General features: G+C 54.3%; 4 protein-coding genes and 1 non-coding gene across 16 annotated transcripts; 2 read left to right on the forward strand and 3 right to left on the reverse strand.

The window, feature by feature from the left end:
• Positions 1-225: 225 nt before the first annotated feature.
• Positions 226-1,374, reverse strand: ANKRD63 (ankyrin repeat domain 63). The gene has a single exon (XM_052647295.1). It carries the CDS (start codon positions 1,372-1,374, stop codon positions 226-228), a length of 1,149 nt encoding a protein of 382 aa, XP_052503255.1.
• A 6,417-nt stretch (positions 1,375-7,791) lies between these two features.
• On the reverse strand, positions 7,792-28,675 carry PLCB2 (phospholipase C beta 2). The gene is made up of 32 exons (XM_052646598.1): positions 28,592-28,675; positions 24,941-25,018; positions 24,247-24,315; positions 23,528-23,665; positions 23,321-23,400; positions 23,191-23,244; positions 22,806-22,881; positions 17,912-18,012; positions 17,576-17,742; positions 17,341-17,487; positions 17,013-17,170; positions 16,651-16,733; positions 16,293-16,377; positions 15,567-15,723; positions 15,313-15,422; positions 15,136-15,232; positions 14,180-14,264; positions 13,946-14,070; positions 13,259-13,413; positions 12,553-12,717; positions 11,890-11,989; positions 11,063-11,167; positions 10,800-10,894; positions 10,599-10,674; positions 10,309-10,353; positions 9,951-10,182; positions 9,690-9,855; positions 9,472-9,548; positions 9,286-9,381; positions 8,681-8,738; positions 8,362-8,448; positions 7,792-7,995 (listed from the first exon to the last, which is right to left on the reverse strand). Exons 1-32 carry the CDS (start codon positions 28,673-28,675, stop codon positions 7,792-7,794), a joined length of 3,555 nt encoding a protein of 1,184 aa, XP_052502558.1.
• Positions 18,725-18,827, forward strand: LOC128054873 (U6 spliceosomal RNA). The gene has a single exon (XR_008200025.1). It is a non-coding gene; the product is annotated as a U6 spliceosomal RNA (small nuclear RNA).
• Positions 28,676-42,051: 13,376 nt separating the features above from the next.
• INAFM2 (InaF motif containing 2) lies at positions 42,052-44,601 on the forward strand. Of its 4 annotated transcripts, none has more exons than XM_052646925.1 (3): positions 42,052-42,658; positions 43,359-43,463; positions 44,369-44,601. In XM_052646925.1, exon 1 carries the CDS (start codon positions 42,052-42,054, stop codon positions 42,508-42,510), a length of 459 nt encoding a protein of 152 aa, XP_052502885.1. In that variant the 3' UTR covers positions 42,511-42,658; positions 43,359-43,463; positions 44,369-44,601. The 4 variants fall into 4 exon arrangements, 3 of the variants coding, with proteins under 3 accessions (XP_052502885.1, XP_052502887.1, XP_052502886.1); XM_052646927.1 differs by having other exon boundaries at positions 44,387-44,601; XM_052646926.1 differs by lacking the exon at positions 43,359-43,463.
• A 5,264-nt stretch (positions 44,602-49,865) lies between these two features.
• Positions 49,866-58,800, reverse strand: CCDC9B (coiled-coil domain containing 9B). 9 transcript variants are annotated; one of them, XR_008199979.1, is made up of 12 exons: positions 58,684-58,800; positions 57,776-57,889; positions 57,394-57,492; positions 56,667-56,822; positions 56,452-56,577; positions 55,593-55,792; positions 55,226-55,284; positions 54,578-54,631; positions 54,381-54,480; positions 53,769-53,811; positions 52,726-53,684; positions 49,866-52,126 (listed from the first exon to the last, which is right to left on the reverse strand). XR_008199979.1 is itself a non-coding variant. In XM_052646564.1 (11 exons), exons 1-11 carry the CDS (start codon positions 58,693-58,695, stop codon positions 53,641-53,643), a joined length of 1,002 nt encoding a protein of 333 aa, XP_052502524.1. In that variant the 5' UTR covers positions 58,696-58,800; the 3' UTR covers positions 53,506-53,640. The 9 variants fall into 9 exon arrangements, 2 of the variants coding, with proteins under 2 accessions (XP_052502522.1, XP_052502524.1); XR_008199978.1 differs by lacking the exon at positions 58,684-58,800 and having other exon boundaries at positions 49,866-50,657; positions 51,869-52,126; positions 57,776-58,067; XR_008199977.1 differs by lacking the exon at positions 58,684-58,800 and having other exon boundaries at positions 49,866-52,102; positions 57,776-58,067.
• Between the last annotated feature and the right edge of the window lie 9,110 nt (positions 58,801-67,910).

Below are 67,910 nucleotides of genomic sequence, written 5' to 3' on the forward strand. Positions count from 1 at the left end.
AGAGAATGTGAGACTTAGGGAGTATCAACAAGCACAAAAAAGAAATAAGATAGGGGTCCCTTTCAGAGAGAGGGCTGAGGGAGTGAGATCTCATCTCAGCAGTAGGGGCAAGTTCTAGTCTCTGAGGTTGAGAAACTGCCAGGAAAGTGAGGGGCCTAGGAAAAAGAAATCCCAGTAGAGCAGAGATTGGAAGGTGGGGAGAGCAGGACTCAGCCTCGAGGATGTTTACCGCTGAGCATGCAGCACCACGGCCTCCGTGCCCCCCTGCCAAGGCTGAGGCCCGGGCACCGAAAGTGGCAGAGCATTGGGCTCTAATTCCTGGCCGCTCTCGGGCCCAGACGCCTCCCCGACCAGGCTGGGGATGTCTGGAGCTGTGGAGCGTCGGCGCAAACCCAAGCGGCCAGAGCCGGAATCACCTTCGGGGTGGGGGCTAAGACCAATGGGGGCTTGCACTAAGGTTGGGGGTGCTCCCTCCAGCACCTCCTGCGACCGCCACCGCCCAGCCCCCGAAGACTGGGGCGAATGCGGTAGGGCCATCAGGGCTCCCGCTCGCAGTCGCGCCGCCTCCTCCTCGGTCACGGCACCCAGCGCCAGGCTCATGCTCCGGCCCAGCTCCGGCCGCTCGCAGCCCTGTGCCCGGTGCCGACCGAAACTCTTACCCCCCGAGCCAGCCTCGCCGCCGTGACCATGGCCGCCCGCCGCTCGGGCAAAGCGCGCCAGGAGAGGCCGCGGTAGGCGGCGGGGGCTGGGTCGTCGGCGCTCCGGGCTGGGAGCGGGGACTGGACGGCCAGGGGGGCTGTCAGAGTTGGAGCCCCGGGCCGCGGCGGCGGCGGCTGCGCGGCCCCACGGCCCTGTGAGGGCCTGCACACAGGTCCCGTGGCCGCGGGCGGCCGCCAGCTGTAGGGCCGTGAGGCCCGCCCGATTAGTGCGGTCGAGGCGTAGGCCGAGGCGGCGGAAAGAGCGCACCAGGAACTCGAGCACCGCCCCGTGGCCGCACGCGGCCGCCCACATCACCGGGCTGTTGCCTGCTGAGTCGGCCGCCTCGGGGTCGCCGCTGAACTGCACCAGCAGTTGCACGGCGTCCAGGTGGCCGCGCTCGCACGCCAAGCTGAGCGCTGTGCGGCCGCGCTCGTCCCGCAGGTTCACTGCCGCACCCTGCTCCAGCAGTAGTCGCACAAAGCGCGCGCGCAGCGCGGGGTCTGGTAAGCCCACGGCCACCATTAGCGGCGTGCGGCCCTGCTCCGCCCGGCAGTCGATGATGCTACGGTCCAGCGCATCCAGGACAAAGCGAGCCAGGTGCACTTTGCCCGCCTGCATGGCCTCCAGGAAGGTGCGCGTACCCGCTCGGGGGCACAGGTCCTTGGGCTTAAGCATGGCTTCGGCCGCCGCGCCCAGGCGGCCCGGCAGCTCCGCGCGGGGGCGCCCCTGTTCCCGCGCCCCGCCGGGCTCGGGGGCGCTCCGGTATAGCCCCCTCCTTGCGTGGGCAGCTGCAGCTGAGGGTCCTGAGGTCCCGGCTCGGTCCCCAGTTGCCCCGCCGCTCCTGGGTTGCACCCCTGGTGTCTCGCTGCTCCTTTCTTGAGCTTCCCGCCTGAAGGTGTAGATTGCTTGCTACTCCGGGCTCCGCGCCTGGCCCGCCACAAGACGACGGGAACCGAAACTCAGGCCCCTCCTGACTCTCCGGCTGCTTTCCCGGTGTCCGGCGCCTCTCAGTCCCTCGTGGCTGGGAGCCGCGCCACTCACCCGCACCCGGGGCAGCCCCGCTCCCCCGATGAGACGGTGGCGCCCGCCGTGCGCGCCTGCCTCTAGCCCTGGCGGGGCGCGCCGCTCCTCATCTGCTGGCGCCGCTCCTCCGCCTCCTCCCCTCTCGCGGGGGCCGGGCCACGCCAGGGCGCTTGCTCCTTACTTGGGGGGCTCGGCGGCGCGGGAGCTGCCGCCCGCCTGGATACCTGGTTTTATAGCCTCGGGGGTCTCCATGACAATGGCTGCCCTAGAAGCGGGCTGAGCTGTCGGGGCCAAAACGGACCCGGCGGGGGAGACCGCCTCTGACCGCCATCCACCCCTTCGTGGGCCACGATGTCGGGGAGCAGCTCCTCCTCCGCGCTTCCCTGGGACTGCGGCAGCGGGGATGGGGCGGGGGCTGCTCGCCGAGGGCTATGGGTACCCAACCCGGCCAATCCCAGTGTCACAGTCTGCTATCCCCATCCTCCGCCCCCACCGGAGTTGGTTCCCTGGGCTCCTTAGAAACTGGCGGGACCCCGAGCCCGTCGGGGAAGAAGAGAGCTACCCCCAGAGGTGTGGGTGGAAGGAAATGGAACCCCATGAGGGCAGAACTGGACCATAAGCGAGCTGGGGGTGGCGGCGAAAGGCGGACTGGGAGTAAATCACTCCCCAAATCCGGGGAGGGGGTACCTGCGCTACGCGGGGCTGGGGCCGCTCGATCTGGGTGGGAACGGCCCCTGGAAGTGTAGCGAATCACGCGCGCACACACAATCGTTCCTCCCGCACACACTCATTCGGCGCGGGGGTGGGAGGGGGAGTGCGCTCTCCAATCTCAGACGTTTCAACCCCGACTAAGCGCCCGCCCGCCAGCTCCCGGCGGCTGAGACGCTGGCGGAGCTGAGACGCGGCGACCGGAGCGGGCGTCTTAAGATCCGAGAGTGTGGCAGCCGCGTTAGCAACTCCTCGGCACTGCTCCCCGCTGCTTCAGGACCCGTCGCTACCCCAGAAAGAGCAAGGGACATGCAAGCCTCGCCCCAGGGTCCCCTTCTCCCTCTTGAGCACAAAACCACCCCGAGACTACAGGACTCTGACCTTTACCACTAGCTGACCTCTTCCGAGAAGAAGACAGCACGCGTCAGTGTGGGAAAACCACCACTGCCTCTCTCCCTCTGGCCCGCTGCTCCACCCTGGGCAGGGAGGGAGGGGTGTGCAGGCCTCGGCGGGGAGTCCGAGCGCCCAAGAGCTGCTGGGGGTGGCGGTGTGTGGGGTGGAATGAATATTTGTGAAGAAGTGAGTCAGGAATCCACTACAGAATTCACTGAGACTTTTAGTGAACCAGGTATTGTGTGTTCCCAGGTGTGGGAAATACAAAGGCGGAAATTTGGTCCAGGATGGAAGACATCTCCCCTCTCAAGATGGAAGACAAGACCAGGACATAAAAAGCCGAGTTTATGGCCTGGGGACTGAATAGGTCTGTAAAATACAAAACCGAGACAGTCCCTGAAGGAGAAAAGGGAATTGTGGAGCAGGGGCGGGCCCTAGGATCTTCCCAGCATAGGCCTTCCAAGATGGAATCTGGCTGCTAAGAAGCAAGGTAGACATCCCTATGGGGTTGCTGAGGCCAGGGCATGGAGACAGGAAAAACACCTTTAGGGGACAGTGTTGAGGGCTGCTTTTCGGGGTCCTTTTATATGAAAGACAGGAAAATAAAGGAAGAATGAAGTCCAGGCTGAGGACTGCATTGTCCTCAGCCTGGGCAAAGCAGTGACCAGAAGCTTTGCAGCAGAATCTGCCTGGGGAAAGGTATGGGCAGGGAGATTTGTCTCTGGGAAAACTCAGTGGGCCCAGATGGCAGAGAGGCAAAGTGGATGCCTGGCCCTGCACCCTAAGCATCTCACCTCTCTCCAGCTCCCAGGCTTCCGAGATGTCCACCTGGCATCAGGGCCAGTCATGGAGCTGCTGCTGCTGCTGTTGCTAAGTCGCTTCAGTTGTGTCTGACTCTATGCAACCCCATAGACGGCAGCATGGAGCAGGGGCTCCCAACTCCCCTCTTGCCTGCGGGGAGCATGTGATGTATGGCTGCACACACCATGAAGCCTCCCCTTTTACTTTGCATTTTTAAATCCCCCTACTCTGGGATCTGCCGATTTTCTCTCATGGTGTCACAGAAAGGGCACAGTATTTGACAGTAAAGTCCTAGCTTGAAGGCATTCACTAGCAGTGTGGCTCCAGGCCGGAATACTCTCATCTGCAAAAGAAAGCCGATAACACCAGCCCTGCCTGCTGCAAACAACAACAGCAAGCTAGAGAGTGTCAAGGAAAGAGCTGCTCAGTTAGAGGGCAGAAAGTCCAATCCCACCCCCAGACTGGGGCAGGTGGTGGTGGGGGGAGGCATCCTGGGGTCGGAATAGACTCTAACCCTAGCAAGAATGCAGGAATGATCTCCCTGTTTTCTCAGGCTGCAGAAGAAAGGTATTCCTCTCTTCATGACTCAATTTCCCTTTTCTGCAGCATGAAGGAAATTGCTGTCTTCTCTTCTTTCTCTGTTTCCAAGACTAAGGGAGGGGGTATTCCAGAAGTCTGTGTGGCAGGCCGGCCTGACGAGCCAGGACCTGACACCCCCAGGTGGAGGAGAGAAGCAGCTAGAACACAGAAGGGGCACTAGTCCCAAAGAGCCACGCCGCGCCTCTCCTCCCTGGGCCACCCAACCTTGTTTACAGCCTTTTTCTCTGTGGTGGATGAAGAGTTCGAAGGAAGAAAGGGAGTTGAGGCAAGGCCTCTCTCTGGCCTGTCAGGGTGTGCTGAGCTGTGTGCGCTAAGGGAGGAGCAGCAGTTCCATTGCTCCAGCCTGTGCTACCAGCCCAGCAAGGCCTATGGCAGGACGGTGTAGAGGTGGGGTAGGATGGGGTGGAGGGGGGTGGGATGGGGTGGAGAGGGCAATGCCAGGTCTCATGCCCTAAAGCCTTTGCTCTGACTTCCCTTGGGCTCAGCATGTTCTGAGCAGAAAAGAAATAGCAACGATGAAAAAAAGCCGAGACTTTGCTTTGGAGCACAGAGGCACCAACAGCCGGAATTAGAAGCTGTCGCTTAGGGAGCTGAAGGCTGACAGGCGATGGAGCTGAGGCAGGCAGGGGGCAGGCAGGCACGCCACACTCCCCTCCCCTCCCACCTGCTGAGCCTCCCCCATTGCAGGCCCCAGGCTGGCAAAGGGCTTCCTCCCAGAGGCGGCTGGGGTCTGCAGTCTGTCACTCTGTCTGCAGCTGCCCCCCTCCGCAGGCTCCCTTCTTTCTTCCTCAAGTGTCACCAGCCCCCTCATCCAGTCACGTTGCACCAGCTCAGCAGGGTTGGGCCTGGTGGCACGTGGCTGGGAGATCCAGAGAGCTGGGGGGAGGGGGGGTGTAGGGGATGGGGTGAGTCAGCAGGGGACTCTGGCAGTGAGTCAGCAGTGGGACTGGGAAGGGGGTAGGGACCTTTCTCTTTGTGAAAAAGGTGAAACTGAGGCATGCCGCTGATGGGGAATCTGGTCCCAGCCCCCTAGATCTGCAACAGGAGTGGAACTTAGGTGCTCTTCCCTGGCCCAGAGCCCTGAGAGAGGGCATCAGTTCTTCCTCTGCACATCCCTGGGGGCCAGAAATTAATGCACCCCCAGGGTCCGAGGACTATGGCATATTCCCAGGGGCACCCTGCCATTTTTCCAGAGGACAGAAAGCAGGAAGGTGGATATTTGCCCCCTCCTTCCAGGAAGCCCCAGCCTCTCCAGGAAGCAGGACTGCATCCTCTCCCCCATTCCTGGGCATCTTAGCCCCAGGCTGGAGGCCTAGGGACGCTGCCCCAAAGTGACTGAGAGGCAGAGAGAAGGAAGTCTACTTCCAGTGAGTGGCCATTGACCAAAGCTGGGAACTGCCCAGTGGGCCTTATTTGGTGCTGGCTCTGGCTAGGTCAGTGAGTTCCTTTAGGCCTGGATGCTCATCCCTGTGAAGTTCTACCCCTGGGCTGAGGAGGAGAGGGGGCAGCTGAGTGCTCAGCTGGAGGGCTGAAGACAGAACACTGGCCTGGGATGTAGATGTCCCAGGCTTAGCTGCCTCCAGCGTGTATGCAGGTTGATCAATGACAGGACTTACTTCTGTGAATGAGCAGGGCCCCAGCCTCATCGTGCCACGAGAGACTGCTAGCATCCCAGAGATCGGCGCCCAGAGGAATGGGGGGAGGGGCTCCTGTTTATTTTCCAAAGGCACAGGTGCTCATAGCTAATGGCATTTGCTATAATTCTCTGATAAGAAAACAACCTCTTCCCAGAATCTACCCCCCACCCCCACCCTGCCTCTCCCAAGCCAGGGCCTGTCTTCATGTGGGATTTGAGACTGTGTCAATAGGTGTTAGGGAAATCCCTGGTGGCTCAGAGGTTAAAGTGTCTGCCTGGAATTCAGAAGACCCGGTTTGATCCCCGGGTCCAGAAGATCCCCTGGAAAAGGAAATGGCAGCCCATTCCAGTACTCTTGCTTGGAAAATCCCATGGCGGGAGGAGCCTGGTGGGCTACAGTCCATGGGGTCGCAAAGAGTCGGACATGACTGAGCGACTTCACTTTCACTTTTCTTTCACTTTCAATAGGTGTTAGGCTTCCCCGGTGGGTCAGCGGCCGCAGAGACCCGGGTTCAATCCCTGGGTGCGGAAGATCCCCTGGAGAAGGGCATGGCAACCCACTCCAGTATTCTTGTGTAGAGAATCCCTGTGAATCCCCATGGACAGAGGAGCCTGGCGAGCTACAGTCCATAGGGTCACAAAGAGTCAGAGACAATTGAGCAACTTGGCAGATGCAAGCACAAAGCCTCCTACAGCACATGGTGGGGTCAACCCTAACTGCCACAAGAGTCTAAAAATCTGACCACTCTAAGTCTGTCTCAAGGGGCCCAGTTGGCCTGAAATATTCTGATTCCCCAAGAGGGTGGGGGACACCTTTGCTCTTTTGCCCCAACCCTGAGGACAGAGGCAAGGAGGCCACATTTGGGTGGGGAGTGGAGCAGAAGGGTGATGTCATTTTCCAGTGGTTATGGCATCAGGGCTGGCAGAAGGGGAAGTGAATCCTCTTCAAACCCAGAGGCAGGGCTTTCCCACTGTGCTCTGGAAGGGACCTCGCACCCCTAACCCCAGTGCACTTCAGTTGAGGGGCACTCTACTCTGCTGCCTGCCTCCCATTTCTCAGCCAGAGAACAGAGGCCAGGCTTAGGCAGAAAATCTTGGGACAGGGTTCTTTAGTAGGAGTTAGAGAAAAATAAATAAACCTCATACAGTCAGGAGAGAAAATGGTGCTGACTTTGTCAGACAGTCTGAGTCGGGGGCACATGCTGGGAAATGCCCCCAGGTTTGGCAAAGGGGTGATTGGGCTTTGGGTGGGAGAGAGCACAACAGACTGTCTTTCTCCCCTCTCCCCCAGCCCCAGTTGTCTCAGTGGCCTGAGGGTCATAGAGCTGAGGCAGATTTTCCACATCAGCCTCCCATCCCCCACAGGCAGGAGGCAGCCATCCATCCCCAAAGAACTGGAAGGAAGTGCCAGACTCTGTATCCGGCAACTGACAATGAGGTCAACACAGGGCAAGCCGGAGATGGGGCCTAGGAGCCAGGCTAAGCGGTCCGCCTTAGGTCAGGAGCTTTGGGAGTTTGGCCCTGCTTGAACTACAGGGGCAGGAGTGGAGGTTCCAGGTGGCCAGGTCTAACCCTCCAGGAGAGGAAACTGAGTCCAGAGTGGCTCACTAGGAAAGGCAAGAGTGGGGGGCCAGAACACCATTTCCTGCCTCCCGGGTCATATTTTTCCCCTCCACAAATATGTGACACTTATTCAGAGAGGAGGGGAGGAGGAGCAGGATGTTGGCTTGGAGAGGGCCTCAAGGCCCCAGAGAGGCCCCACATGGTTCCAGCCTCCACCTTAGCCTGCAGCTGAGGGAGGAGCTCCAGTGTCCGAGGGAGCTCCAGCTTCCTGCACCTCAGAACGCAAGGGGCCCTCTCCTCCAGGGGTTGGAGCCATGTCCCAGAAAAGAATGAATGTCCTTGCAGGATGTCCCCATGGGATGGGAGCATCAGAGGTGGCTCTCCTGGGTCTCTGCCTGCTCTGTGAGTATGTCCTGCTCACACAGCTCCCTGGAGACCACACAGGGTCTCTCAGGCTTGTCCTCCTCCTCAGAGGGGAAGCAGGCCTGGAGGCAGGTCCTCACTGATTCCTTCACTTCCATCTCCAGGCCCTTCATCTTGACCTCGTACTCTGCCATCGCCTCCTGCTGGAACTGTGGGGACAGTGAAGAATACCCACTGTCTCAGGATGAGCCACCTGCCCCCCTCTCCCTCCCCAGGACAGTGGAACTGAACCCGGAGATGCCTGGTTTGTTCAGACTGCCCAGGAGATCAGGGAGGGAAATGGAGCCCATCAGGGGGTTTCCCAGGGGAGGGTCGGCCAACCAAGCGAAGAGATCTGCAGAAATGCCTCATGACCCCCTGGGAACCAGAGCCCTGACCCCTCAGGAGAGGGGCCAGTTCCTCTCCTCCCACCTCCTGACTGGTAGCTCCCCAGAGCCCGGTCCCTTTACACCCTGGAGCCAGGCCAGCTCTGCTGTGGGCCTGGGTAGTGGTCCCCCCAGCCCCTCTACACCCACCTGTTTTTCCATCTCCTGGATCTGTTCCAGGCAGGCTGCTTGCTTCTCCTCCAACTTCTCCTGGTGCCTCTCCAGGTTCTCCTTCATCTGGGCAGGAGTAAGTGGCAGATACAGACCCCTTTAGGCTGGTGTCCCAACCTCTGCACAAATACTAGAACCCCAGATGGCCAAGGGGCAGCCCCTCCCCCACTGCCTCCTGCGCCATCCCTAGCTGCCTGGGCCAACGGAGACAGTGCATCTCCTAAGGGCAGAGTAAAGGCCTGGGACCACCTCTTCCCTCAGAGAGAGTGTGTTTGGGAAGAACATAGCTCTAACACACCTGGTTGATCACCTGCACCACCTCCTGGATGTGGGAGTTGTTAATCTCTCTCTTCAACCTGTTGGGGTGATCAGAATCTCAGATGAGGTAAGAGGCCGCTGAGAAGAGCTGGGTAGGATAAAGTCTCCACAGGGTGTAGGCAAAATGAGAACTTCATCATAGAATCATCTGTGGCTGGCACATCTATGTCTGGTCTGGGAACCAGCTAGAGGGGTAAGCAGACAGACCCACGGAGGACCTGAGGAGCCTTTGGGAGCCCTGGGGGCCTTCTGAGGGAAGGGGCTTCCTCACTAAAATGCACTGTTCCTCAAGGCATGCATGGGAAAGTGTAGGTGGAAATCAGTTGTCCCAAGGTTTCGCTTCCCTCTTGGCATGTTTAATTTCCCCTTAAATTCTCCTCTCTGCTCTAACAGTGGTGGCAGATGCTTTTTGCCTAAGGAGGACATTCTTTGATTCAGAGACAACAGAAGTGGAATCGCCTTTCAAGAACCAGCAGACCGAGAAGCAAGTCAGGATCCCCCTGTAGGGAGGCCCCTTCCACTGGAGTGGTTCCTGTTCAGCACCAGGCCTGGAGTTAAGTCCTGTGCCTCCCCTCCAGGGCTCACCTCTCCTGAGCCATCTTGTCTGTGGTGACCTTCATCATGGCCTGGATCCGCTCCAGCCTCTTGGCCTCCAGCTTCTTCTTCATCTCTTTGGTGTCACTGCAGAGAAACAGGCATCAGGAAGACGTTTCCTGCGGCCTGGGCCTTCCTAGGAGGTAAGAGTCAGGAGTAGAAGGGAGGCGGGCATACGTCTCCAAGGTCTCCTTGAGGGTCTTCCGCTCTGCAGCCTGTTTCTCCCTGGCCAGCTCCATCATCTTGGTCATTTGCTGAGGGAGAGCAAGAACCGGCTAAGCCAAGCAGAAGAGAAGCCCTTCGATGTGCAATGCGCGGAAGATGTGCAATGCGCGGAAGGTGTGGGGTCTGGCCGTCGCTTCCTCTCCTTCCCCTCCCCTCCCGGACTCTGGCACCTGGGCCGCGTGCTGCTCCTTGAGCTTCAGGACACACTCGCATTGCTCCTCGCCCAGCTGCAGCAGCTCCAGCTCCAGCCTGTCCCTCATCTCTCGAAGGCGCACGTCCTCGCCCTCGGGGCCTTCGGCCGACGCCGCCCCGGCGGTGTCCTCGCCTGGCAGGGTCCTGAGACGGCCACGTGGGAACAGGCTGTGAGCCCCAGGCCATCCGCGCCGCCGAGGGCAGGGTGCCGCCGCCGTGGCCACCGCCACCGCCCTTACCTCTTTTTGCGGGATCCCTTGCCCGGGCCGAGCTTGCGGCCCCGGCACCCGCCGCTGACCCCCGCGCCCGGCGGCCCGAGCCCGGCCAGCTGCGCCGCGCCCCTCTGCAGCAGCTCCTCCCAGCGCCGCACGCCGCGCCGCCCCAGTTCCCGCAGCTCCTTCTCCTGGCGCCGCTGCAGCTTCACGACGCCCTTCAGCTCCCGCAGCTCCTCCAGGCTGGCGGTCTGCGGTTCTGTGGGGGCCAGGGTGAGGCGTGCGCCCCCCCGGGAACCGCCCACGGGAATCGCCCCCCGCCACAGAGCCCCCGACCCTCCCCAAACTCGACCCCAACGTCTCTCTCGGACTCAGCAGGCCTTACCCGCAGCTTCTTTCGTGGCCTCCTCCCTGGCCTTGACCCCGGCTGCTGCAAGAGCCAAAGGCGAGGCTCTTGGGGTGCCCTGCGGGCCCTCGGGTTCGGCTGCACCCAGCCCAGTCCCGTGACCGTGTGGGCCGCCTGCTGAGCACTGCCCAGCCCGAGGCTTCACACGCAGCTGTTCCCTCCCCAGGTGAAAGTCTTCGCTTTTTTATTTTTATTTTTAATGAAAAGCTGCCCCCAGGCTGGGATGTGCCTATGCCCTTCGAATGGGTGGGAGGACACCGAGCGCGTACCTGCTGACCCGTTGCTTGTTGGAGCCGATGCCCCGTTGACCTGGCTGGCAGGGTGATTCCCAAGAGGGAAGGGACCCTGTTGCGAGAGTGGGTTGGGAAGGTGCCTCTCACCCTGAGCCCTGGAGTCCGCCCCCACCCTCATCATCCCGCAGATGGGGCAGGCCTGTGGGGGGCCCTGGCAGGAGACCTGGTGACACAGACCTCGGGCTGGCCTCCCATGGCTTCCTTGAGCTTCACAGCCTTCTTATCATGGGCACTGAAGAACTTGATAGGATTGGCGAGGGCCACCGTGAGATCTGGGTGCACAGGGTTATGGTAGGCCTGGTAAGGAGATGTGCCTCGGAGCCTCTCCCGTCCTCGCCTGCCCCAGGACGCCCTGTTCTACCTTCCTCTGGAGGCTGGCTTGAGGAGAAAGGAGAGAGGATGGACAGCCTGGGGCTCCCGGCATTCCATGGGCCTCCTACCTGCCCAGGTGTCAGGCACATAGTCCTTCATCTCCAGGAAGACAAAGAGCGCAGGCATGGTGAGCGGCATGTTGCTCTCATTGTGCAGACAGAGATGGTGGTATCCTGTGGGACATACCAAGTGGCCAGTGAGCCAGAGCCCACTGCTTCCAGCACTGCTCACCAGCAGCCCAGTACTCAACACTCCTGCCTTTAGTCTGGTTCCTGGCTGTGTGATCTTGAGTAGATTACTTTAAATCTCTGAGACTTTCCCCATCTGTGAAATGGGGGTAACAGTGTCTACCTCATGTGGTTGTATGCATGCTAAGTGGAGTCAGTCGTGTCCAACTTTGCGACCCTATGGACAGTAGTCCATCAGGATCCTCTGTCCATGGGATACTCCCAGGCAAGACTACTGGAGTGGATTGCGATACCCTCCTCCAGGGGATCTTCCTGACCTAAGGATCGAACCTGTGTTTCCTGCAGCTCCTGCATTGCAAGCAGATTCTTTACCACTGAGCCACTGGGGAAGCCCACTTCATGGAGTTATTCTCAAAATAAAGTGAGAATGTGTTATAAGCCATTAAAGCATTTTAAGTGCCCAGTGAGTGTTAGCTGCTTGGGAAACTGCCCCAGTAATTCCGGAAAATTAGAGACATTCAGTTGGGTGGGCAGAGGTCTCAACCTCTGTCAGTTTCCTGGAGAGGTACTATTCCTGCCCCACTTTCTTGGGCTGATAACATGACAGGGCTACCTTCCTGAAGCTGCCCCATCCTGTGGACAGGATCCTAATACTGGTCTTGGTCTCAGACCCACTGGGAACAGCAAAGAAGGACCCCTGTCCTTACCAGAATTCAGGGCACTGATGGGGATGATGCGGTGTCCAAGAAACTTGTTGCCTTCCTCCATCACAGCTACTCTGAGGGAAGCCAGCTCAGGCATCAAGATCTGGGGAGAGTTCAGGACAGGCTGGAGTGGGGAGGGGGCGGCCAGGCTTTCCCCGTTCCTGGCTCCAGAAATCTAGGGTCAGTGTGAGAATGTTACCAGGTTTGCTGAGGACAAGAGGCCCACTCTAAGCCATGCACACAGCCATCCTAGCAGCTCCTGTCACGGCTGGTCCACACAGGGCAGAGAGCTGGGTATATGGCCTGGGCTCCGGGGGCCTGCTGCAGACAGCCCTTGGCAGCTTTGTCAACAAGTATCCAGTGGGCACAAAAGACCCCCATGATTCCTTGGGCCCCTGCACCCTGGTCTGAGAGGGCACATTTCTGCCTCTAATCCTAACATGAACAAGCATGTGCATACATACCTGGACACACACACAAAACCTGCCCACCAAGTAAATTTCTGTAAACTTGGTTTTTGAACTCTTGAAACTCAGGAGGCACAGGTGAGGGGTGGGGAGAGGAGGAGGTTCAAAGAACTCCCTTTATGTATATCCTCTTCTACAAGTAGAGACCGAGGAGGAGGGGCAGGTCCCAGCCCCTGCCTGCCCTGGGCCCCGCCCCCACCTTTTCAAAGACAAAGGGCTCCTCCTTCCAGACCGGATTGATGGAGTTGGTACTGGGTGACAGCTTGGTGCGATAGCGCCTCTTGGGATCCCCTGGAAGGCCAAACAGCTCCACTTCCACATAGGTGCGCACACTGCGTTCTGACAGGAACTGCCCAGAGATCACCTGGAGGGGTGGGCCGTAGCACGGGAGATCAGTATCAGTTTCCTACTCAGGCCATGCCCAGAACCTAAGTCCTCCAGTCCCCTGGCTGAAACATCCATTCTTGGGTACTGGGAAGAGCCCCGTTCAATTCTGGCCATAGAGTAGAGGCTGTGCGGCTCAAAGGTTATGGCTAAGCTCTGGCATCCAGGGTGTTTCCAGCATTCAGGGAAGAGGTGTGGGCTTCCCCACCTCCTTCCCCAGTGAGGAAGGAACAGGGCCCTCCCCCAGGGCCTGGGGCTCCTGCTGCCCTACTCTGCCCACTCTTCTCCCCTCCCCCAACCCAGCCTCAGCCCTTCCCCTTGGTTTCCATGGGGACCAAGAGGCAGCCTCCAGTGCAGAGGAGGAGGCAGTTTCCAAGGCAACTTGCTACTGCTCGAAACTGGCTGGGGCTGAAGTTTTCAGGATATCAGGGAAGGGGGTTGGGAATGGAGAGGGGGGGCTCCTGTGTCTTTTTACTCAAGACCCCAGCCCTCCTGGCTACTTGTCCACCTCAGGGCCTTGCCGTAATGGAAAGGGTGGTGGCTACCACCACGTCGATGCGGTCCACTGAGAAGGGATTGAACTGCTTGTCCGACCGACGCATGAACTCATGCTTGAGGAGGTAGCCACTCTGCCCGTTGAACTCGAAAAGCGCCATGTTCTGCTGCATGGGCAGGTCTGGGGGGACAGGGACAGTCAGGCAGCGAGCCCCAGCTCTGAGTCTGCACACAGCCTCTCTTTCCACATTTCCCCGCTTTTCCCGTCTTGTGAGCAGGGAGGTTGGGAGGGCTGTAAGGATGAGGGTCTCTCATATCCCATATTGGTTCCTTAGGGTCTCATCTCTCAGGAAGGGCCCCCAGCCCGAAGTCAGCAAGAGCAAAACCACGACCAGACCTCACACTCAGAGTGGGAGCTGAGACCAGTGGAGCAGGGGTTCCCACAGCCCCACTCAGGCTGAGCGGCCAGAACGCCAGAACCCTTGCCAGCACTCTGACATCACCACATACACACTGGTGTACCTGCAGTCACACAGGTATGAGCCGAGGCACTAAACGCTCACACACCTGCACGTGCACCCACCTAACTGCATCAGCCTAATTGAACATCAGCTCTCCTGAGTCTGTTTCAAAGACCACCTCCTCCTCCCCAGGGAAGGGGTAAAGGTGGGAGGGGCAGGGGAAGGTTCTTAAGGGCCTGATCATGCCCTTACCCATCGTCTGGAAGTTGAGGGCAACCATCTGACAACCAGCATTCCAGAACATCTGGGGCATGTAGTTGGAGGAGTCCATGCGGGTACCCTTGGGGTAGATGCGGCTCATTTGGCGCTTGTTGTAGCTGCCATGGAGTATAGGAACCGGAAGGACCACAGACCCACGAGCCTCGTCCCAGGACCCCCGCCCCTCCACCCCACCAGGGACCCTGGTTACAGAGGTCTCAAGGATACTCCACAAACTGCACTGAGGACTTGGAGAGCAGGTCGTAAGCCTTGAGCTCCGTGAAGGAGGAGATAACATAACTTCGGTTCTTCTCTGCATAGAGAATGACGGAGAGTCCACATCAGGCTGTCCCCTCCCATAAACCTGTCCTCCCCTTTGGTATGCTTGAGGATTGAGGGGCCAGTCCCAGAGCAGGAAATGTGCAGATCTCTGTGGGCAGCGGTGTGTCCTGGGATAAAGGGTATGCACAGTGGATACACAACAGCGGTGGATTGTGAGTGCCAGAGCCCTGGAGGGCGGGCACACACAGGGAGTGTGGGGAACACACAGAGATGACCCCAGAGGTCAGGAACGTGCCATGAAGTACAGGGCACAGAGGTTAGGGGCCCACAGCAAGAGTGGTGCACAGGAAAGGGCGCAGGCTGGGGGTTCAGGGATGAGAAGCATCGCAGAGTGGACACAGAAACAGGTGTTGGTGATGGGGACGTGCATAGAGGGTGAGAGGAACCCGCTGTGAGCATGTCCGGAGAAGATAAAGGTAAACAGCACGGGTGCGCTCAGAAAGGGAAGGGGACAGGCACTGTGCTCTGGCTGGTGTCTTTGCCATCCACCCCCTCCCAGGAGTTCTCATGCCCCAGAGACCACAGGAGCCCCCGGACGCCCAGCTGAGGTGGCCTGCTGTAAATGACCTGCCTGTCACCGACACATTCCAGAGCATTCTGCTTGCTGCCAAGTCCCCAGTACAGCGACAGCACACTGGGAGCCACTGCCACTTAAGCATGCCCTTTGCCTGGCTCCTCTGCTGGGCGTTTATAGACAGGGCTCCCAGCCCAAGGGAGGGGAGGACCTGCCTGGCTCTCACCCCCACCCATCAGGCTGGTCTGGTGTCAGGACACACGTCCAAAGGGCCTTCTCCTGCATCGAATCTTGACTTCCAGCTTCCCACCACCCCGTGCTAACTCACGGGCAGAGAACTCGAAGGAGATGAACTTGGTGGGCTGGATGTAATTGACTAGGCTGGACATCTCCTTGTAGGCCGTCACCTCCAGGCCTGCTGTGCCCTAGGGAGGAGGGGGAGGGTAGAGAAGAGGCCAGAACAGAGCCCGGCCCCACACCCCCGCCTGGAGGACTCCCCACACACCTCATCTGATTGCATCTTCTTTATCTCTTCTTCATCCAGGTTCCCCGACTCCTCCTCTTCCTCTTCCACCTCCTCCTCTTCCAACTCAGCCCCTTCCTCACCAGCCCACACTGCCACACACAGCTCCGTCAGTACTGGGGGCACCGGGAGACGCCACACCAGGCTGGCTCTCCCCTTCAGGCCCAGCCCCTCTCTCCCATTCCAGATGCTCCCCCATGCCCACGCCCACCCCCACTCCTCCCAGGCCAGCTCACCTGTATCCTCACCCACAGGGCCATTGGGTGGGCTGCTACCCTCAGCCTCCCCATCCTTGCTGGGGGATGCAGGGCCAGAAAACTGGTTCTTCTTGTTCTTTATTAGGATCTTGCCTCGGAGATCCTCAGGGCTGGGCAGAGGGATGCCAGGTTTCAGCTGTGGGAGAAGAGAGAGAGGCCTCAGCCATCTCCTCACCTTCAGGGTATAGCCTAAGCTCCTTCAGGCCAGGCTGCCCTCCACTTGCCCCCTGCCTACTTCTCCAGCCTCATGTCTCCTCACTCCACCTAGGGCACCAGTCCTCTGTCTGACCCAACTTATCCCAGCTCCTCAGCGATGTTTCCTCACCTTATTCAGTCTGCCTGGAACACTGTTGCCCACTGTTATCAAGATAAATCCATTATCTCCCTTAGGTTACAGCTTAATAATCACCTTCTCCAGGAAGGCTTCCCTAATCCCCAGGACCAGATCTGGAGCCCCAAGTACTCCTAAAGCAGCCACTGGTTATAATGGCATGGTTACTTGTCTGCCTCCCAACTAGAGGGTAAGCAGTCTGAGCGCTGGGACTGGCCCCTTTGCCACTGACATGTCCCTCAAGCCCAGCATGGTGTCTGACATGTGGTAGACAATAGGACCCAACAATCCTCGAGGTGAGTTCCAGCATCCTGGCACCCTGCCCTGGGTCCCCAGCCCTTAGCCCCAGATGCCCCACAGTGAAGTCTTCTCACCGGGAACTTCTCCAGGGGTTCTGTGAGCAGCATATCCCCAAACATCGTCCGGCAGTACTCAGCCATCTTAGCCTGTTGGCGGGGTCTGCAGGGAGCAGATGTGGGTGGTGTTCAGCTGCTCCTCTCTACCCTCTTATCCATCTTTTTGTGCCCCCTGATGACCCAGATCAGGGGCTCAGGAATTTGGGGAGGCAGGGACAGAGGCAGGAGAGCCCGCAATCCCAAGGAGATTGTGAGGAGACCTGGGAGGGAGCTGGAAGGCATGGCTAAGAGGCTGGGGAATGACTGTGGAGAGGGTAGCAGCAGGTGGGAGACAGGGCCAGGGAAGAGAACAAGGCTGGGTGGCCGGGATACACACGAGTCCACGTGGTTTTCAAATGACAGGATGACCGGATAAGGGGAGGTCTTAAAGGCACTTTCTGCAATGGCTTCGATTGCTTCCTGGAGGAGAAAGGGACCCCATGGGGAAGAAGGAGGTCAGTGCTGTGCTTCCACTCCCCAAAAGGCACCGTTGTCCACTCTCCAGTTTCAACACACATATGGAACTGGAGGGCGACTCTTGGCCCCTGTCCCCTTCTGGTCCCTTCTAGTCCCCACGCTGGTCCAAGGCCTCCCAGCCATCCCTCCTCTCCTGCTTCACCACCCCCAACCCCCAGAGGCTCTTGGCCCAGGGCCCTTCAATAGTGCCCCTGTCACCAGCCTCTGCACACCGAGTCTCACCTTGAAATAGATGTCTGTGGTCATGGTGAAACCGTGGGTGATGATGGGCTCCTCGTCGGGGGGCTTCCCCTTCCAGCAGTCCAGCTCCACGCAGCGGCAGCCTGCCAGCAGCACTTGGCGGTACATTTCAGCAGAGGAGAGGCCTGAGAACTGGCCAGCTGAGCCAGAAGAGGGGCAAGAGGCAGGGGTTTCACTCAAGGACAGTCCTGCTCTGCCCCGCCCCTCTCCATCATGGGGGCTGTCCTGTGGGCAACCCCTGCAGGGGATTCAGGGGACAGGAACAGGGCCCAGAAGAAGAGAGGTTGGCTGTGAGGTCGCCAGGGCCCACCTGTCAGGTAGGTGTTGTGGGAGGAGTTGATGAAGTAATGGTTGAGTGGCTGGGTCATGTCGTGGTGCAGCAGCAGCTTGTCCTGGGCCAGCACACTGTTCTCCGGCCCGCAGAGAAACCACACCATGCCCTCGGGGGACAGCTGGCCTGGGGGATGGGGTGGTTGTCAGGGTTGCAGCCTAGCTACGGGGACGGGAAAGGTCCATGGAAGGCCCAAGTTTCCCTCAGTCCTCACCCCGCTGCACATTGATGCCGCTGGGCTCATACTTGTCGATGAGGCCCTGCACCTGGTCAGGCCGCGCTGGCGGAAACAGCAGGGAATTGAGCCTGGAGTCACGCTGTTTCTGGTTGATGAATTTGGCCAGGTGCTCCTTAGTCATATACGGTTTGGCCTTGGAGTGGCTGCAGGCCAGAGAGAGGAGCAGAGTTCCCCCTCTAGATCCCCTGGGCTGGGGTGAGAGGGGGCTCAGACAACCCCCTTCTCCAGCAACATCACCTAATTATCAGCATGGCAGGTGGGAATTTCAGCCACCACCCCTTCCCCAAGCCCAGCCCAGCCCAAGAAGCTCACTAGGAAGTGAAGATCTCATCTATTTCTGGCCGAGGACAGAGGCTCATGAGGAAGCTCTTGTACACGGACTCTGGGAAGTCCTCGGGATTGATGGCATCGTTCTGGGAGATAGAGAGTCACTGATGGACTCCTGGGTCCACCTCCCAACACTAGGAACCTCAGACTAGGCCCAGCCCTGTGCAAGGGGACCTGGGGAGAGGGATGGCTCAGGGCAGACAGAAGAGCATCAAGGGTACCCTGAGCCCCTACTTTTCAAGGCCCTTGTTGCTGAGCAGAGAGCATCTTAGCTGGTTTGCTTTGCCCCTGAATTGACCTCAGCTAGTCACTTCCCAGGTGGCTCAGTGGTAAAAGAATCCGCCTGCAATGCAGGAAACACAGGTTCAATCTCTGGGTCAGGAAGATCCCCTGGAGGAGGAAATGGCAATTCACTCCATTCTTGCCTGAAAAATCCCATGGACAGAGAAGCCTGGAGGGCTATAGTCTGTGGGGTCACAAAGAGTCAAACACGATTGAGTGAATGAGCACGAGTCTCTTGGCTAAGACAGAATTTGAACTAAGAATGACCAGAACAGGAAAGGAAAGAGGTGAGAAGCAAGTGGGGCTGTTTGTCAAAGCTGTGGGCTATCTTTTGCTTTTTAAGTGAAGGATAAATTTTCAAAAGAAAGCAATTTGCATATAAACAATGCACCTAACAACAGAACCTCAAAATGCATGAAGCAAAATTGACAGAATTGAAGGGAGAAATAGACAGTTCAACAACAATAGTTGGAGACACAAAAAAAGCACAAGGAATGATAATGAAACATACACAGATTGGACTTCATCCAAATTTAAAATTTTTATATTCCTTCAGAGAAGGTTAGCATGGCCCCTGTGCAAGGATGACACATAAATTCATGAAGTGCTCCATATTTAAAAAAAAATTGTATTCCAAAGGACACTGTCAATAAAGTAAAAAGACAGACCACAGAATGGGAGAAAATATTTGCAAATCAATATTTGACCAATAACTGATATCCAGTAACTGACGATGCCACAGTAAAAGACAGTCCAACTGAAAGATGGGCAATGGATTTGAATAGATGTTTCTCCAGAGAAGATATGAAAATGACCAATAAGCATATGAAGAGATGCTCAACATCATTAGCCTTGTGTGCTGTGCTTAGTTGCTCAGTCGTGTCCAGCTCTTTGCGACCCCATGGACTGCAGTCCTGCAGGCTCCTCTGTCCGTGGGATTCTCCAGGCAAGAACACTGGAGTGGGTTGCCATGCCCTCCTCCAGAAGATCTTCCCAACCCAGGGATCAAACCCAGGTCTCCCGCATTTGCCATCTGAGCCACCAGGGAAGGGGATTCTGCTGGGCAAGTTTCTGAAAATCATCAGGACAAAGAACTTCTTTCTATGTCTGTTCCATTTTCTTCCTTCTGGAATAAGAATGTCTATGACTATTATCATATGCCTATCACACCACTGCATTTTGGAAGCACGAGCCCTGTTGTCTGAAAAAGACAACTGATTCACAGACGTAATAGGGCTTCCCTGGTGGCGCAGAGGTTAAAGTGTCTGCCTCCAATGCAGGAGACCTGGGTTCGATCCCTGGGTCGGGAAAATCCCCTGGAGAAGGAAATGGTAACCCACTCCAGTATTCTTGCCTGGAGAATCCCATGGACAGAGGAGCCTGGTGGGCTACAGTCCACGGGGTCCCAAAGAGTCGGACACAACTGAGTGACTTCATTTTTCACAGATGTAATGGAATTTTGCCCCAGGATTTTGACCTGTTGCTGATTTAGATGATCTAGATGAGATTTGCCTGGAAAACCCCATGGACGGAGGAGCCTCATAGGCTACAGTCCGTGGGTCACAAAGAATCAGACACAACTGAGCGACGACACACACAGATGAGATTTAGGAATTTCGAACTGATGATGTTTGGAGAGTTTAAACTTCAGGTTTGAGACTTTGGGGAATATTAGGGTGGGGTGAATATATTTTGCACAGGGGACAGACAGAAATTTGGGGATCCAGAAGGCAGACTGTAGTGGGCTAAAGGTCACCTCTGAAAAAGATATGTCCATATCTTAATTCCCAGAACCTTTGAATGTCTCCTTATTTGGAAAAAGGGTCTTACAGATGTAATTAAGTTTGGGCTCTTCATATGAAATTATCCTGGATTATCTCAGTGGACTTGAAATTACAACAAAAGTGTCCTTATAAGAGAGAGGCATAGGGAGATTACACAGAGCAGAAGGCAATGTGAAGACAGAGCAGAAAGAGAGATGTGGCCATAACCCAAAGAATGCCAACAGCCACCCAGAGCTGGGAGAGGCGAGGGAAGAGTTTCCTCCAGAGCCTCTGGAGGGAGCGTGGCCCTCGATTGTGGACATCTGGCCACAACAACCAAGAGAGAATACATTCCTGATATGTCAGGTCACCTAGTTTGTGGTAATTTATTGCAGCAGCCAGGGAAACCAATACAACTAGTAAACATTTTAAAGGGTTTTGCACTTTTAAAAAACATTCTGAAGAAAATCTGGATAAACCGTGTGTACGTACTTAGTCGCTCAGTCGTGCCTGACTCTCTGTGACCCCCGTGGACTGTAGCCTGCCAGGCTCCTCTGTCCATGGGATTTTCTAGGTAAGAATGCTGGAGTGGGTAGCCATTGCCTTCTCCAAGCTAATGCCTTCTCATTATCCTTAGGTAATTGCAAATCAAAACCACAGTGAAGGGCAGTCCAGTGGTTAAGACTCCACTCTTCCACTGCAGGGAGCACAGGTTCTATCCCTGGTCAGGGAACTAAGATCCCATAAGCCAGGGGGTGTAGCCAAATGGAAAAAGAGCATAAAACCACAATGAGATACTGTATACACAGAATGACTAAAGTAAAAAATAAAAAAAGAGAGTAACAAGTGTTGGTGAAGACGTGGAGAAATTGGGACACTTGTACAATGCAAGTGGGATTATAAAATGGTATGGTCATTTTGGAAAACAGTCTAGCATTTCCTCAAAATATTAAGTATGCTGCTGCTGCTAAGTCGCTTCAGTTGTGTCCGACTCTGTGTGACCCCAGAGACAGCAGCCCACCAGGCTCTCCCGTCCCTGGGATTCTCCAGGCAAGAACACTGGAGTGGGTTGCCATTTCCTTCTCCAATGCGTGAAAGTGAAGTCACTCAGTCGTGTCTGACTCTAGCGACCCCGTGGACTGCAGCCCACCAGGCTCCTCCGTCCATGGGATTTTCCAGGCAAGAGTACTGGAGTGGGGTGCCATTGCCTTCTCTGAATATTAATGAATGATTTTGTCTGGACATATGTTTTCAGGTCACTTGGGTACATACCTAGGGGTGGAATTTTGGGGTCATACTTAATATTAAGTATAGAGTTACTATATGACCCCAAAATTCCACCCCTAGGTATGTACCCAAGTGACTTGAAAACATATGTCCAGACAAAATCATTCATAGACGCATTATTCAGAATTGCCAAAAAGTGGAAATGACCCAAATGTCCATCAACTGTTGAACAGATATCTACACCATGGAATATTATTCCACAATAAAAAGGAATGAAGTACTGATAGATGCTACAACATGGATGAAGCTTGAAAACATTGTGCTAAATGAATGAAACTTGGTATCAAAAATCACATATTGTATGATTCCATTTACATGAATTGTCCAGAAGAGACAAATCTATAGAAACAGAAATGAAAAGTAGATTTGGTGGCATTCAAGAATTCTGTGCCTTTGCTTTTCATTCCAGAAAAACCCATCAATTGTTTTCCAGGTTCACTCTGAAAAGCCAATATCGGTCTCAGTTTGGAGCAGAGGCTCTGAGCAGACGAGCTAGACTTGAATCTTGGACCCACCAATTACAAGCACAGATGGCTCAGGGGCTCCTACTGCGACGCTGGAGAACTGATCAATAAGGAGGATGTGGCCAAGGTGGGAGCTCAGGAGGTGGGAGTAAAGAAGCATGGATGTTACTGACAGCAGCCATGGTGCCCTAGCAGGAGCCCACTCACACCTTCTCCCCAACCCCCAGCTTGCATCCCCTGTGACTCATGGCACCAAGGGGTCCCCAGCTCCATAGAGCTGACCGCAGGGAAGGATTCCTCCTGGGATTCATGTGGACAGGTGATCAATGAGGCCTCAGTTTTATTTATTTATAGCATTCCAAATTCTTATCAGGAGACAAGACTCCATGGATTCTGGGTGGTACTCTATACTGAGGCACTGACCAAGGGAGGATGGGGGCCTGAGATCCACCCCCGCCAGGCAGGAACCCTGGCTCAGAGCTGTGTTTGCCCAGACAGCTCCTTTCTGTAAGTCACCTAAGGTACCTCATGGGTGACCCCACATACAACTTGTAATTCAAAATTAATTACTTAAGTAAAAATAAGGGGCTTCCCTGATAGCTCAAGTGGTAAAGTATCCGCCCGCAATGCAGGAGACACAGAAGACCTGGGTTCAATCACTGGGTTGGAAAGATCCCCTGGAGAAGGAAATGGCAACTCACTCTAGTATTCTTGCCTGGAAAGTCCCATGGACAGAGGAACCTGATGCGCTATAGTCCATGGGGTTGCAAAGAGTCAGACATGACTGAGCATGCAAGCACACCAGTAGAAAGAAAGATGTTTTCATGTGTTGAGCTGAAGGAATGTAGACCAACCTACTCTGAACTTGGGCACCTCAGCCCCCTGCCCTGGTTCTGTCACTGCTCCTGATGTCAGGAATCGGTGGCTCCAGAGTTACCTGGTTTTCAGGCTGTTGGCCAGGACTGTACCATCATTTCTGCCCTCCCTGCTCCCGTGAGGCCTGCCTAAGTTGCCCTCCAGCCAGAGGCAACTCAGGTGAGGAGGAGAGTGCTAGGAGAGGGCTGAGAAGGGAGAACCACTCACCTTGCCTTTGGGGAGGTGGCAGGCGCTGAGGGCAGCTTCCACCCGCTTGCGGTCAGCAGGGAACATCTGGAAAAAACTGAGAGCAGAGACAGTGAAAGTGAAAAGTGAAAGTTTCTCCGTTGTGTCCGACTCTTTGCGACCCCAAGGACTATACAGTCCATGGAATTCTCCAGGCCAGAATACTGGAGTGGGTAGCCTTTCCCTTCTCCAGGGGATCTTCCCAACCCAGGGATAGAACCCAGGTCTCCTGCATTGCAGGCAGATTCTTTACCAGCTGAGAAAGGCATCAGGCAAAGAAGGGGTGTTGGGCCTGGAGAGGGAAGGCTTTGAAGAGCTTGGAGGAGGGGAGGGGAGGACATGTGGGGAGGGAATAGGGGAGACTCACTTCTTCACGGGAATCTTCCCCTCAGGGTTAAGCTGCATCTTGAGCTTCACAAGGCTGGTGGGCAGAAAGCAGCCTGTCAAGGCTCAGTCCCACACACTTAACCCTGAAGGCCAGGCAGGTGGGCACTTACATCTTGTCCAGGAAGGTGCTGCGGGAGGCGTTGGCCGTCAGCGGGTGCTTGGCCAGAGCCAGTACATCTTCAGCCCAGTCCTGCAGGACCCCAGAGCACAGCGGTCAGGTCCCTGACCCCAGAGGTGCCACCTCACCCCACAGCCCAGGCCCGTCCCTCGGGATTTCCGGGCAGTCCCCAGGGCCCAGACCTGTGCTCCCCACACACCTTGCCCACGTTCTCCTTGTAGGAGACGAAGTTATGGAAGGTGAGGTCCACCATGTCAGGGCCGGATACCACTGTGAGCGTCTTCAGCAGGAAGTTGTCGGGGGTGTTCATGTTGAAGACTTCCCGGAGCTTCTGGCTCTGCAGCGGGTGGTGACACAGTGGGGATCAGCAGTGTGCCCCTGGCCCTCTGCACCGTGGATCCCCTGTCACTCCTTCTCAGCCACATGAAATCTGACTCACTGGAGGGCATCTCATCTGTCCCCATCGTGGGAGCCACGGAAGGAGAGGCCCACAGGAAGAGACAAACCAAGGCCGTGGGTCTTGCAAGTTCTGTGTATTTTGTTTGCCATTTCTCATTTGAAGACAGATTCTTAGTCCCCAGGTTCAGGGAATCTTGCTTCCCACCAATCCCTTCCTCCAACTTCCCTACCAGCATTAGGCAAAAACAGGCAAAGCATTTGGAGGGCAGGGGAGAGGGGGCTAGCCACACCTCCCAGACAGCCTGGGGTGCTCGAGGGGCAAGAGCTGGCCGTGCAACATCTCCATTCACTGTGTCCTGACACCAAAGCCCCAGCAAGCCAGGGGGCAGCCACACCCCTTCATGGCTGAGGGAGAGACCCTCGGCTTGCTCCAGAGATCAGGCTCCCCGCCCCCACAGGGACGCCTACCCCATGGAGCTGATGGCTGTGCTGAGCCTGGTCTCCTCCGGGCCCACTTACCTTGGGCATCTTGGCAAACTTCCCAAAGCGGGTGTCCCGGATGCTGGTGATATCCAGAAGCTCCATCTCCTAGTAGCAGCAAAGACGGGATGTGGACCAAGACATCAGATCGAGGATGAAGGGCAGGAAGCTTTACACCCCTTCACATCTTGGCCAACTGCCTTTTCTAGATGCCAAGACTGTGGGGTCTCCCAGACTGCAAACTTCCCTTCTCAGCAAGTGGCTCGCCTTCCTCATGCGACCCTCCTCCCTTCCTCTATAGCCACGCCTCTCCTGGCCACTCAAATTACTGGGCAGCTGTGACTTCATCTCCCCACCTCCATCCCAGATGCACTCTCCCCAGACTCCCCCACCCTTCTTTCTGCCCATGTGCTGAGACTTCTCTGATCTCTCTGGACCCTCAAGGCTACCCAGAACCATAGACAGGGAATCAGCCTTTGGCAACAATTCTAACTCCATTCTCTCTCTCCAAGAGATGCTAAGGGTGGAGCACCGGGGCCCAAGGCAGTCGTGGTCCTCACTGGGATCCTCCCTCCCAAAGCAGCCAGACCCACCCACAGGGGGTCCCATGGAGCCACCCCTTCAGGTCACTCTATACTGCTGGCATCCACACCTTCACCCCTGTGTCAAGAGGCTGCTTGGATTCGATGGATCGGCAGGAGTTCAGGGCCATGGTAGACAGGGGCTGCCTCACCTTACTCTGATATGTCCAGTACAAGTAGTAGCCCTTGGGATCCACACGGAGGATAACCGGAGAGGCTATCGTCGTTTCCTGCAGAGAGAAGGAGTCAGCCCCCTGCTCTGAAACTTCAGGCTGAGCACTTCTGGCTCTAGCCAGGGGTTTCAGAGCTCAGCGTCTGCCTAGGAGGTGGCTGTCCCAGGGGTCTGTGGGTATTTCTCTTTGTTCTCCAGAGCTAAGGGCGGGGTATAAGCCTTAAAAGCTCTGAACCAGGGCCGGGAAGGGGTAGAGGGTTGGAAATGACATTTGTGGAAGAGAAGAGGGTTTCCCCTCTAAATCCCAAATAGAAGTTCTCCCTCTAGATCCCAAGCAAGAGTCTTGGCCCCCACCTTACCCTGTTTTCAAGGCCCACAACTCAACCATTGGAGTAGAATGTTCCTCACCAAGACTCCATGCTACCTCCAGGAGAACTAAACACAGTGAGAGCTGAGAACCCAGTCCCTGCAAAGCAGCCTAGCTCCTGCCTGCCCAGTCCTCCCATCCGTGGATCCCAACCACCCAACTGTCCCACATGCCTTCCCACCTCCCAACACAAGCACCCAAACTTTCTTGCCTAAAATATCATCAAAGACGAGGTTCTGGAAAGCCTTTCCTGAGACATGCTGCAACAACAGGGTAAGAGCCGGTTCTCAGATGTAGAACCCTATCTAAGAAATCCCCAGGGGCTCACAGACTCCCAGGAAACAAGCCTCTCCTAGACCATGAGCTCTGTGCACCATGTTTGCTGAGGGAGTGAGTGAATGAAGAATGAACTCCCTTCTGAACTCCTGTTCCACTCACAGAGCACACAGGCTACCTTTTATCTTAATGGTCTTTGTATGCACAAATAACAAGATACTAAAGTTGAAGTTTCCAACAAGGCATGGTAGTTGCTACACACCAAACCAGAACAAATGCAAAACTTACAAAGGAAATGGTCCAGAAAAATGTTCTCAAATCCGGGGTGGTTAGGATATGAGAGGGAAGAGAACACTGCTAATTCTGAAAAAAGCTATGTTGTGAACTCCGTTCCCTTGCCTCCCCAAGGGAGGGTTGGGGGGCCTGATCCCTCACCTTAAACCTCCTGCACTTGGAAAGCTTTTGTCACCCCTGAGGTTGTGGGGTCTGACACCTACCTGGGAAAACGAATGGGTGACATATGGGCTGACTACTGGAGAGAGAGAGTCATAGTGGTGTGATAGTGAGCCCAAACCCCCAGAGTCTGTAGGGCAATAAATCCGTATTTTCTGGGTCCAAAATGGGCCTGCGTGGGAGAGGGGCAAAGCCAAAGTTGCAAGAAACTGAAAGTGGTAACTGGATTCTGAGGGGCTGAAGAAGTAATTTCAAGTGACCTCCTGAAATAGAAATGATAGGAAGACCTTGGGCTTCCCTGGTGGCTCAAGGGTGAAGAATCCATCTGCAATGAAGGAGCTGCAGGAGACATGGGTTCAATCCTGGGTAGGGAAGATCCCCTAGAGGAGGTTATGGTAGCCCATTTCAGTATTCTTGCCTGGAGAATCCCATGGACAAAGAAGCCTGGCAGGCTACAGTCCATGGGGTCGCAAAGAGTCATTCACGACTGAAGTACTTAGCACAAACCCAGGAGACCCCTAAGTAAGAGATCCCCAGGGGCTTCCCTGGAAGGTCTGGTGATTAAGATTCTGCACTTTCTTCGCAGGGTGGGGGTGCAGAGGTTCCTTCCTTGCTCAAGGAATTAAGACCCCCACATGCTGTGTGGTACGGGCCAAAAAAATTTTTTTTAATTAAGAAAAAAGATTCCCCAGTTTGGGGAAGGTGGTTGGTGAGTCTCCTAAGAATCCTCAAAAATATGCATGAGAAAAAAAAGAAGTCTTGACCTTTTGCCAGGCCCAGTCCATGATAGCAGCTGTTCAGTTAAGAGCATCAGTATCTCTTTGCCCCATCCCTCTGTGCACCCCACTCCTAGTAGGCATAGAGGAGGAGCAGGGTATCCCCCCACAGGCCTTCGCAGAACGTCTGCAGCTCACCTGAAACCATTCTTGGAGGTGGGGTAGAAGATGTCATTCTAAGTCAGGTTGGAGTTTTGAGATAACTAGTCTCTGAAGTTAGACTGGGCTTTGTGAGGAAAAGAGTCCATAAGCTTGTCTATTCCCCAAGAGCAGATGGAATGTCTCATGACTGGCTGAGTGTCCTTCGGGGGTCATAGGGGAGCTTCTCCCACAGAATACATTGTAAAGGGGCTCTGGGACACAAAATTAAGTTGAGAGCTCATTACACGCACTGTACTTATCCAATACCCAGGTTATCTGCCAACTGGACCAAAGGCAGCCTGAGAGCAGAGCCTCATCTGGCAGGTGCATGTGCCTGAGACCAGGAGCTTCCTGCTTATGGGAGGCAGGGTCCAGGACCCTGCAGTGCCCTGCCTCAGGGAGGGCAGCGGGCCCGCTGGGTACACGGAGGCTGGCTTGCAGAGAAGGCCACATGGCACATCCCCATCCATAATGACGCTAAGGTTACACACATTTCCTGGAGGAACTGAGAGAGGCCACTTCACTTTTCATTCTGAGCCACTTCCCTCATCCCGCAGACTCCTGGGACATACCTCCACCATGCCGCAGTGGCCACACCACTCCTGTCAAAGCAGAAGGCCCCTTACCACGGGCCACTCCGCACAGTCATGGCAACCGGATTACTCAGCTGAGCCCAGTCCCAAAGGCCTGAGAACCGTAACTCATGGCCCCCCTCATCCCACCTGTGAGGAGGAGGAACCAGCCCTAAGGGCCCACCCCTCCTGCCCCACCACCCAGCCTTCAGGTTCCCTCCCTGGGACCAGCCAGCTCTGACTCTCACACCAGGCCAGCCCAGCAGCCTCCCCTCCCTGAGGAGGACCTCAAATCCTTCCCCTTCCCCGCCCAGAGAATGCCTGGCCTGTGGCCACACACACATTTTCAGGGTCCAGGAGAACCAGAAGCTAGGAAGGAGGCCCAGTTTGAGAAGGAGCAGACACATGGAGACAGAGGTACAGGACAAAGCATGGTTTCCCCATTCCCTGCAGACAGGCAGGCGTCAGGGAGCCAGGCAGAGAGCAGCCGGCAAAAGCAGAAGTCTGTAAGTTCCCTCCCAGGCCCGGGGAGCAGAGCCTCCAGGTCTCACTCGCTCAGGGTCATCCCACAGCCGCTGGCGGGGAGCGGGACATCCCCGGGACAGGCCGGGGTGGGTGCAGAGGAGCAGGTGCTTATGCTGGGAGCAGAGGCCTGGCTCACCTCTGCTTCTGGTCCGGCCTTGGCTCTGGGGCACCTTTCCTCTCTCCCTCACTGAGACCAGGAGAAACACACCCTGCTCTTCTTGGGGGTTAGGGAGAAGGGGAGACCCAGACCCAAAGAGGCTTCCTCCTGCGACCACCCGAGCAGCCATCCTCCTCTCACATCCACACACAGAGCCTTAGCCCCTGGCCGCCGAGGGACACAGGCTTGGGCACATACCCTCACCCCCAGGTTTGTTTATCTGGGCAGCTGTATCAGCTGCCTGGCCAAGCCACACAGGCGCCTGAATCCTGGCAGACATAAACCAACCCAGTCCCCCTGGCAAAGCCCGCAGCAGCCCATCCGCCACCCCATCACCGCATCAGCCCTCTCCAGCCCCACTCACATCATCCCATTTGATGAAGCGCTCCCCTTGGCTCAGATAGGCCTTCACTGTGGGGGGCAGCAGGACAGGGTTGAGAAGAGACATGGTGCCAAGAGTCCCTCTTTGGAGAGGCTGGGCAGGCAGAGAGCTCAGGAGGAGGGGAGGAAAGAGGGCGGGCAGGAGGGGAGCCTAGCCGGGCTCACATAGCACCCGCCCCAGCTAGTCCGGAAGTCTGGGTGCTCTTACAGCCCACAGGGTGCAGGACGAAGTGTTTCGGCCAGAGGCCCATCTGCCTTTTAAATCAGCCTCCTCCCGCCAGCCTGCAGCGGGGGGCTGCGGTCACGCTCCTGCCCATGGAGGCCGGGCTCCCCTCCCCAAAGCCCCCGCCCTCACCCGGCGCCTCAGCACTTCCTGCTCAGGGCTTCCTTCTCTGTGCTGCTCGGCACTGAGAGACAGGTCATGAGGTCTGGTCGCCTCAGAGCAGGGGCCTCTTAGTCCCAGATCAGATGCAGCTGGGGCATGAGCTAGGGGTACTGTTCCCCAGGTGGACACTTTGGGGGAAGGGGCCCCCACAGAGGTGGGGTCCTGAGCACCAGAGTCTGTCTCTCAGAGGCTGAAGAGAAGGCTGGGACCACCCTGAAGATGGGAGTTGAGGGTGGGGCAGGGTCCAGCTGGGATTGAGTGCTTTGAATAAGCAAAGTTTGCTGAACACCCAGCTCCTCTTTCTCAACCTTTCCTCCCCATGAAAATGAGGTGCAAGTGAGGCAACTGCACCCCTCACCTGTCACATGACTCCCTCCTCTCAGCCCTCCAGCGTGGCCGAGGCCTGGACCCTCACTGACTAGCCGCCACTCGGCACACAACTGCCCTGAGCACCCTTCAGCCACCGCCCTCCACTGTGACCTCCTGCAGGCTCCCTCCTCTGCCCTGCACTGGGGCCTGTCAGGGGGAACACTTAGGGCAAGGGGTGCTGTTCAGAGAGGCCTCTGCTCGGTCCACTCAGGACGCATGACCCTAACTCTACTCCAGCCCAGGCCCAGGCCCGGGGAGCTGTCATAGCCCAGGGCAGTCCAGCCCACTTCCTCTTGCCCAACCTGCTCTTATCACCCTTCTTAACCCAGCTGGGGGAGCCAGAGCTCTGACCAGGACTTCCTTCCCCTCTCAGGGCCCCACTTTCTGCCCCAGGTCCCATCATGGACCCTGGTGCCACCCCCTGGTCACCACGGGACCCTTGCCCAGGCCCTAGAACTGCCTCCGATGGCCAGTCTGGCCCAGGGCAGGAAGAGGGGGGCCCTTTGGGGGCTGGAGCTGAGGGGATTCCTAGCACAAAAATAACTCTCAGAAAAATAATTGTAAGACCACTGGGGTGGAGTAAGGCCTGACAGCCTATGAAATCAGCTTGGGAATCCTCCATGCTGACCTGCCCTCTGGCGAAGCACTCAGCCAGGCTCCCTTCCCTCTGAGTCCTGCTGTCTCTCGCCTCTCCTCCCCCATGCCTCCAGCCCGGGCCCATCTGTGGGCCCCTCTGGTGTCTCCTGCTCTTCCGATGAGTCCCTCCCTGGGATCAGGTTCCCTCTCTGTCTGTTTGAATGCATTTTGCAAGGGAAATCCTTGTCCCTTTCCAAAGCCCCTGCACCTGTCACCTGCAGCCACCCTGTTCCTGCACCCAAGTCCGTCCCTCTTGTCCACCTTGCTGAAGCCTTCTCTCCGAATCTGGAAGGACAATCCCCACCCATTACAGGCCCCCCGCCACCCGCCATTTTATGGTACTGGGGCAAGGATTTCAGGGCTCTTTACTGTTTTACCCTTTCTATCTCAGCCTCTGAATGTTGAAGGTCTGAATCCACAGAATAAAGTTTCACTCATCTTTACCCAGTGATGACATTCACTACCTGGACCCAGTTCTTTTTTTTTTTTTTAATTGTAGGATAATTGCTTTACCATGTTGTGGTGGTCTCTGCTGTACATCAACTTGAATCAGTTATAATTATATATTTCCCCTCCCTTCTTACCCTCCCTCCCCACCACACACCCAGTTCTTGAGGCTCCCAGCTATAGCTTCAACTGTCCTCTCCTGCTCACATCTTGCAAAGCAGCCCCCAGAATGCAGGAGACCCATGCAGCGAAGGGAGGGGGGAAGACATTCATCAAAGAGGGTTTGAAAGTGAAAGTGTTAGATGCTCAGTCATATTTGACTCTTTGCAACCTCCTTGGACTGTAGCCCGCCAGGCCCTTCTGTCCATGGAATTTTCCAGGCAAGGATATTGCAGCAGGTTGCCATTTCCTTCTCCAGGGGATCTTCCTGACCCAGGGACTGAACCCGGGTCTCCTGCACTGCAGGCAGATTCTTTACCATCTGCGTCACCAGGGAAGCCCCAAAAGGGCTTCTTTTCCTTCAAAAATACATTTAGGTATTTTAAAATAGGAATGACAAAAATATTGTGTAAATAATGGTAGAGTGGATATAGAGAAAATCAGAGAGGTCACATGAATACCCAGTTTGAGAAATTGACTCCTGGGCTGAGCTGAGTAGAGAGTGCCTCACACCAGCTCCCAATCTCACCCCCAGGGCAGAAGGAGGTAGGGTGAGGATGCCCCCTGCTGGGCGCACTAGAAAGCACGGGCCTCCTGGGGAAAGGCTGGGAATCTGAGCAGGGCAGATCTCAGGGAAGTCTCTGGAGGGTCTGTCAGTCGTGGCGATGGGTATGCTGGAGAGTTTGGCATGGCCGAGCTTTGGGTGGTAGAAGGCTGTGAGAAGTTAGCTGCAATAGGCGGCTATCTCCCAGGGAGATCCAGGTGGCCTGGAGCCCCATAGGCAGGTCCTGAGGTCACCTGCTCACCTGGCAGCTCTGTGTGAGGACCCCATGCTTTTGGTTTTTCAACTTGTTTATCAGAGAAGTTTAGTGGTGGAAGTCGAACTTAGGTCTTTGGGTGGCCCAGTTACCAGACAAATGAGAGTCGGATTAGGTGGGTTTCTCACCTGCTGCCATGACTTACCTGATGAAGCAGTGGGGTTCAGGAGCCCAGAGGCCTGTGGTGAGTCTTGGGCCAGTGGCCAGCTTACTTTTGAAATGAAAATGGCTCAGATGTTGCATCCTTGAAGATCGGTTTCCTAGTCAGGTACGGGGAGCCAGGCTGGGATCACTGCTCTATGAACCCAGCCACCTACTAGCTGGTTTGTCTTGTGATAGCTAACCTTCCTGTGCCTCAGCTTTCTCACCTGTAAAATGGGGATCATTATGCCTCACAGGACTCTATAAGAATTAAATTATATAATGGATGTAAAGTACTTCATACATGGCCTGCACATGAGCACAATAGTATTATCATTATTTTTGTTGTTTTGTTGTTACTATTATTACTTCTTAGCAGACACAGACAAGAGAAAATCAGTTTCTCATTACTTTCTCCTCAGTATATATTGCTATTGTTTCCACAAGCATCTTTACTGACTTGCACTTTGGATTCTTTTTCGGCAGTTTGTGTGGATCAGGGGCTGATGCCAAGGTATGATCCTACCCTTCCCAGGGCAGATTGAGTTAGGGGTGATCCTGGTTTAGACCTGAAGCAGACTGTCCCCCAAGCAGCCTGTACTCCTGACATCATAAGCACAAGGGCTCACATCATGGACAAGCACAACCTCCCACCACCTTACCATCACTACAGCCCCCACAGCTGATGAGGCAGGCATGAGAGTAAGGACCAGGGGCTGTCCATTAGTCTGGCTGTATGTCCAGCTGTGGCTCCAGACCCAGCCACCAAAGGCATGCTGAGAGCTGGGTATGAATGGAGGCAGGGACAAGGCTGGGTAAGCAGGTGCTGAGCTGCTAATCCCTTAGGGATGAAAGCAGGTGATCAAGAGTTCTCTGCAGAAACCCAGGAGGAAGGTATTGCCTGTCCTCCCATGCCAATCCCTGCTAGAATCGTAGAAGAAACCATCTGGGACTTCAAAGTGGAAAAGAAGCAGTCCCGTGTGTGTTTCCCTTTGAAGTGTCATTTTGGATCAAACTTACATGGAAGTATAGCTAGGGGAAGCCTGGATCCATCCTCAAGAAACGTTGATTTCAATCTCAACTGGAGAAAAGGTTTGCTATGAGATTGTGGCAAGTTACCTAAGCTCTCTGATCTTTAAACTTTTGATCATTTCCAAGATTCATTCCAGCTCTAAAAATCTTTCCATTCAGAAGGGCCAACCTTGTCATTTTCCTCTGAGAGATGACAAACCTAGAGATGAGAGCTGAAGACAGCAGGAAAAGGATAGCCTCTTCCTCCTATAGGCTGTTCTTGGACACATTTCTCGTTTTCTCTGCCGCAGTTCATCTGTCTATGAAAAGGACCTGTTTTCATAAGTGTGATGGAAATAAGTTAGACACATTCTTCTCCAGGCAGGCATGGTGACTTGTGCATAAGGAATGCCCTCAGAACTGATTGATTGCTTCCATCCTTACTCCTATCCTGGTCCATCTTTTTATCAGGACCTGGGCAAAGCCGCAGTGAACCAGCCCTTCAACTTTGCAAGTAGCAGGAAGCCAGTAAGGACAGGGAAGTTGCTGAGAGACATACTCAGGATCCCCAAACATCCTAACCCGCTGGAGCAATAGCCTGAACCTCACAAGGTAAAATGAACAGGGCTTAACTGAGAGATCTGGGCTTGGCTCCAAGGCACCGAGTGTACAAGGACAGGGTGGGGAAGTAGCGGCTTAGCAGAAGCATGTGTGAATAAAACTGAGGGTTTTCGCTGACAGGTTTTCATTTCATGAGTCAAATGAAAAGGCTGCCAAAAAAGCGGACAGACGCTTAGGCTGCTGAATTAAAGTAGAATACTGAGCCCAGTGACTCTCCATTTTATCAATCAGAATCGCCTGGGAAGCTCTGGAAACGCTGCCTATTCCTTGCTGTACCCAGACCTTCTGAATCAGGACCTGGGATGTGTGGGTGGGGAAGGGGAAGTGAGGAGTTTGGATATCTGAAGAGCTTCAGCCTTGGTTCCAATGTGTAGCCAGGGCTCTAGAAGCAAGGAAGACTCACGCCTATGCTCATTCTTGGCACGTCAGACCACATTGACTGCACTCCGGGACTTCAGTCTCGGTGGCTTTATCATGGGGGAAAGCAAGCTGGAGGACATTTGGTGGAAGGTGGCCAGGGTGTAGGATGCACCCGACGCTCTGTGAGGGTGGCAGAGGGAGCCATGGCATAGAAGAAGATGGTGAGTTCCACCTTCAAACGGATGAGACTTGTTCACCTTTGGGTCCCAAAGATTGGCATTTTAGGTGGTTTAGGTGATTGTCTTAGATCAGGTTTCTCATGAAATATTATGAAACGAATATTTGCTCATAGGAAGTTCATTGGGAATTATTTAGTTATTTAGTGCTCTCAGAAACAGCATATCTGAGGGAGTGAAGGAAACAAGATTGAGCAGAGGAAGAAAAGGATCAAGGATGCGGTCACAATCAAGGACTCCTCCACAGGCAGCTTGAAGGTGGGGAGGACCTTTCAGAGTTGGTCCTGACTGAGGTTGAAAGCCCTCCTGCAGCACTGACCTGGTAGCTTATCCTTCATGAAGTCAGGAAAGACAGCTCACTTTGGCAGTTGAAGGAAATACCTAGAGAGAAACTCAGCTGTGAGCCATCAGCAGCAACACTCCTACCAACTTGGGGCTAAGCTTATTGGTCCCAGAGGCAAGATCTGGGTGGTGCACCCTACCAACCAGGACAGTATTCCCCTTTGCACAGCTCAGAAATATTTGCATCATACGGTAAGCACCCTCCGCCTGGGAAGAGCCACTCCAGAATTCTGGTGATTGTTTCCTCTGGGGAACTTACAGGGAGGCAAGTAGAATGAAATATAGTCCTCACTACTGAAGTTTGTCTTGGTGTCAGGCTGATATTCAGCATCCCTCCAATACCCCTTCTAGATTATCTTTCCCTACAGTTGGTATCTCTCATGATCTAAGTGGCCCACCTGGCTCAGGAGTCTGAGCTCCTAATCACCATGCCCTTTTCAAGCCATGCTGCCAAACTTATCAAAATTGGGCAAAAGAGTATCAAGAGACACCCTAGAGGATCACCTGGGTGCCAAACATATCCTTCCCTGGCCCCATGATAGAGCAGCAGCCATCGTATTCCCAAGGATCAAGGTCAAGTACCCCCAGCAGGAAGTGACTCCTTTTTCTTGCCTGCTGGTCTCTTGACACAAGGAAACTAAGAGGCGGGAAGCAGCCACACTTAAAGTTCATGAGCTTTTTTTCCTGTGCCCTCATGGAAATGTTCCACCTCTAGGAACGAGATTCTCTAAACCCAGAGATCCTAGAGCTGTAGGAATAAGAACCATAAATTCTCCCAAAGTATCATTGGGAGTGATGGTGAGTGGGGCTGCTCCAACTTCAACCTCATGTTTATTAGGCTTCTGTATCCTACTCCTGGGCCATATTATAATTAAACAGGGTGCATACTTCATCCTGTAGCATGATGTCCCACCATCTCTAAAATAGTGCTTCAGCTGCACCTTTGAAAGACTGTTCACTCTATCAGCTCTTTTCACCAGTAGACAGGTAGCAAAGAATGTGGTAAGACCAGAAGATTCTATGTGCCCAGAAGATTCTTCTGTGACTATGTGCCCATTGTTTTGCTGTGAAGTAGGACTCTTGGTCTGATGTAATGTTGTGTGAGATCCCATGTCTATGAATCAAACACTCTTTAAGCTCTCAGAGAGCAGTGCTACTTGAGGCCTTTAGCAAGAAAGAGAAAATGATCCAGAATACATGCCGATTCAAGTCAGGATAAATCACCAACCCTTGTACATTAAAACCAGTACAATGTAGTCAATTCATCACCAAGTAGCTGGTTGGTTGTCAGATGTTGGCAGGTTGGAGATTTGGCAGGAACAATAAAAAGTCAGCCTTGGTGAATGAGAGCCCATTCTGTTAGGTCTATCCCTGCCACCATACACTAAGTGTAGCCTCCATCTATGCCAACATGGCCACTTTATCCGTGTACCCATTGGGCCAACCCAAGTGGTCAGTCACAGAGACTGACTGATGTCAACTAGCCAAACCATTATATCTGCTTGACTATTTAGCCTCTCCTCCATGGCGGGTCACCTCTGGTGGCCATTAACATACAATGTGTGGGTCTTCACACTTTGTGTCCACTCCTATAGATACATCCGCGTGCCTCTTCTTCTTTCCAGTTTCCCATTGTTTCTCTTTCTAGGCCTCTAACCAGCTCATCAAGCCATTTGCTACAGCCCGTGGGCCTGCACATATTTTTATGTAGGGCTACTCTACCAGGCAGCCATGAAGATAATTCAGGTCTCCAGATATCAGTGTCAACTCAGACACTGTATGACCTTAAAAAGTTTGGCTATTCCACTTTCCCCCCTGTACAGTTACCCAGTAAACGGCCATAGGTCCCTTTGGGGAAGGAGTAGAACAATCATTACTGTATTGCCACAGTATTATGGAGGCCTTCCTCCTGGGACCCAGTCTCTCCTGCAGTCAAAGGGTTTTGGATCTGAAAATGGAGTCAGGTCTAGAAACCAGACAAGGTATTGTGCCTTTTTTTTTTAAGTTGATATTTGGAATTCTTTTATTGATTGACTGATTTAAGTTGTACTTACGTATTGTGGCTGTGCTGGCTCTTGGTTGCTGTGCAGGCTTTTCTTCAGCTGTGTGAGCAGTGGCTACTCGCTCATTGTGATGTGTGGGGTTCTCTCTGCAGCCACTTCCCTTGGTGTGGAGCACAGCCTCTCAGTGCATGGGCTTCTGCAGCTGAGGCCCGTGGGCTCAGTAGTCCCAGTTCCCAGGCTCTAGAGCACAGGCTCAGTAGTTGTGGGTCATGGGTTTAGTTGCTCCACAGCATGTGGGACCTTCCAGGATCAGGGATTCAACTTGTGTCTCCTGCTTTGGCTGGTGGATTCTTTACCACTGAGCCACCAGTGAAGCCTGGTATTGGGACTTTTTATTGGAGCAACTATCACCAGTCTCCTGGTCTTTCATTCTTGATTTCTTTTCATTGTACAACTCAGCAATTCTGTGTGTGGTCTGTAGATCCCTGGGAGTTCCTGAAACCATTTTAGGTATTTCACAAGGTCAAAATATTTGCATGTAAGACATTATTTATCTTTTTAACTGTGTTGACATTTGCACTAAAAGCAATGTTGCACCTTATCAAACCAAGGCAGTGGAACCAAACTGTTCTGGTAGTGGCCAGGGAGGGAGGAAAGGGAAGGAAGGAAGAGAAGAAAACAATCAGTTTTAGTTAAGAATGTCCTTAATGAAGCAATGAAATTTGTTAAATGTTATTAAATCATAACTTGTAAATACATGTCTTTTTAATTTTCTCTGTAATTAAATAGCACTGTATTACACACAGAAATAGAATGGTTCTCTCAAAAAAAGTACTTGCACAATTGAGAATAACCTAAACTAGCCTTTTTTTTTTCATGAAACATCACTTTAACTTGAAAAAATAACTGACAGATAAACTGTGGTCATTGGACTTGGTTATTTGGCAGATATTTTCTCAAATTCAAGCCAAGTAAGCCTGTAACTCTGAGGAAAACAACTGATAGTATCTATTGTCAATGACACAATTTGAGCTTTCAAATGAAAATTAGAATTTTAGGAAACTTGTATGCACTATCATCAAGTTGACAGATTCCCAATATTTCTGATGATAATAACAAATTTGAATTTTAGTATTATATAATGAATTGTATCAATATATGAAAGATCTGTATAAGTCAATGACCTAATATTTTCCAAATGACCAAAGGATGTAACAAAATCATGCACAGGTAGAAAAGTCATTCAGAATGCACGATATTTTTTTTTATCGAGTATATATTACCTTCTAAAATAAAAATAAAGCTGGTGAATGCTGAAAAAAAAAAAGAATACAAGATAGATCAATAGACTTTAATGTGATTGAGTACAAAAGTTCATTGAAAGAGTTTTATAATCTACATTATAACTACCATTTAAGAAAATACCACTTGTTGAGTTTCGGTGTAGTATCAAAGAAAAATACCCACAATTAGTTGAAAAGACTATTAAAATGCTCCTTTTCCAACTACATATCTTTGTGAGGCCAGATTTTCTTCACATATTTTAAACAAAATAACATATAGCCAACCATAGCTGATATGAGAATCCAGCTGTTGTCTATAAAACCACATTTAAGAGACTTGCAAAATTGTGAAAAGGGAACTCTTTGCACTAATTTGCCCCAGTAATGTTACATCCTATGCACTAATAGGATGTAATGTTACATCCTATTTTATTAACCATCTGCATGGCTCTACCGTCAGGACCCCCCCATTGCCAGTCCAACTTGCTGCTCCCCACAATGGTGTGACAACCTCCGGTCTCCATCATTTTGTGGTCCCATCAACCCCGCTGTTATTAGGGAGCCAGTTCTGTGTTGGTCTCTTGCTGTCGGCCCTGACCTGCAGAGGACAGCCAAAACTCAGCTTCTCAGTAAGTGTACTCCTTCTTGCTCTGATAACAAGAGTATCCTCTGGGCCTTCCTGCAGAACTGAAGTGGATTTCTGGCCTTACACAGAACGTCTACTAGAGCATGACCACTTCTCTGGGTTTTTTGAACCCTCCTTCCACCTTCTGCCATGATACTTCTGGCATTTCCGTTTCAGTTGGTAGCCTGTCTCCCAGGATCCTTGTCAGGATATGAAATCCTGTTTCACGGGAGAGTGCTCCTAAATCAATAAACTCCCCCTCATTCAACTTAATAGTATTCAGCTCCCCCTTGATTCAGCCTATACATTCTCTCCTGGCTCCTGTCAATACATACTGGCTACTTCTGCAGCATTTTGGAGATGGAGCCCTCCTCCTTCTCCTCCCAGGTTTGTTGCAACTTGGCTCTGTTTTTTGGTCTTGTGAGCCAAGAGAAAGATGCAGCTTCCTTTGGTGCCTACGGGCAATGCCCAGAGACAGTGGCAGCTGTGAGCCATCAGAAGTCAACATCCCGAATAGCTAGAGGAATGAGTGCCTTGATCCTGAGGGTGATGTGGGCGGTACTCCCAACATTCATTACAGAGACAACTTTCAGCTCTACCTGTGAGGCAGAGAGAGATCAGGATCTAAGGTCCTAGAGTCAGAAAGACTCAGGTTTGAATTCTCTCTAGTTATGAGACTTTGGGTAAGTTGTTGAACTTTTTTGGAGGCCATTTATTCATCTCTAAAATGAAGATAAATAACAACTACCTGATAGATTATTGTGAGACAAATGAGACAAGGAATTAAGTGCTTAGCATAGTGCCGGCTGCGTGCATGTCAGTTGTGTCCAACTCTTTGCGACCCCATGGACTGTAGCCCACCAGACTCCTCTGTCCATGGGGTTTTCCAGGCAAAAATACTGGAGTGGGTTGCCATTTTCCCCTCAAAGGGATCTTCCTGACCCAGGGATCAAACCCGAGTCTCCTGAAGCTCTTACACTGGCAGGTGGGTTCTTTACCACTGAGCCACCTGGGAAGCCCTAGCATAATGCTGAGCTTATAATACAGATGTGGATGTCGCTGCTGCTACAACTGGTCAGAACTTTCCAAACCCCAAAAGGGCTGCCTTAGGGAGCAGACAATAAGGTACACCAACATGGAGGGTCTTTTAGCTGATTCTGGAGGGTGCTCCATAGGATGCTGTGGGCAAGATTCTAGGGTATTTACAAAAGAGGACCTTTGGGGCCTATTCTGTCCCCAGGCTGCTTTGATTTTCTGCTCTGACTCTGCCTACCCTTAGTCCAATACAGGCTCTTAAAGAAGCATATTCACTTTCAGGCCACTAGGGGGCCATTTAGTTGCCTGCAATAGGAATACGCTAATGGTTTCTTAATGGCTCAGGCACCGCGGAGATCAGGCTCAATTATATCTGAAAGCATTTTGAGTTCCTAGGGTAAAAGACACTGTGTAAATCCAGATAATAAATAGAGCTTATTGATGACAGGTTAAAGAAGCTGGCACTGTTTAGTTTGGAGAAGAATAGGGTGAGAGGATTTGAATAGGGGCTGCAAGTATATTTATTTTTCGGTATGGAAAAAAGTGACAGGCTGTTTTCCTACTTCAGTGGGAGCCAAGCAAGAAGAAAGAAGTTTAATTTGCAACAGAAGAAACTGAGTGCATTCAAGGAAGCAGTTGGAAGAAGGCTTTGGGTTGGATGGACTCACTTGGAACCTTTACTAATAATTCACCTTGGTATAGCTGGTACAAACAGTCCTACCAGGAAGGTCAGAGAGTAAGGGAGAGAAGAGAGTTCAACATCCAGAGACAATCCGGGAGGTTTGACTTAACAGGTCATCTTGCATGATAGGCTCTGGCCACCGTGGGAGCAGAATGGGGAAGGAGTGGTTGTCTTTTCCCCATCAGCCTGCAGAAGGCAATAAGCACTCCACACGTTCAATGTCCTTAAAATTTCTCAGAAAAGTAAAAGGGAATGCTGTTCTTGGAATAAGTTCGGCTGGCCATTGCTAGCGGCAGACTCGCACCTGAGCTTCAGGAATCACCTGGCTATGGTGTTGCAGTTCCAGGCACTCATCAGCACACTCAACTCTGGCAGCCACTTGACTTCTGTGCTGCTGAGGAGGCAGGGAAGCAGCGTTGAGGTGGGACTTCGTAAGGGGGGCATGGTGTCTTGAAACTAAGAAGCTGGAGAAATGGAAAAGATAAACATGGCGGGGAGGGGCGGTCGGAGCGCGGAGCTGTCAACTCTGGCGCCTCCCCTCTGTGTTCAGACTGCCCGAAGTGACAGGTTATGTAGCAGCAGCGGCTTCCGCTCCCAGGCCTCAGTTTACCTCCAGAGGCGGGGGTGATTTCACCTTGGTGCTCTCGACTCGCGCCCGGTCCCACGTACCCTCCGGGCGGGTATTTCAGACCCCTTTACTTCTAGCGAGCCTGGCCCACAGAATCTGAAGCCAGGAGCCAGGAGGAAAGATTCACCCACAGAACCCCATGAGGACTGTCTTCTCCCCATCCCACCCCCACCACTCCAAGGCAGTTCTCCCATACCCATTGAGATACCCAGGCGGTCCATAGACCCAGCTCTGGGAACAAAGGAAGCAGAACTCAAGGAGGAGAGAACCAGAAGTTTTAGAAAATCTCACAAACGGAATGCAGTCGGGGGCGGAGAGAAGGGAAAAGAGAGAAGTGGCTACTGAGAGTCTGAGCTTGGAGACAGACTCTCCAAGGGATGACAAGCCCCACATGGGAAGGGTGGCAAGGGATCACCGCCCAGGCTGAGACCTGAATTGGGTCAGAGAAGGAGAAAACTCTGTAAGCCGCTCCACCGGTTCAGTGGAGCCTCTTGAGTCCATGGATCAAGCCTAAACCCGGGAGCCAGAATCCCCCTAAAGCGGGATCTGGGACCTGTTGCGAACTTCAGGACTAAGGCGGGAGGAGAGTCTGGAGAACCAGCTCAGCACGTGTACTCTCCCGACTCGGGAAAGGACAGAGAATCGGGAGAGCGCCTGAAGCCCGGGGCGGGATGCGGCTGCGGGGGGGAGTGAGGGCTAGGAAAGAAACCGACCAGCTGCAACCTCAGTGCATTCTCCAGGTTCCTGGGCTGCCTACGCCAGACTGGGCCAGGCTCGCTAGGAGTAAAGGGGTCTGAAAGACCCGCCCGGAGGGTACGTGGGACCGGGCGCGAGTCGAGAGCACCAAGGTGAAATCACCCCCGCCTCTGGAGGTAAACTGAGGCCTGGGAGCGGAAGCCGCTGCTGCTACATAACCTGTCACTTCGGGCAGTCTGAACACAGAGGGGAGGCGCCAGAGTTGACAGCTCCGCGCTCCGACCGCCCCTCCCCGCCCAGCTTCTAGTTCACCACTCCGCCCCAAAAGACGCTGTTCCCCTTTTAAAGAAGCGCCGGAGGCTCCCACCCTCGCCGAGTCAGCCCATGCGGGGCTGCGGCGACGTTGCCCTTTTAAGAGACAGCCTCTGTTAACCCTCTCTTAACGGAGCGTCCCGGCGGGGGGCTCCCGGCGCCCGCCAACAGCCAGCCTCCTCCCCGCGCGGCACTTCCGGACCCCCGCCGTTGCCCTTTTAAGAGGCAGCCCCCAGCAGCTCTTTCCCCCGCCCCTTGTTGCCGGCGCGCGAGGCGGGGGAACCCGGCTGGAGCGGAGAGCGCTGTCCGCGCGGCCACTGGAGACCGGGCGGGCGGCCGGGCAGGCGGCGGCGGCGGCGGCGGATGGGGACTTGGAGTCGGGCGACTGTGGCGGCTGTGGCTGTGGCGGCAGCGAGGAAGCAACTGACGGGCCGGCGGCGGCGGCGGCGCTGGCGGCGGTGACTGGTCCAGGCCCCGGCGGCGGCTGCAGCGACGCAGTGGCGGGCTGCGGGCTGGCGGCGTGAGGCGCGGCTGCGGAGAGCCGAGCGGCCGGGAACCGAGGGCGCCGGGCCGCCCCTTGCCCAGTCCTTGCAGGCCGCCAGGCCCCCTCCAACCGGGGCCGTGGAGCACCGGGGCAAAGGCCGGGGCCCCCCCATGAAGGAGCGCGACGCGGCCCCGGCCGAGCGGGGCAAGCCGGCCACCTACACCGGGGACAAGAAGGCGAAGATGGCGGCCAAGACCAACAAGAAGTGGGTCCGGCTCGCCACCGTGTTCGCCTACGTGCTCTCCGTGTCGCTGGCCGCCATCGTGCTCGCCGTCTACTACAGCCTCATCTGGCAGCCGGTGGGCGCCGGGACCTCGGGGGGAGCCGCCGGCCCGCCCCCCGGCGGCTCCAACGCCACCGGCCCGTCCGGGACTTCGGGGGCGGCGGCGGGGCCCAACAGCACGGGATTGTCCCGTCGCGAGGCGCCGCGCGACGCGCCCCCGCTGCAGGCGGCGCGGCCCGTATCTCCAGAACCCTCTGCCGACAGCCCCCAGGCCGGGCCGCTGGAGCAGCCGCGGGGGGCCGAGGAGGACGAGGAGGAAGCGGCGGCGGCGCCGGGGAGTCGTTGAACCCCTCGGTGGCAGAGGCGGCCGGAAACCATCCTCCCCAAGCCCGGAGGCAGGACTTTGCAGCAGGACCGGGCGGGGAGCCCGCGGAAGTGACCCCCACAGGAGTGAACGCCTCTCTTCCCCCGATGATCGCCGGCTCGCCCCAGGGGTGAGGGCCCTGCAGCTCATCTTCAGCCAAGGGACCACTATGCCCCGGGGGTTCCGGGTTTGGTCTTCCTACGGACGGTGCTGCGCCAGGGCCCTGAGCCATAAGGGGGTGGGGGAGGGGTGGGGAGATCCCAGCACTGAACCCTTCTGCGCCGCTAGCTCTTATGTATCCTACGTGGAGGGTGACTCGGGCTCTCCCCCAAGACTTAAAGAAAGGAGGGAGCTGTAGGGGCTCTTCTTTAATAAGCCGAAGCTCTTGCAAGGAGGCGGGCACCGAAAGTAGTGGAGCTCAGGTACGTCAACCTAGTTGCAGTGGCCACAGATGCATTTAATTTATAGATCCCTGTATATAGTTGTTGACATATGCACTAGAAGCTATAATTACATAGAACTACATGTATCCTCCCACACCCTGGGTAGCTACTGACTGATGGGGTTAAGCAAGGGCTATTTGCTGGCCCCCAAAGTGCAGCTAGCCAGAAGGGCACAAACACTTTTTCATTACCCACTTTTTTACCTTTCCCCCTCCTATCCCAGAAAGATAGGTTTATGACACAAAAGAGTATAATCGTTCTCAAACTTGTTGAAAGGACGATGGAAAACCTTTGGAGAAGTAGAAGCAGTTTGGGGAGGGTGAGGAATGTACCAGTCTCCTCCTCTTCCCACCCTAGTGCCCCCACCTAAGAGGCTTTCTATTGCAGCCCCAAGTATCTGGATACCCGCCAGGGAAGAAAGGAAGGGAAAGAGCAATGTCTCTGTGCTTCAACCCTTGGCCTTCTCACAGAGGTTAGGAAGAGCAAGCTTTTGTAAGTAGAATGGCTCACAAGTGTTTTATCCTTTTTTTTTTCCCCCTGCTCTTCAAGGTCAGGTCTTGTTCTGTAATCACCTTCAGCTTCCCTCTTGCCCTGAGCCTGTAGTGACAGTGTAGCCCTGTGATTAGAATGAAATCTGTTGTAAATCCAGAGCTTTGAGCACATCCTCTGGTTTTGAGTTGTACTGTGGAACTCGAAAGGCTGAAAGATGGGCTTCAAACTCAGGATTGTGTTTTGATAGCCAGATAATAGACCACCCATGGGAAAGTTAAACTGCCTAGTCTTTACCTCTCCTGATAAGCCCTACTTATATGCAGCCTATACTTTCATTGAGATGAGAAGCAGCAAGTGAAATGACAGATGTAAAGCTAGCTCTGGGGCCACAAGAATTCTGCATCCTCAATTTGGATTCCATTTCCTTCCGCCACTTGCTTTTAGGCAATTGAGTGTGGGTAGTGACAAGATATGTTCATGTTTCCTTTTTGGGAAATGAGGCACTTTAAAACAACGACAACAACAACTTATCCACCTGAGTCCTGAAACAATTTGTCTCTCCAGTTTTCTGGCCTATACTCCAGTTAGCTCTGATCCAGGTTTACAGGACCACAGCCTCGATTTCAGCCATGTCCTGCTGTGGGCAAGATAAAAGCAGCTGAGCTGTCATTGCCTAGGGGCAGGCTGGTAGCACCCCCAAGGTGTCTTGGCTGAAGGAGATTTCCGAGCACTTGACTTTGGTCATTAGGAAGCCTTTGAGACCTTTTTAAATTTTTGGTGAGGGCCTGGGGGAAGAAACATAGAATGCCACTTTATAACTTCAATAATAGCCTGTAATTTATATTTATTGTGTGAATTTTTAGTCCTATATTTTAATAATTTGTAAATCGATCTCTTATTCCAAGAATCCTTTGAACTGGCAGGAGAACATCTGGGAGTCCAGTCCCCTGTCCCCATTCTGACCCCTGCATTCTGGACTGTTGAATCCACTTTGGGATGGATCGGCGTCTAGAGAGACCACTTGTGGGTTCAGCTGTTGGCCTCCTGACTCTAACGCCTTCACTGGAATTGGGACATCAACTCCAGCCCCAGCTGTGAGCATGCCCAGAGACATTATTTATAATTCAGCCATTTAAGATATACCTGTACTCAAAAAGTCCTGTATATTTTTTAAAAGTTTTATTTTTCAGGTGAACAAAAATACATTCTAAGAACTCTGCGTCAGGCTAAGTTGATCGTTTCTCTTTTCATACTTCTTGGGGAAGGAGTTAGAGTTTGGAAGAGGTAATGGTCTAAGGTGTGGTGGATGGGTGATGATAAATAAGTGTAGGAGGGAAAAGAAATTGCTCTAATGTTCTCTGTGCCTGATGGTTTGACCAAATTGATCAGTGAAGGGTGGCAGGAATCCATCTTAGTCCGGAGCAATCATGGGGTGGGAAGAACAGTGATATCTAGTTCAGCTACCTTTGGCTAACCTCCAAATGGTTGGAAAAAGTTCTTCTTTTAAAGGACTCTGAGCAGATGCCTAACTGAGGAAATTAAGGGACCAGTAAGCATGCATTTAAGAATTATTACAAACACTGAGCTGGCTGAGACCTAGAGGATCAGCTGCCTGATAGAATCACTGTTCTCACCTTTAGACCACTGGCCCCTAGAAAGCTCAAGAAGCACTAATACTGGGGGAGACAAATGGATGCGTCTGCAGTGGTTGGTCAGAGCGTTGTCTACAACAGAGGAGGAGGTGAGAGAGCCACAGGGCAGAGAGAAGGTGTGGGTTGCTTCAAAGGTGAGGCTTTTTCTTCCCTAGAGCAAACAATAAAAGACTTGTGGGTGAAAAGCACAAATATGAGGGATTAGTTGTGCGGCAAAATACACAGCAAGCAATTGAGCTCAGCTCATTATTAGACAATGCTGCCCTGCGCAAACCAGAGTGAGAAGCCAGTGTCGGTGGAGCCCCCTGAGGCCTGCACTTCTCCAGAGCTGTTGGGGGTGGCTGCTGTGCTTTTACATGGCCGTGTAGTCCGCAGGGGAGCCAGGAAAAGTCCGCCCTTCTTTTCTTTCTTTCTTGAACCTACACAATGGCTTTCTGTGAGAGGGCTTGGTAAGGCAGAGCAGAAGGGGAGTGAAAGAGTTTCCAAGGTTCTAGCTAGCCCCTCCTTTCTGGAGCCAGGAAAATGTGGCTTCTGCAGTTGCACACGGCTTCACACTTCGGGCGCATATAGCAGTGTGTGCAGCAGGACCCTGCTGACCAAAGTGAAGGGCACTGCTCCACCAGAGCAGGGCCTGGTGGTGGGAGCAGCGGCCAGAATCGTTTTATTGTCAAGGGTTAGAAATTAGCTGCAAAATTGCCCATCAGGTTTTGAGCCAGGAAGAAGTCTGGGCAAGATTTCTTTTCTTTTAACTGTTTTGCACCAGGACTACCTGGACCATTTCTAGGTATTTGCTTATATTACAAGTGACTGTATGATTTATTTCCTGACAGCCTGAATTTGATGAAGTAACCACTTCTTATGAAAGTGTATTTTGGAGAATGAGGGCTGAGGGGTTTGCCGAGCCATTTAGACTGGCCTTGTGTGGGTATCATTTCTGTCCCCCATTGTGCTGAAGAAGGGTTTCTCTGAAGTTTCCAGTATAAGAAACATTTTCTTCCTAACAGCCCTAGATTTCCACACATATGAGACCACAGCTTTGGAATTTTTTTCTGTCTACCTTGTTTTTTGCTTTTCACCAGGGAGTCCTAAGATAGTGTGTTCTTGCATTGAGTATTTATATCCTGTTTTGAAATGCTGAGTGGAGAGCATCAACTTGTTTCTACATGTTTCTTTAAGGGGAACTGAAAGGTCAGGTCCCAAGCTTTAGGGCTACCACAGCTATTTAAAAGAGGCAGTAACTGTCCCCGCCCCGCTTCCTGTCTGCAGAAAATGGAGGGATTTCTGGAATTGCAGGGCAGTTACAGAAGGGCCACCACTGTACTCTTTGTTGGTCTCCCTCGGTAGAGGGAGGGACCACAGTGGCCTTGTTCGTCTCAAAGACCAGCACTAAGCTCAGGGCCTGGCACACAGGAGCAGGCACTCAGGTTTGTTGATCCTCTGCCTGATCTGTGCTGGATAGAGCTGGTCCTAGTCTCACTGTGGAGTCACCATCATGGTCCACTTGTGTACCTGCATCCACAGTCGATCACCTGGTTTCGGGGGTGAACTGCTAGATGGCAGCCTCACTGGCCACTCCAGTCAGTTTCTTCACTGCCAAGCTGAGGGGCTTGGGCTTGGCCGCCTGTTCTGGCCAGGTGCCGGAAGTACGCAGTTGGGTTCCACGTGGTGCTCTTAACAGAGCAGCATGGACTATGTAACCGCTCCATTGTCCCCTTTGTTCTGGCTCTATGGCCTAATCGTGAGTTATAAAAATATCTCCTCTACAGACAGTTTTTTGGTCACATTATGTCCCACAGGACATAGCCTGTGGGTTTCTACTACCAGAGAACCTGTGTTATGCTCTCTTTTCCCTCCAGTAAAAGACAAAGAAAAAATTCTTTTTTTCAACCATACACCCAGACTCTACCAGGCCCTCTATGCTCAGTGCAGAAACAGCCACTGCTCCCAGCAGCACACTGAGCACGGGAACCACCGGAGCCCAAGCAGCCTCCCTGTGCCCATGCCATTCTGTAGACAGTTGTTAAACTACTGTGGGACCAGAAAATGACTGTGCAGTGTTTGCCCACAAGGAATGTATAGTCATTCCAACAGGAATCTACTCTTGTTACTTCTCTGTTTTCTTAACTTCAGTAATCTGTTTTTGCAATAGCCTATCCGTTAATCAATGACAAGATTCTCTTTTAAAAAAATATTGATTTGGCTTCACTGGGTCTTTAGTTGCAGCTTGCCAGATCTTTGGTCTTCATTGCAGCATAAGGGATCTTTAACTGTGACATGTAGGACCTAGTTCCCTGACCAGGGGTCAAACCTGGGCCCCCTGCATTGGGAGTATGGAGTTTTAGTCATTGGACCACCAGGGAAGTCCCAGCAATAAGATTCTAACTTTCCTTAGAACATTTTCCATAAACTGCTACCATTATTTCAAGAACTCTTTATTTACCGCTTATAGTGTGCCAAGCGAGCCTCAGAAGTCCCCAAACCAACTTGTTCAAAAAAGTGGTTATTGGTTACCAAGGATTTCCTTTTAGCCATCCCTCTCTGCTAGCTCAGTGTTCAGAGGATGAATTGAGGTTTCCTCTCCCTTCGTCCTGGAGGCCACCTTTCCCCTGAAGCTCCCTGCTAGTAGTCTAGGTGTCTGGGCAGTGTTGAGTCACAGCCAGTCTCTGAGCTGTAGGCAACTCACAATATCACCAGGACCCAGGCTGACCTGGCAGCGGGCTATGGGTAGGGACCCCTGAACTGGAAGAGACACAACCTACAGACTGAACATTGCATTAGTTATCACCCTTGACCCCTCTCTTTCCTTCTCAGCAAATGGGAATTCATGAGGGCTGCTGGTGCTAAGTCGCTTCAGTCGTGTCCAACTCTGTGCGACCCCATAGACTGCAGCCTACCAGGCTCCCCCGTCCCTGGGATTCTCCAGGCAAGAACACTGGAGTGGGTTGCCATTTCCTTCTCCAATGTACGAAAGTGAAAAGTGAAAGTGAAGTCAGTTAGTCGTATCCGACTCTTAGCGACCCCATGGACTGCAGCCTACCAGGCTCCTCCGCCCATGGGATTTTTCAGGCAAGAGTACTGGAGTGGGGTGCCGTTGCCTTCTCCGATTCACGAGGGCAGATGGAGCTAATAGATATGACAGGGCTTGGAGATCTTGGGAATAAAAGTACAGTATATCCATATGAGATAATATATTTTCAAGGGAGTGTCTGTCCCTTTGGGCAAAAATGCTGCCTAGAAAGAAACGTGAAGGAGCAAGGAGTAAACAGTAGACTAGAGCCCAGACCATCAACATCAGCATCACCTGGGAGCTTGTAAGAAATCCCATGGCTTAGATCCCATCCCACACCTACTGAATGAGAAAGTCAGGAGATGGGGCTGGGCAGGGCGTTAACTAGGCTTCCAGGTGACTCGGATGCACACTAACATGTGAGAAGCACCGGCCCAGTCTTTCCCTCTGATTCAGTAAGTTGGGGTTAGGGTATTACTGTTTGGACAGATGGTTATCAAAGGTGACTTTTGACCTTCCTTCTTGCTTGAAGCCAGCTGCCCTGCTGGGGGAAGAGGAAGCACTGTGTCCCTAGAGTTTTAAAAGGGAAAAGGCCTTCATTGTTGGTTCTTTTTGAAGGTTGCAGGAGAACTTGCCCTGGAAAGCTTGTTAAGAAGGAGGCAGGCCCGAAAGAGTCCTCTCTCCCTGTCCCACAAAGATACTGATGTGTTTGCCTGACCTCCTGCCTTGGGGCCTGCTGTTCCTCGAACCAGTCCTTAAAAGGAGCAGTGGGTGCCACATTTGTTCTTTCTGGTGCCAGGTCTGTGCTATTTCACTTCGCTGGCGTCAAGTGGATACTTAATGAGAGGCTGTGACGTAGGCCGGCAGACTCGTTGAGAGAAAGCAGCCTCGGACTGTGCTTTCTTCAGCTTCTCTCACTGCCTTCCCCAGCCTCACATTCTCCCCCCACCTCCCGTGGGGCTGTGGTCACCTTGTGTCTGCTCTTCCGCATAAGCCCTGATAGCCCTCGCTCAGGACAAGATGCTTGTAGGGTCTGTGGACACTGATAAATGACTCAAGAGGCAGAAGTGAAGCGGTGCCTTTCGTTTCTCCTATTCCCTTGAACTCCCTGCCTGGGACTTAATCCCCCAGTTAAGAAGATATGGCCATATTGGGATTTTTGGCATTTCCTTTATTCTTTTCTGGGGCCAGTGCCATCTTTTCCTTTTATTCCTGTCCCTGAGGCTAGGGTTTGGGGCTGGAACTGATTGGTGGTCAAACCTTCCAAACTTGGACCTTGATAGCTGGGGATCCTCCACTTCCAGGGATCCCTTGATTATATGAAAATACAGGCATGCTACTCCTTCGGGTGGTAAAACTTCAGGAGGCGTGAAGGCAACTCCACAGAGGAGTCTGTTTCTGGGGAGTGAGTTTGTGAGATTGCGGCTGATGTAAACAGAAGAAAAAAGGAAATGCCTGAACTGCAAAAGCCAGTGTCAAAGTTAGGGGGAAATGTTTAGGACATCCTTGTGATCCAGTGGGTGGATGAGGGCAAAGAACATTTCCTGTAAGAGGAGAGTCACTTCGTGATGCTTTTAACTCATCAAGACCACCCCAGGGAAGTAAAAGCAGCTTACTGTCCTAGAAGGTTGAGTACCCTTTCAGACCTTCCATCCTTTTGAGAGTGTGTTGACCCCAGTGAAGACGAGACTAGAAGAGAAGGCAATGGAAAAGATAGAAAACAAAGTAGACCAAGATGACACCAAATCACTACTTCATTTATTCAACAAATATTTACTGAGTGTTGTCTTCATGCCAGGCTACTGTTAATAGAGTGCCTACTGTGTGCCAGGGGTATTTTGCATATTTTCATCTTTAATTTTCTTAACAATCCTTCAACATAGGTATTACTAGCTCCATTTTGCAAACAAAACTGAGGCTTTTAGACATTAAAATTGACCAGAGTTGTCTAGCTAGCAGGTGACAGACCTAGAATTCAGATTCAGTCTCTTGGATTCCAAGGCCCGTCTTTGTTCCGCTCTACCATGCTGCCTGTCATCCCCCAAATACCTCCCTCACAGTGTGGTCTGCCGTGCCCCTCTGTAAGGTGATCGGCACCAGGATAGAGATGCTTTCCACCTCTTCTGCCTTGTTTTGAGGCCCTGGGTAAAGTTTTCATGTCCCTGCTGGCCCCGTACTGCCCTGTGCACTTTCCCTCATCAATTCTTCCAGCTCTGTGCTTGGGCTCCTGAAGCCATGTCCCATGAAGAACTTCCCACCTTTGAGAAGCAGTCTTGTCTGTTGGTTGGAGAGGAGAAGGACATCCAAGAAGGCTCCCAGCCAGGCCTTTAACGAAAGGATCCAGGAAGAAACAGAGCAGCCTTCCATGGCCCTGAGCTTTGTGGAGGGATGTTTACCCTTCCCTCCTGCCCCTTAGCTGGTTTCATCCTGGAGCAGGGTTTGTGGCCACCAGAAATGCTAGCTCGTTGGTCCTGAAGAAGGGCTCCCCTTTTCTAAGGAAAGCTCAGTGATACTTGCCTTGTGCTACAGTTCTTCCTACAATGAAGATACTCTATGTCAGACTCCATTCTCTCCAACTGCTAGTGACTCACTCCCATGACATCCCTTTCTCCTAACACCCAGAAGAGAGAGAAGCCCATTTTTCCTCAGCCCTTTAGCCCAGCTTCCTCTCCCGCTTAGGTCTTGTCATAAGGCCCCAAGCAGACCTCTGCCCAAACTACATCTCCAGCCCACAGTCAAACATGACTTGGCACATACCCTTTAATGAAGGCACATCTGTATAGTTGGCAGCATTGGCAGTTGGGCGAAGTTTGTAATTCTTAGAATCCAAATTCTGGTTCACAATTTGGGAGACATCTGAATTCAAGGGCTCTGCTTGAACCTGCTCTACTCCAGCTCCATCCTTGGGAGTCATGGGTTCCAGAGCCAGTTTTATGCTCTGAAGTCACAAACGTGTGACCGGATGGCAAGAGGAAAACTTAAGCTTGGAATCTTTCACCCTTGCCTTTTCATATCTCACAGGGGTCTTCTCCCTACATGCACAGAATGTTCCCAAGCCTTTCCAGAATTCCTCTGATCAATCCTCACCTCTTCCAACCACCTTCACCTAACCCCATTCCCAATCAACTTTCTCACTCCCCACTACAGGAAGTTGGCACCACCAGCTCTCAAGCCTCTAACCCAAAGCCTCAGCTTCCCACCTGACTCTGAGACCAGGAAGCTCTCACCTGGAAGGGGCAGCCTGCCACCACCCCATGTAGAGCCAGCAGCCAGCCCTTAAGAGTCTAGAGTCTGTCTCTGTCCTCAGCCCTCCATATATTCTAATCCAAATCCTTCCTCTCAAAGTGTGGTCCAGGAACCCGCAGTAAAGGCAGCACCTGGAGCCTATGAGAAATGCAGGTTCCCAGGCCCAGCCCACAGTTAAGAGTCTGCATTCGTCTGCACCTTTATGTGTAAGAAGCACTACTCGAAACAATCTGATCTGCTGAAAAGTCATCCCCTCCACCCTCCTCCTCAATAGAGGGGGTGGCTGGTAGAGTAAGAGCCAGTGAGGAAACCTGGCCTCACAGTTGAGCCACAATTCAGAGGAGAGAAATGCTGGGGATGATCTGGACACTCCGGAGAGAACCCAGAGAAGCCTGGGACTCTCAGCAGAGAGGAACAGCCACGGCCTGGCTATGTGGGGAGATCCAAGCAGGGGTTTGGGGGCAAAGGGGACACCCAATGAGAAAGACAGGCGTGCCCACCTTTGCACACAGCAGTGAGATGGTTCCCTCTGGGCTCCTACCACCATCTTCAACACCTGTCGGGCACCTACAGCCAAGAACAGCTCCTGCTGTGCAGCCTGGATCTGCCGGATGACAAGGCTTCTTCCCTCCCTCTTGCTGGCAAAGTCACCATCGCCCACCGGCTGCATTGCTGGTAGTGGGTGCTCAGGAAATGTTTGTTGAATTGAGAGGAAGCCACAGCTTGTGCGGAGTCTGGATAATTCACCAGACGTGGGTCTCGGTGGGGTGGGGGGGTGGGGGGGTGGGGAGGAACAGAGACTAAGTAGGAAAGACGAGTCCTGATGTCGTACTTAGCTGGAGTTGCTGTTTCTCTGCCTCTTGAGTCCCTGCCTGAGACCTCGCTTTGGCATGACACAGTGCAGGGAGGCGGTGGGAAGAGGAAGTTGGAGATGGCAGAAAACGACCCCCAGGTGGCAGGCTCCCCCTCCCCCATTCAGGATGCACTCAGGTCTAACCTAGGGGTGGGGGAGGAGGTCCCTGAATATGAGCTCCCCAACCCTGCTGTAGGGAGAGAGAGCCATCTGTCCCCTCTTCACCCCACCCTGCTTCAGAGACTTTCTCGAGATCCCTTCCTTTCTTCTGTCCCTAGCTCCGTCCCTGCCGGCTGTGGCCTCCCTTCCTCTGGGCCTCAGCCTGCCCTTCCCGAAAGGTAGCAGGCAGCCAGGTGATTGTGAGATTCCCTCATTGGTCATCCAGTGATTCTGGGACTGAGAGTCACATGGGTGCAAGGCAGGGGAAAGTGTAGGAAAGGGACCCAGGCCTGGGCTAGCCATGCCAGCTGCTGAGGCTGGCAGCAGTTGATGAGCTGGCAGTACCTGACGAGCCAGGAGCCAGCAGCTGGAGAGAGTGGCCAGGCCCTGGGGGTGACAGGAGCTAGGTGAGCCGGCTGCTGAGTGCTTCCAAGCCTTGTCTTCTTGTCATGGCAGGGAGCCTGTGGCCTGGGGAGCAGTAGGCTTGGGACAGAGCTCACCAGCCTCACGGACCAGGCGTGGCGTGGGCATGCACCAGGGGCTGTACCTGCAGGTGAGAGCACACGTGTACACAGCGGGTGCCTGTGAGGGCAGGGGCTGGCTCCTGGCCTTCAGGGTCTCACTCCCCTGGAGAGTTTGCCAAACTGCTCAGCCAGGCCGCCACAGCCACCAGCCACCACACATCCATGGCGCAGACTCTGGACAGCGCCTTCCCTCCTCTCCCCAGCCTGGCCCCCTGCTCCCATGAACTTTGCTCAGCATCTTCCTGCAGGGCCAGGACCCCCTGTCCTGCTCCTCACACCTCCTGCACCCCTCGCCCTTTGGCTGCCTCCTCTAGGGGCCCTGCTCCGAGGTGTCAGGCCCTGCTGGGCCCCAGCCTTGCCAGGCCTGTCTTCTCTGGGCTCCAGGGGCTCTGCCCCTTTGGGGGACCTGGAACAAGTCTGGGCTTCTGGCATGGCCTGGGGCTCCGTCGACCCGAGGGGCTGCTCCTGGCCCTCCAGCCGGGATGCAGGGCTCTCCTGGGCCCCAGGCTTTGAACTGAGCACACAGGCGCTCTCCTGAGACCCAGAGCTACTGGTGCCTCCTAGGGAGAGATCGAGGGGAACCAAGTCTGAGTTTGGTGGAGAGCCTGGACTGGCTGGACTGGCTGCCAAATCTCCCGACTCCTCTTTCAGCCCCTCTGGTGATGCCGATGCTGGGGTGGGGGTGGTTCCCGGGGCACTGGTGGGTCCGCCCGGCTCCATCCTGCTCTGAGTCTGCTCATGTTCCTTCCCATTCGGAGTCTTTCTGGTGCTCTGGCTTCCCTGGAAACAAGAGGTTGGCTCTACTGGTTGGTGAATTTAGGGCTCATGACCCTAGCCCACCCCATCCTATGTCCAAGTACCCACCTCCTGGCTCTCCGGCTCCTCCCTGTCTTCCTTCATTTCCCACCTGCAGAAACACAGCATGTGGCAGGCCCCACTCCTAACCCAACCCATCCCACCTCACCCCACCTGCTCCATAGCTGGCAGCCCACGTCCCCCAGGGAGAAACAAGAGCCCAGGGGTCTCAGAGGAAGGTCAGAGCCACAATGAGCCTCCGGGATGTTTCCCTTCCAGCCTGACCTTCCGCCCCAAACCCAGCCATTTCCTCTGAACACAGCCCACTATAGCGGGTCCCCAGCTGCTGTTTATGGCCAAGCCCGCAGCACCTTGAGTTCTGTGGGGACGATGGGCATGTCCCAGCCTGTGCTGCCTGGGAAAGGCGCGCCTGACTTCTCCCGGGAAAGGAACTGCTGTAATTACCGCCGGCCTCCCAGGGCACCCGGCTCTTGCTGCAGCTGCTGTTGCCGATGGCCTCTCCCCGCATCTCATTAACCCGCCACCAGGCAGCAGTCAGCCAAGAGGCAGAGGCCCTGGGGGCTGGAGTAGGCACCTGGGCCAGGCGGCCTGACCTCCCAGAGGCCAGGAAATCCAGGAGCCCAGAACCTCCCCCCGATTTTGCTCCCTGTCTTATGTTACCTGCGGGCCCTGCCAGTCAGCCTCTCTGTCCCTCGAGCCTTGCTGCGGATGGCCAGCGCCACCACGGGTCTGCCCTGTTGCCCACCCCGAGTAGCACTGCCTGCAAGAGATGGTACACATCAAGAGAGAAGGGGGTCGTGGCAGCCTGGTTCCTTCACCAGCTCCTGGGACCTGATCCTCCTCCTCTCTCAACTCACCTTTGCCTTCAGGGGGCAGTGGTGGGGGCTGTAGCTTTCGGTGACTCCTGGGACCTAAGAGGGAAGAGGAAATTGGGAAAGGGTGGGATCACAAAAGAGCCAAAGCAGCAACATCAGCTCTTTCAGTACCAGGAAGTTGTCAGTCCTTCTCTTGGTCCAGTTGTAAGTGTTCTGGTTCCCAGAAAGATGTCTGGCCTGGGTGCTGGGGTTGGGGGGTGTGGTTAGGGCAGCATCAGGGGAGCTGCGTCCCTGTGCTTGCTTTGCCACTTCTGGCTAGGTGACCAGCAGAGCAGCCTCTCCAGCCTTGGCTTGCTCACGTGTAAAATGAGGGGCCTGCGATGCAGTGGAATTATCCCTATAATAGATAAGGAGCAGCTGCCACCCAGGAGGGTCCAGCACCTCAAAAGGACCCCAGTACTGACTTCCTAGTGAGCCTTCTCTCCAGACCTTCTGGGGTCAAAACCCAGGACAAGGGTTGCGGGTTTAGAGGATGCAAAGGAAGGTCTGATAGGGAGCGGAGGAAAGAAGACGTTCTTTCATGCTTCTTTCCAGCTCTGAAAATCGGTGGTAATCCAAGAGACAGAGGACAAAGAGGGGGCAAGGGGTGAAAACCTCCAGGAGGGCTGGGGGTAGTGGGGTTTGGCTCACCCCTCGTGCTGCCCACCCTGGCTGGGCCCTCTTCCCGAGGCTTGCTGGAGCCCTGTCGCCTGCATTGCAGAAAGAGGGAGTCAGGCTGGCTGGTGGCGGGAAGGACAGAGACTGCAGAGCTGCTGGTGGGCCAACACCGCCTCCCCCACTCTAGCCCTAGGCCTAAGGACAGCAGGGAGAGGGTGGGCCCAAGAAAGATGGGAAACTCAGTGCCTGCACACAGCCCTTAGCCCAGGGCCCAATCCGAGGGCCAGGGAGATCCTCACCACCCTGCGGGGGCCCAGCCACCCTCCAAGAGGTGCCCACAGTTAGCCTGACACAGCCCCACAGCATGTCAACCCAGCAGCTGCCGGGCCCTGCCACCCACGTGGGTTTGGCTTTGTCCACGTCCCACGGGCGGCGCCAGTCACCCTGTGCGTCTCTGTGCCGCGCCAGGCGGGCCTGGTCTATCTGCTCCCGCTCCTGCTTCCACTGGGCATAGTCCCAGCCCACCTCCAGGGGGCCCCCCAGTGCCCGGCGGGGAGCTGGGCCTGGGACCGGGGCTGGACTCCGGGGCTCCTGGACACCCTGGAGGGAAAAGACACTAAGCACCATGGGGTGGAAGCAGAAACAGCCCTGGGTTTGGGATGGGGATCCAGGGAGTCTGCTAACCCCTTCCTCTCTGAAGGTTTTGACGACCCCACCCCCAAATTAGATCCATTCCATGTCGGTTAAATCCAGTTTGCCACAGGCATGGTTTCCATCCAAGGTTAGCTGTGTCTTTGGGGCAAGATGACCTCTTCATTGGTCATTTCCTCATCTGTGAAATGGGGATAATAAAAGTGCTATCCACGGGGTTGTTGCTGGGGTGTGTGGTCAGGCGGAGGGTGGAGGGACACCCAGCTGCTGGGAGCAAGAGCCAAGACTAGGGACTGCTGCCATCTAGAGGTCACACCTGGCACGCGGCCAGTCTCTCACACCCTAGACCCACCTCCAGACCCCACCAGATTGCCACCAGAGGTCCAGGAGGGGTTAGGGGCTGGGACACGTCTCTCGCTTGCACTGTCTCTCACTGCATGACCCACCCGCTGTGCAGACTGGTCAGAGAAGGGAAGAAGGAGTGGGAATTCTTGCAGGTGCTGCCTGGGTCACGTCTCCCCAGATGGGGACATATGCGACTCAGCTTCCATGGCTCTCCCAAATGGGGACCACCACGTTTATGTCCCCATCCCTTCTTGGGGAGGTACCCTCCATGCAGAATCTGAGCTGACGGCCGGTGGCACGGAGGGGCTCCGGCCCACGCCTGCTCCAGGTGATGCTTCTGCTCCCTGGTTCCGTGCCCTGGTGGGCTTCTCACTTACAATCCGCTTGGCCTGGGGAGGAAAGGTTGGGCAGGGTGGCGCAGGCAGGGAAGAAGCGGAGGCTTCCTGGCTCACAGGCTTCCCCTACCCGCCCTGCTCACCTCGGCTTTGTTTTCCATGGTCACGGCCAGATCCACCCGCTCCCCCAAGCAGAAGGTGCCAGTGTGGGCCTCTGCCTGCTCATCCTCAAGCGTCTCACTGGCTGCTCCAGGTCCAAGGGCACTCCTCGCCCAGTTCCGGCTGACCACCCGCTTCCCCTGCAGAATGAGGTGCCATGCCGTGAGACCACACGGGCAGCACTGGGCAGAAGTTGGGGGTTGGGTCCTTTGGGTGCTTCCCCAGGCTGGGTTCCAGCCCTGGCCCTCCCTGGAATGCCCACTGAGGAGCTGCCTCTGTGAGGCGTTCACATACCAGTGGCATTAGGTTATCCAGGCCTGGGGCCACCCAGGGGCCCAAGACGCCACAGTGGCCCATCTCTGAGCTGGGAAATCCAAAGCGCTCAGACAACGAGGCTCTGTTCTCAGACGCTGTTCCTGGCATTCAGCCCCAACGTCTCTGTGCCCTGGGACTTGGGGTTTAGGGGCAGCCTGTGCATGGGGGCACAGGTGCAGAGCTCTGGGGCTGGAAAAGGGCATGGTCACCTTCCAACTGTGGCTCTTTGGGGTGGGGGCCAGCAGTGGCCTGGGCTGCATGAGGTTGGTAGGTGCGCCGCTGAAGAGAAGTGGGAGAGGCAGAGGAGCAGGGGCGGCTGTGCTCCCCCGGCACAAGCTGGGCCGCCACCTCCCTGCCACCCCACCCTGTCCCCCGGGTGGGTCTTCCTCCAGGAACCTGGCTGACGGTGACAGTGAGGCCATCAGGATGAAGGAGCTCCGGTGTGGTCACAGCCATGCCCCCCTGCTCTGCCTGCCGTCGGTCTTCCTGGATCTCCTGTGGGAGGGCCCCGGGGTCAGCACAGGCCACGGCCCCCCAGAGGCACAGATACACAGACGCCGACAGGCCTACACAGAGAGACACCAGTGGGACACCAGGGGGCAGACACACCACATCACAGAGTTCCCAAGACCCTCGCAGAGCCTCTGAGATGGAACACACCCACCCTCACCCCAGTCCCAGACCCATGCCTGCAGGGAGAGACCACCATGCCGGAGTCTGCAGGTCAGCCTAGGAGTGCCAGCCCAGTTGGTCCTCCCGCCTGGCTCAGCCCACTCACCTGGTACCTGCGCAGCAGGGCCTGGTTCTTCTTGCGAAGGGCGACTATCCTCCGGTCCAGCTCTGCGTCCTTCTCCTCCTGCCTGCTCATCGGGGACTCAGCCCCGTGAGGCCCCTGCAGAGGGCAGGGGCCCAAGCTCCTGACTGCTGGGCCCATCCCTTACCAGTTCCTCAACTTTTATATCCACCCATTCTACCCTATTCTTACCACCCAAGGAACAGCCCCAGACCCAGAGCTAGGGCCGCGTGGGGAGTCAGCTCATGGAAGGCCGTAAGCCCCCACCCTGCTAGGCCCATCTGCCATCTCCCTGCGTCCTCTCGGGGGGCTCAGGTCAGAGCCTCATGCCCAGGCCCGCAGCTCCCAGCAGTGGCTGCCCCTCCCCCCCGCTCTCCAGGGAGCTCAGCTGCGGAGCAGAGCCCGGAATGGGAGTTATAAATGGCTCTGGCAGTGGAACCTGCCGTGACTGGGAAGTTGCCAGGGGATTCAGGAGGTCGAGGGGGGAGCTGTTGGGCTCCCAGGCCGAGAACCACAGTGAAAGGAGAGGCCCCTGCTCTGTCCTGGGCTCCTAGGCCATGGACCCCACTTCTCAGGCCTGCGCCCAGCCTGTGGGAAAGAACCGCTCCCACAGGCCCAGCCTTTCCAGGCTGAGAGCAAGAGCTGCCGGCAAGAGTCAGCTCCGTGGGTGGGCCCCGCTGCGGAGCCCCCCGGGCACACTGTGATCCCTGGGTCCCTCCTTGTCTGGCTGCAGGGACTCTGTCGTGGCCGACACCCCTGCCCAGCGCCCTCCCCTCCCGCCTAGGCACAGCCCTCTTCCTCCCGGGCCCAGCTGTCCCTAGCTGCCCTCAGAGTGTGGCCGCCTGGCGTCCCAGCCCCAAGAAGCCCCCCGCCAAAGGCAAGGTGCCACTCACAGCTGAGTGCATGGCAACAGCGGGCACGGAGAGGATTCCAGAGCAGTCCTGGGGGGAGCTAGAGCGGGAGGGAAGCCGGAGCCACCGGAGCCGGGCCTCCCTCCGCCGGCCTCTCCCTGCCGGCTTCACTGCTCAGCACACGAGATCATGTTGTGATTACAAAAGGCTTCTCTGGGCTCCCAGCCAGGAACGCCGCGGCCACCGCCCCCACCATCCACTCTCAGAGGGCGAGGACCAGGGCACCGGCAGGCAGCTGGCCCTGCCCAGCACCTCTCCGTGCCCCGCCCCAGTGTCCCCAGGCAGACTGGCAGGGACTTCTGCCTGGCAGGGCGAGCCCACACAGGGGGCCTCATGCTCCAGAAGGACCCCAGCCTGGGCCTGCCTGCAGACAGATGGGCAGCCAAGTAGGTCTCTGTCCCTCCCATTAGTGGAGAGAGGCCTATAGTCCAGCCCATTGCCCTCCCTGGTCCGAAGGCCTCCGCTCAAATGAGTGTCCCCTGGCCCCTCACTCTCCTCATCAGTTCTGGTTTAAGTAATGCGAAGGGATCAAGGAGTTCATCTCCCCTAGGCCGTCAAGTACTACCGCATACCTAAAATAACGCCGTTAGTCATTCATTCCTTTGGGTTCAGCGTTGTCTTCCCTGTACTTTCAAGTACAGTTACTCCTGGGTCAACTGTCCAGGTCACCGCTTGGTGTGGGGCACCTCCCTCAGGGCCCATGCTGCCACAGCTCAGGCCTGGCCAACAGCCTTCCCCCTTGGCTCCTACCTGGGAGCCCTTCCTGGCCTTGCTCTCCAGGGCTGGCCCTCTCAGCCTCTCTGACCCTCAGACTGGAAGCAGCCTTTTCTGGGAAAGTCTCCCCCCAGATCTTGCCGGTACACCCGAGGCTGCTGTCTCTGCCCTGGACAGCAGCTTGCCTGGCAATGCCACCCCTAGTGCCTCTGAGACCAGGAGTTTGGGGGTGCCAGGGGGAGAGGTGGTCTCTGTATCAGGAGCACCTGGGATCTGGTTCTGTAGTAACAGGTCCCCGACCTCCAGGCCCTGAAGGATAGGTCAGAGGTTCCTGCATTCCCCCTCAGCCCTGACTGACCGGGATCTATTTCCCTAATCCCGTGGACAACTTGTCCCCTTCTGTCTCCAAAGCAGAAAGCCCTGCTGCCCTCTCCTTCCTACCCAGACCAGCCCAGGCAGCCAGAGATCCAACCCCTGCTGCCCTTGAACCACCCCTTCCTATCTGCCCTTCCCTGCGCACCACACTGAGCCTCTTTCCAGGCCAGGCCTTGGAGCAGCGCCGCTGACCCGGCAGCCGATCTCCACCACCCTAGAGTTCCCATCCTGCTTGGAAATGCCACTGCGCTCTCTCTTCCTTTCGTGCCGGATGTTCTCACTGAGTCAGACTCTTCTGCATTCCCAGCTACAATGACGCACCCAGGCTACACACACACACACACACACACACACACACACACACACACTTCTTCTCCTACCCTCTCCACGTGCTGCCTACTGAGTTCCAGTCTAGTCTCTGACAGCTGGAGCAGGGCCCTGGTGGGGTGGCAGTCAGGCCTCCTGTCACCTGGCCCATGCCCTGTGTTTGGAGCTGGAAGGCCCTTAGAGCACCAGCCTGGGAGTGAAGGATGCAGCTGAGACCTAATGTTCCCCATGATCTTTGGAACCCAGGTCTGGGGAGGAGGAATGGAGGTAGGGGAGACGAGGTCTGCTTTCCCCATTGCGCCTGTTCCCAGCCAGGGTGGGGGCCAGACAGCAGTGAGGAGCAGCAGGCTGGGTAGAAATCCAGCCATCCTGCAGGGTGGGCGACCCAGATCTCTAGAAGAGCCTGCAGGAAAAGACTCCCCTAACCTCATGGCAAAGGCCTCTGCATCTAGCAGGCTGAAGGCCCATGTGACCAGGACAGACCAATAGTCAGACAGCCCCACGGCTGCCGGCCATGTGCATTCCAAGTGTTACTCACACAATGTCAGCCTCAGAACAGCCCCCATAGTCTCCTATTTTCTCCTGAGTCTGTGGTGTGCCTGTCTGCTCCCTACTGGAGAGAGGCTCTCTAAGGGCAGAAATGGTGTACTGAGGGCCTCTAAATCCCCAGGGCCTGGCACAGTGTCCCTGAAAACTACAGTGCCTTCCTGGCGGTTTGCAGAATGAATATATGAGTGAGTAACCCACGCTGTCCTGCGCATGGCTCTGGGTACCTGTGCTTCGACTGGGACTGCTGTTCCCTCCACCCAGAATACTCGCAGCCCTGAGGGAGGAGGTGGCCGGTAACGTCGCTAACTGTGCATTTCCTTTCCCTGTCTGGAGAAGGTAGGGCGTGACCAGCCTAATGGTCCCCGGTATAGGGGATTAGGACCACGCCGCTATTAGTCTGTGTGACCACTAGGGGGCAGCAGGGCTTCAAAAAGCCTGATTGGAAGTGGGGGATGGCTCTTCCCTGGCTTCTGCTGCCAGCTCCTCTCCAGCAAGTCTGAATCAACGCCGCCTCCCAGCTCCATCAAACTAGCGAAGCCACACAGGTTGTAGAAGCCCCGTTTTATTGGTGATGAGACGGGAGAGGTAGCACCCACTACCTGGGCTGCTCAGCCTGTTTGTGGCTCAGAAGAAACCAGCAGCTAGACATCTGCCTCCTGCCCATTGTTCTTCCTGGCTGCTACAACAACATTGTTTCTGTTGACACCTCATGCTGTGCCCTCCCTTTCTTTGCCCAGGAATAGGCCCATTGTCCCAATACCTCAACCACAGGTCTAGGTCATGTCTCTTCTGTGGCTGGTTCACCACCTTCTCAGGCAGCCTGCCAACTGGGCCCATAGCCAGAACTACCCACCTCCAGCACCTTCTTGGATCAAGAAACTGCTGTTACAATTCCTACTGACTAGAGATTTAGTTTAGGCCTCTCAGTTCAGGCCAGGCCTGGCCCTGGGTAAGGAGGACTCAGAGGGCGTGATGTAGGGGCAGACGGATGAGCTCTTGTCAGGCTCCCGCTGCCAGGGACAGTCTGGGCCCCATGGCTCCAAGAACATACATGCCAGAGCAGCTGTTGTTGTTGTTGTTGTGTCCGATTCTTTGTGACCCCATGAACTGCAGTACACTAGGCTTCCCTGTCCTTTACCATCTCCTGGAGTTTGCCCAAACTCATATCTATTGAGTCGGTGATGCCATCCAACCATCTCATCTTCTGTCGCCCCCCTTCTCCTCCTGCCTTCAATCTTGCCCAGCATCAGGGTCCTTTCCAATGAGTTGGCTCTTTTCATCAGGTGGCCAAAGTATTGGAGCTTCAGCTTCAGCATCAGTCCTTCCAATGAATATTCAGGATTGATTTTCTTCAGGATTGACTGGTTTGATCTCTTTGCTGTCCAAGGGATCTCGAGAGTGTTCTCCAACATCACAGTTCAAAAGCATCAGTTCTTCGGTGCTCAGCCTTCTTTTTGGTCCAACTCTCATATCCATACACAACTACTGGAAAAATTATAGCTTTGACTAGATGGCCCTTTGTCAGCAAAGTAATGTCTCTGCTTTTAAACATGCTGTCTAGGTTTGTCATAACTTCTTCCAAGGAGCAAGCATCCTTTAATTTCATGGCTGCAGCCGCTGTTTGCAGGGATTTTGGAGCCCAAGGAAATAAAGTCTGTCACTATTTGCATTCTTCCCCCATCTATTTGCTGTGAAATGATGGGAACGGATGCCGTGATCTTAGGTTTTTGAATGTGAAGTTTGAAGCCAGCTTTTTCACTCTCCTCTTTCACCCTCATCTAAAGGCTCTTTAGTTCCTCTTCGCTTTCTACCATAAGGGTGGTGTAATCTACATATCTGAGGTTATTGATATTTCTCCCAGCAATGTTGGTGCCAGAGCAGGATGGAGCCGAAGTCCTTTGAAGCAGCGGGTGGCAGAAAGATGGTCCAAGGACCCCTCTTCCATTCTGCTCTCCAAGGCACACCCTGGGCTGGGGTATCCTGAGCTTTACAGCTCCAGACCAGCAGTGGGAGGAGAGCTCTGATATGGACCGAACTCCTAATCTACTTCACTCGGCCCCTTCAACACAAGGGAACAAAAAGTGACGATCCAGGCTCCACCTCAGAGGTGTTTGAGGATACCAGGCCACCTTAGCCTGAGGCCGGGGCCACATGGGACCCAGGCCAACTGAGGAGTTTTCCAGAAGATAAGCTTCCAGGGGATGAGCAAGACTCAGCAAGGGGCTGGCAGTGAGAATGTTGCATGAATGCAGCCTGAGAAGCGGGAGTGGCTTCTTACCAGTGAGGGAACATCAGCTTAGGAGGGTGCAGTCCTAAAGGGGAGGTCACTGAAGGGCAGACCTAGGGGTAGAGGAGTCCCGAGGGGCTCACTGGAGGTTTCACAGTGGGGGCCAAGGAGTCCATGCAGTGGTTTAGGAAGCCAGGGAGGAGGCCGAGTCCAGATCCTGCAGGGCAGGGTCTGCACCAGGCAGGGCAGGGGACTTTACAGGGAAGAGTGAGCAGAAGCACCTCAGAACATCAGTGTGTGGCAGGGGTGGGGTGGGGGTGGGGTGCATGCATTCAGTGAGAGATGGGGCAGGGCAGCCAAGACAGTGCCAAGGTCTGGAGCCTGGGGCCCTCATGGCTGTAGGGAGCAGGCGGGCTTGCCATGCATGTGCCCGGGTGCTCCTTCCTCCCAGCAGGCAGAGAGGCTGGAAGTCCCTCCACACCTTGACACTTACCACGGAGGGCTGGCTCTCGGGGGGGTGAGATATGGGTGGGTTCACACCCTCCAGGGATGATGAAAAGATCTGGCCCAGTTCTGAGAGCAGGCCACCTGTCCCACTGAGAAGATGACAGGGCCTTTGGAATGGTGGGGCGTGGCATGGGTGGCATCACCCAGCCTAGAGGCTTCAAGGCTGGAGAGGGCAACTGGATGAGAGAAAACATGCTGCCATGCCTGGAACGCCAGTCACCATGGGGAAGAAAAAGCAGCCTGGGGGTGGGAGGGCAGTAGGGTGACCTGTTGTCCAGGTTTGCCTAGAATAGAGCCCAACTCAGCACCAGAAGTCCTGTGTCCAGAGCTCCCTTGGTCCTAGGTGAGCCTGGCTGTTTGGTCTCTTTCTGGGGAAGGAGGCTGCGGCAAGTGGCTGGAGCCGGCTCTCAGGAGCCTGTGAGTGAAATATTCTGAGTGAAGCTGGAGGCCAAAGGTAGGGATGTGTCCTGAAGAAAGATCCCAATGTGAGCAAGGGGAAGAACAGTGAGGCCAGAAAGACACCTGGGTCATCAGTGCTGATACTACCGATCATCACAGTAACACCTTACACTTACACCCAGCACTGCCAAAGCCCTCACACACACTGTGTCATTTGATCTCATCAGGCTTCGAAATCTGTGAATTAGTCAGTGCTTGTGTTTTTCACTTATTGGAGATCAGGGTCAGTGACCTGCCCAGAGGTCTCTGTAGTGAGGTGGAGATCTCCCACCAAACCTGCCTGGTCCCCACGGCACTCTCTTCAGCCCAAGCCAGAGCCAGCCACCTGTGCCCTCCTGCCATGGGAAACTTGTCCATCCCCGCTTCCCCAAACCCTGCAAATGTGCCTGGCTCTGTCTCCCTCCCTACCCTATAGGACAGTCCAGGAGCAGAGGCCTTGCTGGCTCTGCTGAAAGGGATTGGGGGGTCACAGAAAGGGCCGATATCCTGCCTTTTGGCCTTCACTGTCCATCCACATGCTCCCTAGGACCGCCACCCTTGGCCTCTCAGCTTCTCCTCTCCCTGAGCCAAGAAATATCTCTTCTTGTCCCCTGAGTGCCTTTATTCTCCGCTTGGTGCCTTTCTGGCAGGGAAGGGCCACCTCTCTCTGCCAGGCAATAAACCCAAGCACTTGGTGAGCACTTAATATCTGTCGACTAAAAAGACGCACAACGTTAAGAGTTGCAAGTTAAGTTTTATTTGGGGCAAAATGAAGCCTGCAGCCCGGGAGACAGCAGCTCAGATAGCTCTGAGAAACTGTTCCAAAGAGGAAATGGGGGAAGGTCAGTATATATGATTTTGCTGAAGGTGGAAAAGTAAAAGTGTTAGTTGCTCAGTCGTGTACAACTCTTTGTGACCCCATGGACTGTAGCCTACCAGGCTCCTCTGTCCATGGAATTCTCCAAGCAAGACTACTGGAGTGGGTTGTCATGTTCTTCTCCAGGGGATCTTCCTGACCCAGGGATCAAACCTGGGTCTTCTACATTGCAGGCTGATTCTTTACCATCTGAGCCACAAAAGGCAGAGTTTAGTGCAGTCAAGGCTTACTTTACAAAAGGTTTTCTTAGTCCTAGGGCTTCCCTGGTGGCTCAGAGGTTAAAGCGTTCCTGAGGAGCTGATGTCACCATGAAGGGATTTAGTGATTTTCTAGATATGAGGAGATGCAAGGGTTGGGATCTTACATCAGTTCCTGCAAATATCTACCTATGTAAAGACCTGTTCCAACAGTTTCTCTGGAGCACAGAGTGCTTCAGTCTCCACCCTGAATCCTCCTCGGGGTGTTGAAGGTCAGCGGCTGCACAGGGTTCAATCTCCTCTGAAAAGCAGATGGCAAACGCCCTTGCTATTGTTCAGTCACTGGCAAACGCTCTTGGCTAGTGCCAGTTTGTAGCTGACCTATCTATAGTGCACAGTGCCAGAGGCTGGGGACTCACACGTGGTCTAGGCTCTGCTCACCCACAATATCTTAGGACTGGGTAGGGGGATCCCATGAACATCGTGCATGCTCAGTTGCTCAGTCGTGTCTGACTCTTTGTGACCCCGTGGACTGTAGCCCACCAGGCTCCTCTGTCCATGGGATTCTCCAGGCAAAAATACTGGAGTGGGTTGCCACGCCCCCCTCCAGGAGATCTTCCCAACCCAGTGATCGAACCCATGTCTCTTACATCTCCTTCACTGATAGGAAAGTTCTTTACCCCTAGCACCACCTGGGAAGCCCCGCATCATGCTCTGCTATAAATTAACTACAATGTGCCCACCACTGCTATGGGCACTCTCCTCGCTTCCCAAAGGCCTGCACGCCACCTGTCTGAGGACCCACTCAGACCATCCTCACTTCTCTGTCCACCCTGTCAAGATGGGTCTCCCTCCTCAGCCCAAGACCTCAGTACTGCCTACTACCTACCTGCCTGTCATGACCCAGACCCTGACTCCAGAGACACAGAGAACTGGGGTACTGAACTTCGAGCCCAGAGCCGCTACTGCCCTCCTCAGCCCTGCAGCCCCTCTCCCCTTGGGGGTCCATGAAGTCATAGGCCTCTTTTTTCAGCTTCCAGCTAAAGGCCGGGGCTGGAGGTGACAGTTCATGTCGTCAGGGTCCCGGAAGGGGAAAAGGATGGTTCCTGAAAGAGGCAGCTGGGAGGGATGGGGAGGACGGGGTGTGGTGGCCACAGGTGGTGCCATTCAGGCAGCCCAGGCTACAGGGTGGAGCATTTTGAGCCCTGCCTTTGTGAGCCTCTGCCCGCCCTCCATGCCCTGGCTCCCTGAAGGCTCACAGCAAATGTGCGCATGATGGATTAATAACTCCGCACCCAGCCATAAACCAAAGCCCTTTGTCCACAGTGTTACCAAAGCAGGCTGGAATTTTTCAGAAAAGCATTCCTGAAAAGAGAGATGACATAATGTGGGAAAGGGGCCCAGGCTCTAAACTCAGATGGTCCCCAACTGGGACCAACTACACACTGGCTAGGTGACCTCAAGCACGTGTCTTAACTTCTCTGAATCCTGGCTTTTTCTAATCTAGAAAAGAGAAGATATAACACATATCCCCAAGACCTGATATGAGATAATTGGTATTTTAAAAGAAACTGACACACAAAATACTTTCCATTCCTGCCCACCATGGAAATAAAGGAGAATCACTATTTTCCGCCTCTCTATTTTTCAAATTGTTTTCTGATGTGGTTATGTTGCTTCTGTTTTTACGGCTCTGATGGAAGCCAAGATGATATACCAGAAATGGCACAAATGGTACAGTTTAATAAGTTTCCTCCATGAAAACATCACTACAATCAAGATAGTGAACACATCCATGAACCCCAAAGCTCTCCTTGTGTGCCTCCCTAATGGCTCCCTCCAGCCCCTCCCCTGCCCACCACGTTTTCCCTGAGCAACCACCGATCTGCTGTCATTATCAATTAGTTCACATTTTCTAGAATTTTACACCATTCTAGAATTTCATAGACCGTTATATAGTGTGGATTCTTTTTGTCTGACCTTCTTCACCAGCAGTGATTCTGAGGTTCCGCCATGTTCTCTTGTGTAGCAACAGTCCATTCCTTTTTACGCTGGTGTTCCATGGAGTTCATGTGCCGTGACCCATTTATTCACTCACGTACTGATGGATGTTTGAGAAGTTCTGCCATTGTAATTATTTCAAACAAAGTTACTATGAACATTCAAGTATAAACTCTAGTGAGGCCCAGGTTTTCCTTTCTTACTTTTGTTAGTATTTATTTATTTTTTTGGCTGCATCCGGTCTCAGCTGCTGTACTCTGGATACTTAGGTCATATGGAATCTTTCACTATGGCATGTGAGATCTTAGTGTCCTAACCAGGGATCAAACCCGTGTCCCCTGCATTGAAAGGTGGATACTTAACCCGTGGACCACCAGGGGAGTCCTAGGTTACTTTTTAAAAATGAATTTAATGCAGCTCAGGTGCATCCAGTTCAGTCAGGCTTTTTCCAGGCCAGCCTGGAGACAGCAGCTGCTTTAACCTCTCTGCTTCCTCCTGCGTGTTCTAGATTTCACATGATCATTGTTCTCCTGGAGTGAAGCAGGGCGAGACCGAGCCCCTTGGCCTGTCTGAGGATGGGAGTATCAGTGGGCCTGTTTCATCCAGCACGGTGAGCCCAAGTGTAGGCAGCCTGAACTCAGGTCTGCTGAGGAGCTGCCTTTCTGGGAGAGATCCTCCTGCTCCTTTCTCTAGGAAAAAAAAAGCTTAAATTTGTAGAAGAGAGAAAAATAAGCACAGAAATCAAGACCAGTTATAACCCAAAAGTAACTACATAAAACAGATTCAAGTGATGGGTGTGTATTGATGAACACAAAGATTGCTTCCAGGATTATAGAGTGGCTACTTTTCCCTCATGTGTTAAGCTTTTAAATTATCAGCTGTATTGATTTAGTGGCTTCCCAGGTGAAAGTGGTAAAGAATCCACCTGCCAATGCAGGAAATTCAGGAGAAGAAGTTTCCATCCCTGAGTCAGGATGATCCCCAGGAGGAGAAAATA

This window comes from Budorcas taxicolor, chromosome 10 (genome assembly GCF_023091745.1).
Source record: "Budorcas taxicolor isolate Tak-1 chromosome 10, Takin1.1, whole genome shotgun sequence".
Taxonomy (NCBI): domain Eukaryota; kingdom Metazoa; phylum Chordata; class Mammalia; order Artiodactyla; family Bovidae; genus Budorcas; species Budorcas taxicolor.

What these genes read in the sequence shown, in the direction of transcription:
- ANKRD63 (XM_052647295.1), bottom strand. Translation starts at nt 1,374, where the DNA reads ATGCTTAAGCCCAAGGACCTGTGCCCCCGAGCGGGTACGCGCACCTTC.
- PLCB2 (XM_052646598.1), bottom strand. Translation starts at nt 28,675, where the DNA reads ATGTCTCTTCTCAACCCTGTCCTGCTGCCCCCCACAGTGAAGGCCTAT. An exon ending in ACAAGGAGAACGTGGGCAAG is followed by an intron (nt 23,401 to 23,527) that starts GTGTGTGGGGAG and finishes GGGGTCCTGCAG; the next exon opens with GACTGGGCTGAAGATGTACT. An exon ending in GATGAGATCTTCACTTCCTA is followed by an intron (nt 17,743 to 17,911) that starts GTGAGCTTCTTG and finishes TCTGGCCTGCAG; the next exon opens with CCACTCCAAGGCCAAACCGT.
- CCDC9B (XM_052646562.1), bottom strand. Translation starts at nt 57,931, where the DNA reads ATGGGCCCAGCAGTCAGGAGCTTGGGCCCCTGCCCTCTGCAGGGGCCT. An exon ending in GTGGACAAAGCCAAACCCAC is followed by an intron (nt 55,285 to 55,592) that starts GTGGGTGGCAGG and finishes TCTGCAATGCAG; the next exon opens with GCGACAGGGCTCCAGCAAGC. An exon ending in CAGGGTGGGCAGCACGAGGG is followed by an intron (nt 54,632 to 55,225) that starts GTGAGCCAAACC and finishes CTTCCCTCTTAG; the next exon opens with GTCCCAGGAGTCACCGAAAG.
- INAFM2 (XM_052646925.1), top strand. Translation starts at nt 42,052, where the DNA reads ATGAAGGAGCGCGACGCGGCCCCGGCCGAGCGGGGCAAGCCGGCCACC.